The sequence below is a fragment of the Centropristis striata genome, chromosome 1 (assembly GCF_030273125.1).
Source record: "Centropristis striata isolate RG_2023a ecotype Rhode Island chromosome 1, C.striata_1.0, whole genome shotgun sequence".
In the NCBI taxonomy this organism is placed as follows: domain Eukaryota; kingdom Metazoa; phylum Chordata; class Actinopteri; order Perciformes; family Serranidae; genus Centropristis; species Centropristis striata.
Window position 1 is genome coordinate 11,339,389 of NC_081517.1, and position 60,235 is coordinate 11,399,623.

Genomic DNA, 60,235 nt, shown 5'->3' on the forward strand with positions numbered 1-60,235 from the left:
ATGTTAAATTATTTCCCTGAGATCTGGATGTTGATTTTTGGGGCTTTGTGGGTCTCTCTCTCTCTCTCTCTCTCTCTCTCTCTCTCTCTTGATTCAATTCAATAAGGCTTTATTGGCCTCCCCCCTCTCTCTCTCCCTCTCTCTCTCTCTCCCTCTCTCTCCATCACATCCCTCCTCACGGTGGCTCATCTCCGAGCTCGTGCTGCAACCATCTGCCAATAACGAGCCTGCTGAGAGAGAGAGAGAGAGAGAGAGAGAGCCTCCTACTCTACGGCTCGCGGGGCTCGTGCAGCATCAGATATGTGAGTCTCGCGCTGCAGCAGGACGGCAGGTATGGCGGGAGGACGGCGGGGTCTCGTGGCCCCTCAGAACACCTTCCTGGAGAACATCGTCCGCCGGTCCAACGGTAGGATCCGGTTCAGTCCGGTCTCTAGTCGCTCCGTCCTTCCCGGACGGCTAACCGCCGAGCTAACGGTGTTTACCTTCACAGGTGTCCGTCCGCGAGCCATCATTCATTTCATATCGTCATACAGCGGCACGTGTGCTTAGTGTTCATTCATATCTTAAAGAAATTAACCAAAATATACATAAAATAAAACGTGTTATAGTCCTGTTTATACAGCATATATTCATATTTGATATTCATGTTTTATATATATGTTTTAATGCTATCAGAGTTAAATATTTACCTTCATTTTATATATAAATATATTTGTATAAGTTAAACAAGATATATATATATATATATATATATATATATATAAAAAATATATTATATATTATGTTATAGTCCTGTTATATATATCCATATTCTATTGTATTTTAAAAACAAACCAAATGTGTTTTAATGCTTTCAAAGTGAAATATTGACCTTCCTTTTTAAATTATTTGCATTCATATTTTAAATAAATTAAACAATATATATATAAAACAACATATGTTATAGTCCTGTTATCTGTATATTCATATTTAGAAACGAACTAAATGTGTTTTAATGCTTTCAAAGTTAAATATTTACCTTCAGTTTTATATTATTTGCATTCATATTTTAAATAAATTAAACAAAATATAAATCAAACAACATATGTTAAAGTCCTGTTATTTAACCATCATGAACATTCATGTTTTAAAAGCCTTCATTTTTATATTATTTTTGTTCATATTTTAAAGGAATTAACTAAAATATATCCCGATATTTTCAACGTTTTTTCTTCTAAAAACAACAAGTTATATTATTCAATTTAAATGAAAATTAATTTTTAAGAGTAACTAAAGTAAATTTATTTCAATATTTACCTTCATTTTATATTATTTACAATCTGAACTAGAAACTAATATATATTTTAATATGTTTTCATCTTCAAAAAGAAACACAAAGAACATTTATCATATTCGAAAAAACTAACTAAAATTGAATTTAATATTTTCTTAAAGTGAAGTTTGAACCTTTAGTTTTGTAATATTTACGTTGATATTAACACACTAATCAAAATAATTTTTTAATATTTTTGATATGCTTTCTTCTTCTAAAAGAAACACATATTTACTTTCATTTTTAGATGTTTTATAATTTAACCAAAAATAACATTCATCATATTAAAAAAACTAACTAAAGTGAATTGATTTTAATATTTTCTAAAAGTGAATTGTTGACCTTAATTTTTAATTAATTCATAATTTAATATTATTATTTTTATTATTATCATTATTCACTATTTTTATTATTGTTATTATTATTATTACACCTTTACATTTTAAAGTTATTTTAATTTGCAAGATTTACATTCGAGCTGCAACCAACAATAGTTTTTATTATGGATTATTGTGATTGTTAATTTTAATGGTCTGATCCGTAAAAACGTCGTCCAGCTGCTTTCTTTCTTTAAATCTCTTATTTGGTTAAATAAACCCCAAATATTTTCAGTTAAATATGATAGAAAACCAGAAATCTTCACATGAATGAATGAAAATGAAAATTGATATTTTCTCACTTTACTTATGCATTTTCTAAATAGTTGGCAAATTTTTTTCATCTTCCAGACATTTAAGAAAAAGTAGATTTCTGGGAATTTAAAGCTAAAGACATATCTTAAAGATATGAATCAATATTTTTAGTTCGCATCAGATTATTGGATCAATTATCAGAGACTGTTTTCATAGATTTAACCAAGATTCATATTTTAACAACAAGCTACTTCATTGAATTGACCGATGGACTTTTTCTGAAAATGATTTTTTCAAGCTGTTCTTCATTCGTAAACCAAGAAAAGAAAAAGTTAGAAGTGAGAGAGATCCGAGCCCTCAGGGCTTCCGTAGCATCATGTCTCAGTTTATTCTTTCATTTCTATTTCAGGTTTTAGTTCTGATCCTTTTCTGCTGCGTCTGTTTCACAGATTTTCAACTTTTAACTTTGACAAGACAGACGTATGCGCCTTCACACACACACACACACACACGCACACACACAGTTCCTAAACATTTTTCTGGCCTGTGACTGAATGTGGCGCCGTGTGTTCATGAACCCTGTGAGACGTGTTGCACTAAAGCAATATGAGAAATATTACTAATAGATTATACAGTTAGACATTCAAGTCTTTTATTTGTCATGTGTTTGACATTAGGCAAAGAATAAAACAGGTTCTTTGTTCCCCCACAAGTCTTTACTGACGTGCCCACTTTATACTGATGACAGTCAGTGTTTCTCCTGCAGTAAATGTGTTGTTGTGTCCTCTTATGTGTGAATCTTTGTGCACCCTGGGGTCCCTAAACAGTCTGTGAGCTGCATAAATCGGGTCTGACTGGAAAGCTGAGACTCTTATGGATTCAATGAGCCCAAATGGTCATTTTCAAAGGGCTCACCCTGACCTCTGACCTCAAGATATCTAAATGAAAATAGGTTCTATAGATACAAACAAGTCTCCTCTTTACTGACCTGCCCACTTTATGCTGATCTCCTTTGGTTTTCCAGTTTAGACTTTGGATTGATCAGAAGGACCTGAGGATCTAAGGAAGCGGATTGGCTCGTAGGGAGTTAATAGTTCTGTGATATAGTGATGAGCTGGACCTGAAAGAGCTTTAAAAGTGATCAGTAAAATCTTAAAATCAACCCTAAAACAAACAGGGAGCCAGAGCAAAGAAGCTAAAATCGGGGTGAGGTGATGTTGTCTGTTAAAACCGGTAAGAAGCTGAGCTGCTACATCTGAACCAGTTGGAGATGAGAAAGGGATTTGTGTGAGATGCCAGAGAGGAGAGGAGGGAGTTACAGTAATCTAAAAGGGAGAATATGAGAGTGTGAATGACTTCTTCCGGGTCAGAGGTTAACAGCATGGGTTTGATTTTAGAGATGGAGCGTAGATGGAAAAAAACACAACTGAACAACTTCTCTGATTTGTGGGTCAAAAGTAAGAATGTGACTCCCTGATTTCTAGCGGTAGATTTAATGTTGGCGGATAGTGGACTGAGATGATTTTGGAAGTGACTAATGGTGTGAGGAGGACTGAACAGATACTTTATTAAATCTTTGGGCTGTTTTTAGACGTGACATGCCCACTTTATGCACTTTATCAGAAGCTGTTTGGGGCAGAGCCCATGCAGTGTTTCTCCTGCAGTAAATGTGTTGTTGTGTCCTTCATGTGTGTGAATCTTTGTGCATCCTGGGGTCCCTAAACAGTCTGTAAGTTGCATAAATCGGGTCTGACTGGAAAGCTGAGACTCTTGTGGATTCAATGAGCCCAATTTTCTTCATGTTTGATGATGTTAGTGAGTGAAACTTGAGCTCAGTGTATAAAATGAGCTGCTGTGACCTCTAGGATAATCACAGCCTCATGAAACTTTACAACCACAAACTAGAGACCTAGAGCATTCAGAGGATGGATGGCTGAGACACTAGATTCACTATAAGCAGCAACACAACACAAGTGCTGCCATACAATCGCACAAAATACACAAATCTACTAAATGTCAAAAGTTTCTGAAACCAGATCACAGCATGGATTTTCCTCTGCTGCTCTAAAGGTCTTGGAGTCTGAATGTGAGATTCTCAGTGAGTCGCCTCAGTCTGTGAGACTGTAAACAGTTAATTAGCTTGGCTCGTATCCGCTCGGCCCAACTAATGAAATGATAAAAAGATGAAATCAACCACGAACTCTGACGGCGATGCCAAGAGGACAAGTGTTCGTCCTGACGGGCGATGGAGGGAAACATCGCCATGACTGAGATCCTTTAGATTATCTGACAGAACTAAAGAGGGCTGACACAGAAATCTGACAAACATCTAATCCAGATATATGAAAAATGATTTTACTGCAACATATAAAATCTATAAATCTCTATAAATCTATTAGTCCTGCAGCTCTCAGAACAACTCCAACATGTCTTTATGCAGAATAACACAGTAAGAATAACAGAAATAAGAAAAAAGTTGAATTTCTCTGATAAATTATTCTTTAAAACAGTAAAAATGTATATATAAACACTTTTCCAAGTGCCCACCAGTGTCAGAATGTTGCAAAAAACACAAAAAATGACCATAAAAAGAGACAAAATTATAAAAAGATTAAATTACAAAAACACACAAAATTACAAATTCTCTCTCTCTCTCTCACTCTCTCTCACGCTCTCTCTCTCTCTCTCTCTCTCTCTCTCTCTCTCACACACACACACACACACACACACATACACACACATTCACACACAGACAAACACACACACACTCACACACACACACGCTTACACACTCAGAGGAGGCGGCCGGTGATTGGCCGGTAGCTGTTTGTTCTGCTGTGTCCAGACTGAATATTAATCAGAGTGAGCGAATTAAATATTAAACTGTTCCCCTCAGTGGTTCAGTCAGGAGGATTTGTCTCTTTAATCATTTCATCTTAATATGAGCTTCATATTAATCATGAGTACGATATTAATCACAACTTTTTTATGTCATTTTGTTAAGTCCTGTTATATTATCACAATATCAGCGGCATAAATTGGGCTCAAAATGACAATAATATCTTTTACTGCAGCGATCATAAACCTGCAGACGCCAGCAGAATCAGAACCTGATCCTCCTCAGAGATCCGCGTCCTTCAGTCATCAAACTTTCAAACTTTCAAACTAATCACCTGTAACTCAAACTGCTGCACAGAGTGAAAATAACAACACAATATGTTTAATGAAAGGACATGGAGACTAATGCATACTGAGTAATGAAAATATGAGTAAATAAAATAATTAAAGATTATATATATATACACATAAATATATATATAAGGAAGATAACGCCGGTGAATTAGCCGTACACTAACTGTATCCCAAATCGGACACTTTCTCTCATCACATTTACTTTGGTATTGTAATTATTCATGTAAATCTCCAAGTACATAAATTAAATTTCACACGTAGATTGTTAAATATGTATCTTCCATTATCAAACTGGATAAGGTGCATATTACTGGTGATTTTAATATTCATATAGATGATCAGTCATCTAACACTGGTACTAAGCTTTTAAATATCACTGAGTCTTTTAATTTTGTGCAACATGTCTCTGGTCCCACGCATTTAAAGGGACATACACTGGACCTTGTCTTCTCACATGGATTGATGGTGGAAAATCTACATGTGGAAGAATCTCTTGTCAGTGACCACAGCTGTATCTCCTTTGATATGGCATATGTTGAGAAGCACCTGTAGAACCTGATGATGTAATAACTTCCCGATAATGTAATAAAGTGCATTTCCCAATAATTTAATACACTTTTTTCCAATAATGTAATAAAGTATCAGGTTTTATTACATTTTCAATGGACTCAAGTGCAGATTTTTATTACAGTATCGGGGTTATTACATTATCGGGAATTTATTACATTATCAGGCTCTACAGCACCCGTCATGTATTGTTCAGGGAAAGAAACGTTTTATTAATCAGCCTGTTGTTGACAGCTTTATTTACATTTACATTTACATTTAGTCATTTAGCAGACGCTTTTATCCAAAGCGACTTCCAGGAAAAGTAAAAGTAAACAATCAAGGTATAGTACAGTAAGAGCTATTAGTGCTAGTGACAATTCTTTGAGGAGTAGACTTATCATGTGGTCTAGGAGAGAAGATGCTCTCTGAAGAGCTGGGTCTTCAGGAGTTTTTTAAAGGTAGAGAGGGACGCCCCTGCTCTGGTGGGAACTGGTAGTGTGTTCCACCACCGGGGAACAAGTGCAAAGAGTCTGGATTGCATTGGCATATTTCCCTGTTTGACGCTGAGCCTGCTCCAAACAATGATGATGATGATAATGATGTGAATTCACTGGTACAGTGTTTTAATCTTCGATGCAAGTCAGTTCTTGATAAAGTAGCTCCAATCAAAGCAAGATCCACCGCTCTTAGGAAACCTTGCCCTTGGATAAATGAAGAGATTAAAAACCACAGGAGCACCTGCTGCAAGGCAGAGCGGCTGTGGAAAGCATCGAAGCTTGAGGTCCACAGGCTGTACCTCAAGGATCCGAGATTTGCTTTAAACCGCAAGAGCTGCTTATTTTGCCCAACTTATTTCTCGTAATAAGAGAAATCCTAAATTTCTGTTTGATACCATCAGCTCTATTACATCCCCTGATGTCCCAGTGGCCCCAGTCTCTTCCGCGACTGATTGTAATGTTTTGCCAGTTTTATGGTAAACAAGGTTAATGACATCAGGGCCAATATTCCTCAAACTGTTTTAAACTCTTGTACTTTTCTGTTTCCTTGGTGTAAATGGTCCTTGTTTTCTTTGCTCTCACTGCCAGACATCAGTGCGCTCCTTGCCAACATGACACCGTCCTCCAGCCCGCTGGACATACTCCTGGCATCACTGTATCATAAAACTGTTAGCTCTATTGGCTCCTGCATTTAGAGATAATAAATCAATCTCTCCAAACTGGTGTTGTCCCAGTCTCATTTAAACAGGCAGCAGTGAAACCTAAATTGAAGAAACCAAACTTGGATCCTGCTGATTAAAAAAATTATAGGCCCATTTCAAAGCTCCCTTTTCTAGCTAAAATCCTGGAAAAGGTAGTAGCTGAACAATCAGGCTTTCGGAAAAAGCACTCCACTGAGACTGCCCTAACTTGAGTTTCAAGCGATGTCCTGATGGCAGCAGACTCTGGTCAATTGACAGTTCTGGTACTCTTAGATCTCACAGCTGCATTCAACACGGTAGATCATAAAATCTTACTAGATAGACTCAGAGACACTTTTGGGATATCTGGTACCGTCTTGAATTGGTTCCAGTCCTACTTGACTGACAGGAGTTTTTTTGGTCCATGTCAATGAGTTCTTATCCGACCTGACAGAGCTAGCCTGTGGGGTCCCACAGGGATCAGTCCTTGGCCCTTTACTCTTTTTACTTTACATGACCCCTCTTGGGCAGATTATCGGTGAGTTAAGTGATGTTTCTTATCATCTGTATGCTGATGATATTCAGCTCTACTGCTCTTTCAAGCAGACAGAGCTACACAAATTAGATACCTTAAAGGCCTGCTTGACTGTCATCAAAAAATGGCAAAATAATAATCTCCTTCAACTGAACTCTGCCAAAACGGAAACACTGATTTTTGCCCCAGACACTGCTATTCTCCTCATAAAGCAGCATTTAGGTCAGTTAGGTCCCTCTGTCCAACTTAGCTTACGTAACCTAGGAGTTGTGTTTGACAAGGACATGTCCCTGGACCACCACTGTAAACTGTTGGTGAAGAACTGCTTTTATCATCTCCGGAATATCGCTAAACTGAGGTCTATGATCTCAAAAACTGAAATGGAAATTATAATTCATGCCTTTGTGTCATCTCGCATTGATTATTGCAACACTCTTTTTATGTGTTTTAACAAAAAGGCTGTAAATCGCCTTCAGACTGTGCAGAACGCAGCAGCAGGGCTCGTAACTGGAGCTAGGAAAAGAGATCATATCACCCTGATTTTATACTCTTTACATTGGCTACCAGTTAATTTTAGGATTCATTTTAAGATTTTAGTACTTACTTTTAGAGCCCTAAATGATCAAGCTCCTGTGTACATTGCTGAACTGCTGAGACCCTACTCACTACTACTCACGTAAGGTCGTCAGATCAAAAACTCTTGATGGTCCCCCGGACCCATTTTAAAACGCGAGGTGACTGCTCTTTCCAGGCCAGTGCCCCTCACCTCTGGAATGCACTTCCACTGACCTTACGCAGCATAGAGTCCACACGATCCCCGACCATGGCAGCCTACATGTCTATGTATCCTTGAGCAAGATACTGAACCCCAAATTGCTCCCGATGCTGCGTTCATCGGTGTGTGAATGAATTCCCGATTGGTGCCAGGAGGCACCGTTTAGGGTAGCCTCTGCCACCAGTATGAATGTGTGTGTGAACGGGTGAATGAGCGCAGTCTTTAGTGTAAAGCACTTTGAGTGGTCGCAAAGCGACTAGAAAAGCGCTATATGAGTGCAGGTCCATAAATCAATTATACCAACACTGGTGGTGGCGAATTTGAAATGAAAACACCGGAAAGTGCAGCACTGCAGATGTGTCCGATTTCTATATATATGTGTGTGTGTGTGTGTGTGTGTGTGTGTATGTATGTATGTATGTATGTATGAATACAAGAATTAGAATTAAAATAAATGTAATATAAACAATAAAATATAGGTAAAACAGACAAAAGCTAATTAATAAAACAAATATAAACCATAAAATAGTGATAAAAAGATAATAATCCAGATTCAGATCTTGACAGCTTGCAGGATCACCTCATGTTCTGGTCCTGGAACAGCTGGAAGACAAGAAGGCTGCAGCTGTCATACACACTAATACATATAAAACAGAAAGGAGGTAGTAAGAAGGTGAAATATCAAACAATGATGGGCTAACAGAGTACCTTTATCAGTCAGTTGTGGTGATGAGCTGGTTCATTATCTCTCTGTGTTCAGACACTAACTTCGTGCTGGGGAACGCTCAGATCGTCGACTGGCCGATAGTCTACAGCAACGACGGATTCTGTAAACTGTCAGGATTCCACCGAGCAGAGGTGATGCAGAAAAGCAGCACCTGCAGGTACACACACCCACACACACAGACACACACACACACACACACACACACAGACATACACACACACACAGACATACACGCACGCGCGCACACACACACACACACAGACATACACGCACACACACACACACACACACACACACACAGACATACACGCACACACACACACACACACACAGACATACACGCACACACACACACACACAGAGACATACACGCACACACACACACACACAAAGACATACACGCACACACACACACACACACACAGACATACACGCACACACACACACACACACACACATAGACATACACGCACACGCACGCACACACACACACACACACACACACACACAGAGTCACACACACAGAGTCACACACACACACAAACACACACACACACACACACACACACACACACAGATGGTGAGTGTATCAGCAGTGTATGTGTGTGTGTGTCCTGCAGCTTCATGTATGGCGAGCTGACGGATAAAGAGATGAGTGAGAAGGTTCGACTCACCTTCGAGAACTACGAGATGAACTCCTTTGAGATTCTGATGTACAAGAAAAACCGTGAGTACCGGCCGCTCAGATTAACCCTTTCACATCTAAAAACACACCTGGAGGACCGCTAGCAGCATTGTGCAGGAGACGACTCGTGATGCAGAAAGTCACGTTTTCTTCTCTCCTGATGACGGCTCGCCTTCTTAGTGACCTGTCAATCAAAGGTAGCAACGCCCCAAATCATACGATTCTTTATCTTCTATTTTCTTCTAAATGGGGGCATTATTGAGTGTGCTTGTAAGAGCACACTATATACTCTCCACCGGACTTCTTCTTCTCCTTTTTCTTCTTCTGTTTCTTCCGTGTTTTTTTCTCGATCAACTCCTCCTCCCAGAGTTTTGGTCGCACATACACTAAAAAGGTATCAAATCGACCGGCTCGGCCATGACAAGTATGCTGTGACTTTTCTAAAGGTTTCGACAAACGGTTTTCAAATTATTTGGCAAAAACACAGCAAGAAATCCCCCCAATGTTACCCTGTGGAGAGGCTAGAGTGGATCACATCATCGCTAGAGTGCAGAGGGAGAGAAAAATTTGTCAAAAAATACATTTGGAAACTGTGCTCCAGGTCGCAAATACCACTCTACAGAAATAATTTATGCATAGAAACGTAGTAAAATTTGTCTTCTCACTCACATTTATCTGCTAAAGCTGTCAGAGTTATAGTTTGGACGTAGGACGCACAGATGCGTCACCCACAAGCACCCACATCCTGATAGACCGCCATGTTAAAAAGGAGGGAAAATTTCTGGAGGAAAGCAGAGGTACCAGTTTCTTCTGATCACTCTAAAAAAACAATTTCTTCATTTTTCTTCACAAAACACATATGTAGACGTACAGGAAGAAGTCAGGATGCTCAAAGTGAAGTCGGATCGCTGACTGTTTCTGTGTCTCTGTCTGTGTCTGTGTCTGTTGGAAATTTCTGGGTTCTGGGATGAGAAATTGATAAACACTACAGCTCAATTTTTTAAAGAAAAGCTCAATTTTTAAAGTCTAGAGTCTAGACATTGTTAATGTGGTAAATGACTATAAAAGCTGGAAACGGCTGATTTTCTGATGAAATATCTCATATATATATTGTCCTGTGTTCCAGTGGCACATTGTGTTAATCAGCGTTTAAAGTGTTAAAGACTGCTGAGGATCTGGAGGTAAAGTTGGAGATTTGTACATGTTGTTAATGTCTTTATAAATTTCAGATTCATCCTGTAAGTCATTTGTGTTTTCATGGGAAACAACAGACAGACAGTTTCTGGGTGAGCCCGAACTTTTGAGCGCTGGTGTAGTAATAATCGTGAAGGGCCTAACACCGAAAATCCACGGGGCTCGTTCACGGCTCGTTGTGTATTTGGTCCATCCTCCACACGGCGTCAACACCCACCGGGAGTGTTTAAAAAGTGGCGCCTCTTGTGTGCGCCACAGTGTTTCACTTTCGTTCGATGGTGTTTACTTGCTGATTTGATCGTATGACTCCCCTCGAGATGTAAAGACTAGCTCAACATGGATTCTGTTTACGGGCGTTTATTGAGCCGTGAAAACTACATTAAAATACATAAAGCACAAATAGATACAAAACATTCTCATAATAATTACAATAATACGTACATTATACATAAATTAAATGCTTGCAGCCTAATTGAGTAAAATATGCGTTACAATAGCAAGTATGCGCCTATCATGTGAACATAATTTAAACAGTAATAACAACATTATACAACAAAGAAAATAAAACTTTGCCTCATTGGCCGCATCGGGGGGAATGAAAATAAACCTTCATGGAAACTCCACCATCAGAAACAAACAAAAAAACTACAAAAATACTTGCAAAACATAGAAAAACTCCTTCTTTCTCTGTCACTCTGTCTCTTCTGCTGTGCGTGCATCAACAACAATAACCAAAGAAGCATCAAACAATAGTTACATTATTACCATAACTTTTAATATTAATTCTACAAATATGAACTTTACTAGGATATTTATTTATTTCCTTAAATGTATTAACTTATTCATTACTATTTTATTCATTATCACAAAGTTATTAAATTAACAAAATTATCTATTGTTTATTAAAACTGCTTCTGCTAGCAGTTACAGATCGTTTTCATCCATTTGCTCATCTACCAAGGGTCAATAGGCTTTGTAGTTAAATGTCTTTTTTTTGGTGCTATTTAACTTGTGTTTATTGTTGTTTCAAACCTTTAATGCTGCCTGTGTACTTATATTTACTGCTTAAAGTACCGTTATCAGCTATGTGAATGAAAGCTTGTTGTCTGTGTTTAAGTTAACAAAAGGATTTAGCTGTTATGTTGATCTAGCGATGTTAAATACGACCTGGAGTCTGCTCATGGTGTTTTATTTTGAAAAACGACCGGATTAGCTCTGCAATTTCTGTATGACTTCCTGTCAGAACCATCCGCTCTCTGTCCAGCTTGACGAGCCATACTCCGCGGACGGGCCCGGTGGATTTTGGGGGCAATGAGACCTGGTGTAATTATAAGTTACTTGACCTACCTGAAGTTACCGTCACCTACAACCTTCACCGTTTTCCCGCCAATCCACACCAAACTGTCAAAACAGCGGCCCCGTGACCTCCAACCAGCCAGGCCTCGGTACACGCTCTAACGTTCAGCACGAGGACAAGGCTCTGACCAATCGTAGCGTCACAGGTCGGGGCTTGTTCTGAGCTGCAGTAGGATCCAGGTCCCGGACCAGGACCAGGTCCAGGACCTGTCCTGATCATTCACCAGCTCACAGGTTAAAGCCCATTTACTGTCCGTGACTTTTTTATTCCAGCTCCTCTGGGTAATGTGTAGAGAAGTTCATCTATAATGCAGAGAATGACCCAGAACCCAGAAACATACCGAGACCCAGAGACCCAGTTTAAGTCCTGAACTGGGACAGAGACTGTCTGACTGTCAGCAGCTTCATGAGACAGCACTTTCACTCACAGTATGGACTGGTGTGTGTGTGTGTGTGTGTGTGTGTGTTTTCAGGGATGCCTGTGTGGTTCTTTGTGAAGATCGCTCCCATCAGGAACGAGCAGGACAAAGTGGTCCTGTTTCTCTGCACCTTCAGTGACATCACCGCCTTCAAGCAGCCAATCGAGGACGACTCTTCAAAAGGTAGGCGGGGCTACAGGCGACGCTCTCTTTGTTCACACACAGGTTTGGGAGGAGCCGACACATTTCGTTTAGCTGCAGACGCTGACTCTTTGGAAATTTGCAATCCACAAACACACTGATGTGGCATTTAAACATTTAAAGAGACAATTAAACAAGACTAACAATAAAAAAGAGAAGAGAGCCGTATGTTATTTATCAGATAATTTCTTTATATACAGATAATACACAGTACATATCTGATTAGAAAAGATATATATATCTCCACATATCGTACATATTAAAGTATTGTGTTTCCAGTCTCTCCTGTCCTCTCCTCTCTGCTCTGTGTAAACAGCCTCTCCTGTCCTCTCCTCTCTGCTCTGTGTAAACGGATTTTCAGTGAATATTTGTCATGTGACCGTTGGTCTCAGCAGAATCAATCATGTCTTCACAGTGTCTCTGAGGAGCAGAATTTAATGTTTTTAACAGGATCTGGTTAGTGCAAACGCTTTATTTTAAATGATATGTAGAATAAAGAGATTCTGACACAAATATCAACATTTTAACACAAGTTTTGGCTACTTTTTATAACTGATGATCTCTTCAAACTCTTATATCAAGTATAACGTCTGCTTCTAAAGTTTCTTTCTTTGATAAAAGGTGATTTTTTTCCCGCAAAAGGGTTAATGTAACTCAAAAGGTTTATTTTAGTTTTAGACAGCAGAGTAAACAGTTTAGAAACGGCTGAAGGAAGGGAATGAAAACACTTTGTAAAACTGTTGGAGGTAGAAACTGTCTTGTTTTTTTTTTGTAATGAACTTTTTATTGAAGTTTAACAAAAAAATAATACAGACAGGGAGGGATCCATTCATTCAATAAGGGGGCCATCAAGGCCAGAAATGTACTCCCTAAGTTGTTTTTTCTTTTTTTCCCCAGTAAATAAGTTGAAAAACAAGAACAAACAAGCAAAACAAAATAAAACAAACACAACCACAGACCACCACACTGACACCTTTCAACAGATAAGCACACCAAATCAACGACAAAACTGCATTGTCACGGCAACCATTAACCCACAGACATCCAGTCAGTAAAAGGGCTCCAAGTGAGCATATATTGATCCAGTTTATCCAGTAGGGAGTACGTCACCCTCTCGTAGGCAGCTAACTGTGCCATTGTTGTAGACCATTCTTCATAAGGAGGTGGCTGTTTTTTCCTCCAGTGTCTTAGTGTCGGTTTTGCTGTAGTGAGAGCTAAAATAATCCATCTTTTTTCAAAACATGTAAAGTCATTGTCCTTAAGCTCAGTGGTTGATCCCAAGACACACAGTTTTGCAGAGATTTGAAACCTTTTGCGCAGGACTTCAAATATAACCTGATGAATGTTGTTCCACCAGTCCTTAGGCGCTGGACATGTCCAAAGTATATGTAGTATAGAGGCACCATTCCCCTCACATCTCCAGCAAGAGTCTACAGGTACTAAGTTCCATATAGAAAGTTGTTGTGGTGTTCAATGCCATCTGTGTATTATTTTCAATTGAATAAATCTATTACCCATTTCTTTATACATTGTATTGATGTTATTTAAACATGACTTCCAATCTTCAGGAGATATGTCTATAACCAAGTCGCCTGCCCAGTGTTTCCTAACCTTGAGCAAAGGGTCACATAATTGTTCCTGTAATAAACTAACAATCTTAAGAGTAAAGCCCCTACCTGAACTTCATTTATTTAGCAGTTCCTCAATTGGGCTGCCTGTAGGGCAGGTAAGCGGGCCTCCTATCCATTTAGACAGGGTGCTTTGCATTTGGACATATCTCCAATATTGATTACGTGGTAATTTGTATCTATCCACTATTTGGTTAAAGCTTAAAAATAACTTAGTGTTACTATCAAATAAATGTTAAATGTAGTTTATCCCTGCTTTTTGCCAAATAGTCCAGTTAACTGTTTTGTTCCTGATTATAATTCGCTTGTTATTCCATAGAGGTGCATGGGGGGATTTGAAAAAGTTCCAACGCCCTGCTCTATGTAGTTTATGCCACATTAGTTTAGTATTAGCGATAAGATATTGAATAACTCCAAGGGGATAACCCTCCACTCACTTCAGCTTCTATTTGGAACCAACTTGGTCTATCTCCTGCCTCATCATTAGGTAACCACGTTACCATATTGAAGGCCCAGTACCATCTGAAGTTGGGAAGAGAAAATCCCCCTCTTTTTGTGCGGGCCTGTAATTTCTTTATTCCCAAACGATGATGTGAGTGTCAAAATCTCTAAAATAGGACTCGGGAATGTTCAGAGGAAGGTGGGAAAGTATATAATAGATCACAGGTGCGGACATCATTTTAACAGGGTGTATTTTTCCCCAGAGTGAAAGGTGGATTTTAGTCCAACTGCCAAAATCTGATTTCATTTTCTGAAGCAATGGGTTGATGTTCTCTCGGACCATATCTTTATAATCAGGAGTTATTCGAATGCCTAGATATTTGATGCCTTTCGAAACCCAGAGAAATTTCCATCAATGTAAGAGGGTAGATGGACAATAGCCTGATAAAGGCATGGCCTCAGATTTGTCCCAATTAATGCGATATCCGGATAACAATGTGAACTCTTCAATACAATTTAATAAAGTGGGTATGGATTTTTCTGGTTGCGTCAACATTACTAACATATCTGTACTGCGTACAGTAAAAGCTTGTGATGGATGGACTGTGATCCCATGTATATCTGAATTATTCCTTAGTTTCTGCGCTAAAGACTCCAAGGCAAGCACAAACAAGCCCAGACTTAATGGGCAGCCTTGTCTTGTGGACCTATGCAGCCAGAATGGATTGGATATAAGACCATTTGTCAAAACATTTTGTTTATCGTTTATCATATAAAGTTTTGATCAACGTGATAAAATTTTCCCCAAAGCCGAATCGTTCAAGTGTTTCAAAAAGGTAAGCCCATTCAACACAATCTAAAGCTTTAGCGGCATCCAGTGACAAAGCGATTGTTGGATGGGTGGAGTCATATACTGAACACTGAAGATTAGCAAGCCGTCTTATATTATCGGAGCTATAGCGATTTGGGATGAAGCCTGATTGGTCCATGTGAATAATACTTCCAATGACTTTTGACAAGCGATTTGCTAATATCTTTGCTAAAATCTTTTGATCACAGTTGAGTAAGGAAATAGGTCGGTAGCCACTAGGGTCCAAGTCATCTTTACCCTTTTTGTGAATGAAAGATATAACTGCAGTGTGCATAGACCGTGGTAAGGTGCCAGCTGTAAATGCATCAGAGCAGACCTCGAGCAATATAGGGCTAATAATATCTACAAATGTTCTATAAAAATCAGCAGGCAGCCCATCTAGCCCAGGAGATTTATTTGGTGGCATACTTCTGATTGCTTGAGAGATCTCCTCTAGTTTTATTGGCGCCTCCAAAAAGTCTCTGTCACTGTCAGTTAATTGTGGGAGGTTAAGATCAGCAAAAAAACTGTCAAGCTTCTGCTTATCTAAATCACCTTGTGATGAGTAGTTTCATAAAAGGATCTAAAACTGTCGTTTATCTGCTTCGAGGCGGTAGAGATATGGCCATCTGGTTATCGCGCGCCAGCTATATGGTTCATACTATCCTGTTGCTTTAAACGGTTGGCCAGTAGGCGACCAGGTCTTTCACCCATTTCCCAGTATGTCTGTTTGGTTTGAAACAAAGCATATTCGGCTTTCTTGTGGTATAGTTTGTTTAATTGAAATTTAGTAGCAATAATTTTGTTTAGTGTGGATCTATCTTTGGTCTGAGAATATGAGACCTCAAGTGTTTTAAGTTTGCTCTCTAATTTGTTGGATTTCTCATTAGCTAATCTTTTTCTGTAAGAGGCATAAGAAATAATTCTCGCCCTCCAATAAGCTTTTAAAGTATCCCACCATATTGAAATGGTACTGTCTTGCTTACTATTTGTTTCCTTAAAGAGTGATGTTTCATTCAAAATCATCTCGAGGAATGAGTTTTCTTTCAATAAAGATGCATTTAGGCGCCTTCTCCAGCTTTTAGGTGTCTGTGAAAATGTTGTTAGGCAGAGAAAAACTGGGGCATGATCTGAAATGATTATATTACCTATATCCGAGCTGAGGGAAGAATCAACTAATGATTGAGAAATTAAAAAATAATCAATCCTGAAACCATCTTGTTGTGTTGCAGGTTGGGGGAAGTTCGCCCGTCTGACTCGAGCGCTGACCAGCAGCCGAGGAGTTCTGCAGCAGCTCGCTCCAGCCGTGCAGAAAGGAGAGAACGTCCACAAACACTCGCGGCTCGCAGAGGTGAGATCCATCAACACCACAGAGGTCTGTGCTGGTGCTTTTTTTTTTTTACAAATATAGTTCAATAAAAAGAGTTTAAAAAATAAAATATCTAATTTTTAATTTAAAAAAATCTCAAAGGACCATTTTAAATGTAAATTTTAAATGTAAATTTTTTATTTTGAATAAATAAATAATAATAGCAAAAAGGAACACATAAGAATAATAAAACATCATTAAAAAAATGTAAAAAATATTTATTAAACTGTATATATGTATTTATAATTGTGTTAATGTGTTTATTCATACGTTTGTTGCAATATTTGTTTATAATTTGATTTATTTGTGTTATCATTTTTTTATTTATTTTACAAATATAGTTCATTAAAAATAGTTTAATAAATAAAAAGATAATTCTTATTAATTAAAATTTTTTTTAAATCTCAAAGGACCATCTTTAAATGTAAATGTTTCACACATAAGTCAATAATTAATAGCAAATAAGAATGAATAAAAATAATAAAACATCCTTAAAAAATTTAAAACTATTCATTTAACCGAAATGGGTAATTTATTTATTCATATTTACATGTATGTATGTATAGTATCATCAATTTGTTGCAATATTTGTTTATAGTTTAATTTATTTGTGTTTTTATTTTTTTTATTGACTTAAATGATAGTCCCTTATTTGCTAATAGGATATGAAGATATAATTTTCTGAAATAATCGTGCATGAGGAGGACAGCGGAGGTTTTGTGTGTTCACATTTATTTTTAAACTTTTTAATGCTTTTCAGATTTCATTCCTCTCAGCTGTGGAGGCGTGTGTTGCTTTATAATAAGCTGCTGCCAACAAGCTGCACAGGAATAAACATCCTGATAATAATAATAATAATAATAATAATAATAATAATAATAATAATACGTTTCAAAACATCAGCCCCCTGCAGCCATTGTGGTGCTGATCAGCTGTTGAGAGGATGGAAAGAGTCGACAACAACGACAGAAACTAAATTAAATCATCAAGTCCAATCAGAAAAGCATATGAGACAGTTTTCCCATAGAACACAATGAGAAATCAACATGTAAAGAGATGATAAACAGCTGACTTTGGGGCTGAGCCAGCTCTCTGAACTTTAACGTAGAAATATGATTTAAGTTTAAACTGCTCAGGAGACTTTTGACTAACTGTCACAGCTAGAGTGGATGAAATCATGGCTAAATAGGATGATGTCATGGATAGAGTGTATGACATCATGGCTAGAGTGGATGACATCATGTATAGAGTGGATGACATCATGGCTAGAGTGGATGACATCACGGCAAGAGTGGATGACATCATGGCTACAGTGGATGATGTCACATCTACAGTAGATGACATCACAGCTAGAGTGGATGACATCATGGCTAGATTGAATGAAATTACATCACAGCTAGGGTGGATGACATCATGGCTAGAGTGGATGACATCACAGCTAGGGTTGATGCCATCATGGTTAGAGTGGATGACATCACAGCTAGAGTGGATGACATCATGGCTAGTGGATGATGTCACATTTAGTGTGGATGACATCAGATCTAGAGTGGATGACGTTACGGCTAGAGTGGATGACATCAAAGCTAGAGTGGATGACATCATGGCTAGAGTGGATGACATCATGGATAGAGTGGATGACATCACAGCTAGTGGATGACATCAAGGCAAGTGGAGAGGCTGGGACATCCTACTCTGGAATCAATGGGACATACCAATAGACCAACTGTCCCATAGAGACCAATGAGAACACATGACGACAGACGACAGACATGGAACCTACTTCACATCTACAGTAGATGACATCACAGCTAGAGTGGATGACATCATGGCTAGAGTGGATGACATCATGGCTAGATTGGATGACATTACGGCTAGAGTGGATGACATCACAGCTAGGGTGGATGACATCATGGCTAGAGTAGATGACATCACAGCTAGAGTGCATGACATCACAGCTAGGGTGGATGACATCATGCGTTGAGTGGATGACATCACCGCTCAAGTGGATGACATCACAGCTAGTGGATGACATCAAGGCAAGAGTAGAGAGGCTGGGACATCCTACTCTGGAATCAATGGGACATACAGACCAACTGTCCCATAGAGACCAATGAGAACACATGTTTATACAACAGACATGAAACCTACTTAGACTTCTTCAGCAGAGACTTCTCTTTCTCATCACACTCACATTCTGTTGTAAATGGTAAATGGACCTGCACTTATATAGCGCTTTTCTAGTCGCTTTGCGACCACTCAAAGCCCTTTACACTGCAGACTGCGCTCATTCACCCTTTCATACACACATTCATACTGGTGGCAGAGGCTCCAGCCATCTCCAGCCTACAGTCTGCATCTTTAAACCATCATAAGTCTAATCAGAAAAGCATCATATGAACCTGCGTTGTTAGACTTACTGACAGTCTGTTCAGATTGGAGGACTTGCTGTTAAAATGTGTCGTACTGTGTCTCAGGTCCTCCAGCTGGGCTCAGACATCTTGCCTCAGTACAAGCAGGAGACCCCGAAGACGCCGCCGCACATCATCCTGCATTACTGCCTCTTCAAGACCACGTGGGACTGGGTCATCCTCATCCTCACCTTCTACACTGCCATCATGGTGCCCTACAATGTCTCCTTCAAGACCAAGCAGAACAACGTCACCTGGCTGGTGGTGGACAGCATCGTGGACGTCATCTTCCTCGTCGACATCGTCCTCAACTTCCACACCACCTTCGTGGGCCCGGCCGGCGAGGTCATCTCCGACCCCAAACTCATCCGCATGAACTACGTCAAGACCTGGTTTGTCATCGACCTGCTGTCCTGTCTGCCCTATGACGTCATCAACGCCTTCGAGAACGTTGACGAGGTCAGTCCACTTTTATTCATCTTTCGAAAAAATAACAGAGACAAAAGTGTGTGTGTGAGTCTGTGTGTGTGTGTGTGTGTGTGTGTGTCTGTATGTGTGTGTGTGTGTGTGTGTGTGTGTGTGCGTGTCTGTGGGTGTGTGTGTGTGTGTGTGTGTGTGTCTGTGTCTGTGAGGTTTGTTTTAATCAATAAAAGCATTTACAAAATAAAAGCATCAATAAAAATTTCCACTCTGCTCACAGAGACCCAGACACAGTATGGAACAACGTTAGAAAAACAAATGCTGCAGCGAGCAGAACGAAATGTTTCCAAATTACTCTTCGCCTCCTCCGTCCTCCTGAGGCAGGAGCTCACAAACACTTTGATCATGTTAACTTTAAAACTCACTGGGCCCCGAAAAATTCTGCTAATCCCTGTGGCTCTAGGCCTACTGCCATACTACGTTTACCTGAGAAATGTAACAAAAGTAGAAACAGGGTGAAAAGTAAAGTTGGACGATATTTCTCTGGAGCCCCAAAAACACTGAATCCAGACTGAAACACATTCAGGTCGCAGCTCCTCGCAGTCAGAAACATCAGTGAAACTTCTGAATCTGATCTTTCTGCTGAGTCCGTCTGACTGCTGCTGCAGCACTAACACATCAGTCTGAAGCTAAATAAAGAGATTTTTCTGTGATTTAATGTGAATAATATTGATTTAATAATAAGTTACAAATCAATGGATGTCATTTATTAGGGATTTTTTAATGGATTGTTGATCATTTTCCGGAATTTTTAAAAGGCTGGAACACAAAACAAAACGTTAACTGAATAATTTAGATCATTTGAGGTATATATTAAGGGATACATTTGTGTTATTTGGCCTTTTTTATGGGGTTTTAGGCATTAATCATACTGAACCAAACGAAAGAGATTTATCTTTGATTTTTATGTGAATAAATGGATCTAAAGGATCCTAAAATAAGTTCTGTATCCGCTCCTCGCCCTTTGCAGGGGATCAGCAGTCTCTTCAGCTCTCTCAAAGTTGTGCGTCTGCTGCGTTTGGGTCGGGTCGCCAGGAAGCTGGACCACTACATCGAGTATGGCGCCGCTGTGCTGGTGCTGCTGGTGTGCGTGTTTGGGCTGGCGGCCCATTGGCTGGCCTGCATCTGGTACAGCATCGGAGACTATGAGGTGATCGACGAGGACACCAACAGCGTGCGGGTGGACAGCTGGCTGTTCCTGCTGGGGGAGACGGTGGGGGCGCCGTACAGGTTCAACGCCTCAGGCTCGGGCCGTTGGGAGGGCGGGCCCAGCAAGGACTCGGTCTACATCACCTCGCTGTACTTCACCATGACCAGCCTGACCAGCATCGGCTTCGGCAATATCGCGCCCAACACGGACGGAGAGAAGATTTTCGCCGTGGCCATGATGATGATCGGATGTGAGTCACTTCCTCTCCTAGTTATTGATTGGTGCCAACACGAGCTTCAGGTCTATGAAACTGTTCAAACTGACAGATAAAGTCAAATTTCTACTCGGAAACTTCGGTATAAACCACTTTTGGTAATTTACAACTTGTGAAAAGACTGAGGTCACGTTTAAACATTTAAAGAGGCGATTAAACAAGCTGCTGAAAATATAAAAAATCTTGAGCTTGACACTTACATAAAATTAAATAAAAAAATAAATAACAGAAGACAACCGTACATTATGTTACAGATAACTACAGCTATTTAAAATATGTATTTCTGTAAAATAACTAATGTTGTAAAAAACAACACAAAATTACCAAAAAAAGAGTAAAATGACAAAAAAACCAAAATGTTCAGAAAAGAGATAAAAGTTACACAAAAAAGGCACAAAATGACAAAAAAGGTGCAAAATTACCATAAAAACCCCAAAATGATTAGAAAAGAGACAGACATTTCACACAAAAGGACACAAAATGACCAAAAAAGAATCAAAATGACCAAAAAAACCCACAAAATGATCAGAAAAGAGACAAAAATTACAAAAAATGACACAAAATGACCAAAAAAATAAACCAAAAAGTCACATAATTATCGAAAAAAGGACACAAAATCACCCAAACCAGTTTTCTCCTCACATTGTACATATTGAAGTATTGTCACGTTTCCAGCCTCTCCTCTCCTGTCCTCTCCTCTCTGCTCTGTGTAAACAGCCTCTCCTGCCCTCTCCTCTCTGCTCTGTGTAAACAGCCTCTCCTGTCCTCTCCGGTCTGCTCCGTGTAAACAGATCTTGTGAATGTTTGAGACAGATGTTGCAGGTTAACCTGAGGGTAAAGGAGAATCTTTCCCTCTGATGGACGGCTGCAGAGAGAGAGGGAGAGAGGCAGTAGTCAGATCAGCTGTCGCTCAGTCGCTGATTCTGTGAGAAACTTGATAATAGTCCAAAATTAAACTCTCCGTCTGAACGCAGGGGAGGTTTGTGAGAGAATGTCCACGAGTTCCAACAAATCCAGCGGAGCGAGTAGCAGAGCCTGTTTGACCTCCAGACGGCGGACACGTTGTCTGTCAGGGACAGTCAACTCCCTGGTGATGAGCGGCGGCGCATGTTTTTAAACCTCTGACAGAAGACAACATTTATTTTATTATTTATTTTGGTATTTCTGTTCATCATTAGATATTATCTCAGATTTTTCATGTATTTAGTCATTTGCACATTTAGTTTTACATTACTACATTTATTGCTTTATTTTATTATTTCTTTATTTATAAATGCATTTCTTTATTTATAAATGCATTTATTAATTTCATTATTTCATTATTTCATTATTTATTTATTATGTATTAATTTCTACATTGATTTATTTTTATTTATTACTAAATTTTTAAAACATTTTCTGTGACTTATGTTACCCGACGATCTCTCAAAATGTAAACGAGCTCTTGGTTTCGACATCAGACAGTGTTTCTCCATCAGGACGTCTCTGTCTCCCGTCCTGTCTTCATGGATGTGCTGGTGAGCCGAGGAGGAGCGGTTCAGTTTGGTGAGCTCAGAGTCTCTGCTCTCTTCAGATGATGTGGCTGTGTGACCTCCAGCTCTCACGGGGGCTGTTTGACGTGGTCGGGATGAGACTCGGCGCCTGCAGGATCTCTCTGGACCACTGGGACCGAGTTCTTCTGCTGTTTGCGTTGTGGTTCGTGGCTTGAGCCCAGCAGAGAGATGGTAAGGCTCTGGACCCAGTTTTCCTGCAGAGAGTCTGAAAGTGAGGGCTCCGGCTCCGACCCGGCCCTGGACCTGCTGCGCTCTGTGCTGTCGGCTCGGATCAGTTGGCAGATCCTATCCAGCTCTCCGTGCTTTGGTGAGGTTTTTTGGCAGAAAAACTCCAGAAATGCTCGTTTTGGGCCGCAGCATTCAGGGGCCAGTTCGGAGCTGGAGCCTCATCTGGAACCAGTTCTTGGTGTTCGGACAGCTATTAGCGATTTACCGCTCCATCTACGTCCTCAGCTCTGGTCCTCAGCTACATTTATTCGCTTGTTTATTCATTAATTTATTCCTCTCGTCTCGTCGTGCACCCTGGCTCCCTACAGACGGTCTCACAGCCGCCGTTGTTCCTCAGATGTGATGACTTGTGACACGCTGCTCTGAGGTCTGAAATATTAACTGTCCTGTGGGATCAGCTGGACTCAGCAGGCAGCAGATGGCTCTGTGTGACATCAGACAGTGAAGTGTCTGAATCCTGAGGCCTACACCTGCTGTAAGTCCTTTTATGCCAATTTAAAGAAATTCAACCTTCTTTCTGATTTCTCTCATTCTGACTGTGTTATTCTGCACAAAGACATGTTTGAGTTGTTCTGATTGTGCTGATTCCACAGAGCTGCAGGACTTATAGATTATAGAGATTTTATATGTTGCAGTGAAACACGAGGACACAGATAGTAAAACTCCCGGAAGCTGCTCGTTGGGGTTCAGACTGTATTTTTGACCGTCTGGGTTTCTGTCTCCTGGTACTTTGTGATACTGAAAGCACTGAAAAACGGATCTGGATTCCGGTCCATCTGCCGTCTGTCCAGCTGACAGCGTGTCGAGGTTTCCCAGAACACCTGCAGCTAAAAGCTTTCCCTCTTTGAGCTGCAGCATGAAGAGCTCTTATGTCCACAGTTTGTCTGGTGCATCGGAAGCTGCTGTCATCTGATCCGCCAAATCTGGATCAACTCTCAGCCTCCACAGGTACACCGAACATCTGGATCAACTCTCAGCCTTTGACGGTACAGAGAACATCTGGAACATCACCTCGGATTTTGTGTTCGTCCAGATTTGCTCTTCTGTCGTCTTCACAGACAGATCTGCTTTGGGTGTGAAAAAGAACACAGAATATTATATAACTTTGGATCCTGATCGATCAGCTGATTTAACCCTGATGATGTCATCACGTTGTCAGACCTTCAGCAGTGTTTCTGTCGTCAGCTTCCTCTAAAGTTCTGCTTCGCTTTGTGTTTGATGATGAGATGATGAAGTCAAACTGGAGATCAGCTCAAATATATTCAGTATAAATATAAAACTAGATGTTCTCCTCACTAGATTTGGAACCAATAACAGAATGAGTAAAAACACTTATATAATATCTATTATATATTGATATATCTATTATTATATAATCTATTTTTTTAGTTATTTATTTAAAACCGGAGAAATACATACATGGATAAATAAATGAATGTATAAATACATTTGGAAATGTAATAAATAAATGTGGAAATAACTAAATAAATAAATGAAAATGTAGAAATAAATGAATAAGTAAATACAGAAATACCTAAATAAATCATACAATAAATGTTAAAATAAAGGGTTTCATTTATTTAAATTTTTTTATATTTAAAAAAAATATTTCTACATTTATTAATTTATTCATTCATTTAAAACCGGAGATAAGCTCCAATATATTCACTATAAATATAGAACTAAATGTTCTCCTCATTAGATTTAAAACCAACATTTAACGTTCTTCACGGAGAGTAAAAAGACATCATTTTATAGATTAGATTATGGTTTTGTTTTGTGTTTTTCCACAAACAAAAAAACACTTTAACAAGAGAAAAAATATCTATACATTAAACTAATATATAATTGATATATTTGGAACCAACATTTAATATTCTGAAATAATAAAAAAATGCGATTTACATTTTTTCCACAAAAAATCCTTCAATAGGGATTTAAAAAAAATTAAAAAACACCAAAAAAAGAAAGTAAAAACGTAAATAAGGTCAAATATATTTAGTATAAAACGGCATATTAGGGCCAATGTACGTAAAGAAAACAAAACATTTCAAAAGTCAGGCTGGATTCAGAGAAAAACTAATCTCGAAAAAGAATTTTCAAGATTAAAGTCGAACAGTTACGGGACGGAAAAAGTTTGATAATCTGTCATTCAGCAGCTGTGAAAGTAGATCAGAACCTCTGACCCAGTTTAACTTCCTCTGTGTGTGTGTGTGTGTGTGTGTGTGTGTGTGTGTGTGTGTGTGTGGGCTCAGTGCTATGAAGGACGAAAAATTAAATAGGTAGAATTAAATTAATAAAATTAATAAATATAGAAAGAAAATAGATATATAAATATACGAAAAAATATATAATAATAAAATGTATGTCACCTTTATTCATTTTATGTCTTGAGTTGCTCCTTTAATGTTTTTTGGTCATTCTGTGACTTTTTTTTGTTTTTGTAATTGTGTCCTTTTGTAATAATGTGTGTTTTTCTTTAGTATTTTTTTGGTCTTTTTATTCTTTTGTTGCTCTTTCATGACATTTTTTCATAACTTTTTGTCCTTTTTTGTAATTTTATGTCTTTTTAGTATTTTTTTTTTTTTAATTGTGTCTTTTTTGTCACTTTTTGTCTTTTTGATGATTTGTGTCTTTTGATGCTAATTTTTTGTGCTTTTTTTGTTTGTTTGTTAGTTTTTTTGGTGTTTCTTTACATTTTTGGGGAGAAAGTGAGTAGTGACTCTTTGGAGTCCTTGAGTCCGACCGAATGCTGAACAACATTTTTAAAGGGCCACGGGGGCTACTGCCGGTGTGTGTACACTATGATGATATTCTTCAGAGATTTCAAACTATGCCCTTTAACCTCAAAATGTGTGTGTGTGTGTGTGTGTGTGTGTAGCGAAAATCGCATAAAGTCCTCTGTGTGTGTGTGTGTGTGTGTGTGTGTGTGTGTATGCATGTGTGTGTGTGTGTGTGTAATTAAAATCACATAAAGTTACCTGTGTGTGTGTGTGTGTGTGTGTGTGTGTGTGTGTGTGCACGTGTGTGTTTGAAGCATGTGTATGCATGTGTGAGGAGTGTGTGCCCTTATGCACGTGTGTGTGTGTGTGTGTATCTGTAACTGTAATCACATCAAAGATCAAAGGCAATCAGATCAAAGCAATCAACAAAATTAACTGACACCTGTTCCGGTGTTGTGCCGTATTAAGCACCCCTGCCGTGAAAAGCACCCCCTCGTCGCGGGGAGTTTACTTAGGAGTTTATATTCAATGATAAGTAGACCAAGAAAAAAAACAACACACTGACACTTCAATATACATATATATATATATATATATATATATATATATATATATATACACTCACACAAACACATACTTAGGAGTTTATATTATATATATTTACAAATATTATGGAAGACAACACAGTAAGCAGGCTATTAATTAATGACATCAATAACCATTTACCCGATTTTTGTTATCTGTGACTGTGATTGTGGGAAAGTATGACTATTGTGGAATCCATGAGCGCATTTAAACATGAATCATTAACACAAAACTGGACGCTAAACAGAACGTGACATGGAATGAGAATATAATTTTTGTCATTGTGTGTACGTTGTCATTTGTAGTAAATTAAACATGAGCATTTAGTCCTTTTTGACATTTACTCGTGAATAAGAGATCTGTGGGTAATATATGTCCGTTTGGTAGTAGTTTATAGCGTCCTCTCCACATGCGCGACGAGGGGGTGCTTTTCACGGCAGGGGTGCTTAATACGGCACAACACCGGCATAGTGACAGCAGAGGTGGACAGACTGAAATTTCTGGCCTTGAACAGAAAGCATTTTTGGCAAAACCATAATACCTATCATTGATCCGACTTCACTTTGAGCGTCCTGAGTTCTTCCTGAACGTCTACATATGTTTTGTGATGAAAAAATAGCTTTGTTAGAGCGATCTACAAAAACTGTTAAATGTCCCTTTTTCTGAAATCTTCCTGCGTTTTTAATATGGGAGCCAATGAGGCTGTTGGTGCATGTTGGTGGATCATCTGTGCGTCCTACGCCCAAACTATAACTCTGACAGCTTTACCAGAGGATTGTGAGTGAGAAGACAAATTTTCCTACGTTTCTATGTATAAATTATTTCTGTAGAGTGGAATTTGCGGCCTGGAGCGCAGTTTTCAAATTTATTTTTTGACAATTTCTTCTCTCCGTCTACACTCTGGCGATGATGTCACACACTGTGACACGAACATTCCGTGCAATACACACCCATTATAATCTCAGAATTTCTCCCAAAATGATCATGGTCATTGAACAGGGATTGATAAAAAACTCTGTGACCTATCGAAATGTGGATTAATACACTGATACAAAAGACTTGTGTCTACTGTTTAAAGTTTCAATGGAGTCTCTAGGTGAAATTATGCCAGAGGAGTAGACGTTTAAAAATCTCCAATTATTGTTCTTTTTTCGCTCATTTTTTTCCGGCCGTCCCATTCATTTCAATGCAAAATTTTGGGCAGTTTTTCACACGTTTTGATATATAATTTGCCCTGCAACTCTTGAAGTTGTGGGACTAGTAGCGGGACAAAATTGCGTCCGGAAGAGGAAGAAGAAGAAATCCACAGTATAACAGTAGTGCTCGGGGCGATTGCCCCGAGGCCCTAATAAATAAAATGTTGAAATAAACTGAGATGAAGTGAAAACACGCTAAAAGGCTCAAAGTGGTGTTTAGATGTCCACGTTGCCATGGATACTCGTTGTTCTGCTTCTATCCAGCCACCTGTCAATCAAACCACACCTGCTTCATCATCTGTTTCCTTCTGAATGGGACCATTATTTGTATGTTTTCTGAGATAATAAATGAGGAGAGAAGTCGTCTCAGTTTGTGTGGAGATAGAGAGGACCGGACGCTGGAGACCCCTGCTGGAGGTTTGACACACTGCAGGCTGAACACACTTCCTGTCTGGTTCTAAAAGACAGTTTAGTAAGATGTTTGATGGTCCAGAGGTCTTTGATTGTGTTTGTGTGGCAGCGGCTGCTGGCTGAGCTCCATCCACAGCCGCAGGGCTGGTTGGGTGTGGTTTCCACCTCGTGTAGACATTGAGATGGTGAAGCGGTTTCAGATCCAGGCTGAGTCAACAGAGGGACGCTGGTGCCTGCTGGCTGATGCACAGACACGTTAGGACGTCTATCACAGCTCCCATAGACTCCTATGAGAGTCTCTACCACAGCTCCCATAGAGTCCTATGAGAGTCTCTCCCCCAGCTCCAATAGACTCCTTTGAGTCTCTCTACCACAGCTCCGATAGACTCCTATGAGAGTCTCTACCTTAGCTGCCATAGACTCCTATGAGAGTCCCTTCCACAGCTCCCATAGACTCCTATGACAATCTCTACCATAGCTCCCATATAGTCCTATGAGAGTCTCTACACAGCCCCCATAGACTCCTATGAGAGTCTCTACTGCAGCTCCCTTAGACTCCTATGAGAGTCTCTACTACAGCTCCCAAAGACTCATTTGAGTCTCTCTACCACAGCTCCCATAGACTCTTATGAGAGTCTCTACCACAGCTCCCAAAGACTCATATAAGTCTACCAAAGTTCCCATAGACTCCTATGAGAGTCTCTACCATAGCCCCCATAGACTCCTATGAGAGTCCCTTCCACAGCTCCCATAGACTCATTTGAGTCTCTCTACCACAGCTCCCATAGACTCCTATGAGAGTCCCTTCCACAGCTCCCATAGACTCCTATGAGAATCTCTACCACAGCTCCCATTGATTCCTATGAGAGTCTTTACCGCAGCTCCCATAGACTTCTTTTTATTTTTAAACATTAAAACAAGCTTTATTATATAGTGACAGATAGAAAGGGGGAGACAGAGGGAAGACTTGCGGCAAAGGGACCATAGGCCGGAATCGAACCGGGGTCCGCCGCAGCAAGGACTCAGCCTTAATGGTACGTGCTCTACCAGTGTGACTTCTAATAGAGTCGCTACCACAGCTCCCATAGACTCCTATGAGAGTCTCAGGACATGGTAAGGTTCACTGTTGTAACAAAAAGCTTTGGTTTGGTTGAATTTGGGTCACACAGTTCCTGGTTAGGCTCTAAAAGACAGTTTTTAGGGACAATTTTCATTTGTTTATTAGTATTTTAATCGTTATCATTGTTGCCACAGAGATGCAGATCTGTGCTGAGGTGTGAAGGCGTCGCAGTGAGGAGGATCTGTTTCAGTTTAAAAAGATGCAGCTGTGAGCTTCTGAGGATAAAAATAACTCTCAACCTCCAGACCTGGCTCTGGCTCTGATCCTGGTTCCGGACCTGGCTCCTGTTCTGGACCTGGCTCTGGTTCCGGACCTGGCTCTAGTTCTGGCTCTGGCTCTGGCTCTGGCTCTGGTTCTGGCTCTGGTTCTGGTTCTGGTTCTGGTTCTGGACCAGGACCTGCCTCTGGTTCTGGTTCTGGTTCTGGCTCTGGCTCTGGCTCTGGCTCTGGCTCTGGCTCTGGGTCCTGTTCTGGACCTGGCTCTGATTCTGGTTCTGGCTCTGGCTCTGGCTCTGGCTCTGGCTCTGGCTCCTATTCTGGACCTGGTTCTGGTTCTGGTTCTGGTTCTGGCTCTGGTTCTGGTCCGGGCTCTGGTCCGGGCTCTGGTCCTGGTGTTTCTCAGCTGCAGCGTGTACCAGTGAGTGACCTTCTGCTGTCAGAGTGGTCGCTGCTGGTGACGGGTCTGTATGGATCCGGTGACCCGGGCGGTGCTGCTGACAGGCTGCTGAGTCAGCGTGTATTGATGAGACACCAACAGTTAATCCACCATCAGGTCTCCTTCAGACTGGGAGATGAAGTGACCACTGTGGAACAGAGAGGCTGCAGGAGTTCTGCTTCATTGTTTGCATCTGAACACAGAAAGTAAATTATATTATATAATGTTCTGTATTTTGTTAGACTATTATATTATAATACTGTATTTATCCTGCAGCAGCTGAAGACATGGAGTCACAAAGAATATTCCAGCAAATTTGTGTATAAAAATAAAACCAAGAAGTTATATAGCATAATATGCCTCAGCAGATTAATGTTCAAAGCAACTATAAACTGTTTTTTATTTCTGTTTGACACAACTTTTCTTTGTAATGGGGTTATTGTATATAAGATGTGTTTGTGTGAAGCTGAATGTTGTGTCCTTGTTGTTGACAGCGCTGCTGTACGCCACCATCTTCGGTAACGTCACCACCATCTTCCAGCAGATGTACGCCAACACCAACCGCTACCACGAGATGCTCAACAGCGTGCGAGACTTCCTCAAACTCTACCAGGTGCCCAAAGGCCTGAGCGAGCGCGTCATGGACTACATCGTGTCCACCTGGTCCATGTCCAGAGGCATCGACACCGACAAGGTAACGCTCCTCCTGGACCCGGCAGCTGGCCCGTCTGCTGATCATTGATCAATCTGTTCATATTGATTGTTAATACCGTCACTGACGGCTCACTGCTGCGGCCTGTAGGGGGCGCCGCTCATCACATCTTCAGTTACAGAGCAAACACATTTTTCTGCAGTGAGGAAAAAGAAGCCTGACCTCGTCTGCTGCAGGACACTTTGGTGTTTATTCACGTGACTCGTGTGAGATGCTTCAGTGGTTGTAGCTGCTGCTGCAGCACTAATACATCAGAATAAAGAGATTTATCTGTGATCTAATGAGAATAAACGGGTCTAAAGGATGCTGAAATAACTACAACATGATGCTGATGTGGAAACAGAATTGATGCTTTGTCAGGTCTGAAGAACACAAGAACACTGCTGTTAAAATGATGCTTTTCTGAATGGAGTCTGGTGCAGCAGAGTGATGCTGCAGGAGAATCTCTACGCTCTATTGTCTATTCCTCAGTGTGACCTCAGTTTGTTGACAATGTTTGACCTCAATGTGACATCAGTGTGACCTCTGTGTGACCTCTGTGTGACCCCTGTGTGACCTCAGCGTGACCCCTGTGTGCAGGTGCTACAGATTTGTCCGAAGGACATGCGAGCGGACATCTGCGTCCACCTCAACAGGAAGGTGTTCAAGGAGCACCCGGCATTCCGGCTGGCCAGCGACGGCTGCCTGCGGGCGCTCGCCATGGAGTTCCAGACCGTCCACAGTGCGCCCGGCGACCTCATCTTCCACGCCGGAGAGAGCGTGGACAGCCTCTGCTTTGTGGTGTCGGGGTCACTGGAGGTCATCCAGGACGACGAGGTGGTGGCCATTCTGGGTGAGTTACAGTTGAACCAGCTGGAAGCTTCAGATAGTTAAAATCATCTCATGGTGAAGAAACACGTGATTTATGAAACCACCTGAGCCGCGCTGGCTTCACTTCTCATCACACGGAGATATTTAGAATCTGTGGGCTTCTCTTCGTGCAGCTGCATCACATGATGGACGTTGATTCATTAGTGACAAGCTGCTCAGCAATCAGTCTCTAAAACTCACTAATGTTCATCTGGATCAAACAAAGTCTCACTTTATCACTTTAATTCACCTAAAAAACATCCTCCTGTTACCTCAAAATGTCCATATGACCCCAGAAACACCATAAATGATTTTATGAGAGTTTAATTCAAGAGCTGACATCTAGACATTTTCCATTGTTTTCTTGATAATAACCAAAATCATCCACTCTTATTGGCTGTTGTTATCATTATATTTGTCCAAACAAATGTACCTTTAGTTGTACCAGGCATTAAAATGAACCAGAAACTGAAGAAAACAAGAGTCTAATCATTTGTTCCATGACCATATTTTTCATGTTCAATGAATTACATTTTTTTAACAAACTTTAGTCTTGATTATACCTCCAACATTGATTAGGGCCATGCATGAAATAATAAAAATGAGGAGCCGGGGGAGGGGGGTAATATTTCGTGGAAAAAAATCCCAAATTTATGAGATTTTAAGTGGCAAATCTACCAGAAAAAGTCACCACCTTTAATCTCATACATTTGTGAAACATCTCATGGTGAAGAAACACGTGATTTATGAGTTCATCAGCACTTGTCATGGGCTGAAAACAGCGTCAATATGAACCTGCGACTGGGACACAAAGCTTCTGCAGAAAGTCAGAGAGAAGAGAAGAAATTTAGAATCGACTTCTATCATTAAATACAGTTTTTACATTTTCTCTTTGACTATTCTCTCTGTAGTTTAGTTGCTTGTTTCTTTAGTAAAATAAGAGTCCAGCTCTGCTCCCTCCTCTCAGGTTTGTTAAAGCTCCTTCAGCAGGAACAACATCAAGTGTCAGTGTTTTGTGACGTGAGGGGGAGAGTTGACAAAGTGTTTCTGCAGCAGCAGCAGCCTGCCGACACCGCCGGACTCCTGAGGAAACAGAAAAGCTGCAGAGTCACCTGCCACACAGGAAGCCCAAGCCGCTCCGCTGCGTCAAAACCAGAATCACTCTTTGCTATTTTTGTCAGCTTGCGGAGGAATCTCGCTGCGGGGTTCTCATTAGCAAAGCATCCGTTTCATGCATGAAGTGTTTTTGTGTGAAACAAGCCGCCTGGTTTTCTGGGTGACGGAGGAGAGCATGCACCGCTCCAGAAACAAACAGAGATGATGTGGAGGCGGAGCGCGGCAAACAGCTGTCAGTCATTATGCAATTCACCCTGCATGTTCACAAAACCTCCCTGAGAGAGATGTGTTCCTGACTCCCAGCAGCTCAGGGACTCTGTGGACGTTACAGTGTCCGACTGTTTAAACCAGGGGTTCCCAACCTGGGGTCCGGGCCCCCCTCAGGGGGTCGCCAGAGATCACAGGGGGTGCGCGAAACTTTCTCTGCTTTGAGGTTATCAAAATATTTGTTGAATTAAAAAAAACAAAAAAACAAACAAACATGCAGCTTAGGTTTAATTGGTGACTCAAAATAGGAGTAGGAGTGAACGAGAGTGTGACTGTCTATCTCTAAATGTTCTAAAAACTCCTGAAGATCAAATCAAATCAAATCAAATATGCTTTATTGTCATTATATAGGCAACTATACAACGGGATTGAAAGTGCCACTGCATATGGTGCATAGTTAAAACAATCATAACACAAAACAACATGAGTAAAACATTTAACAATACCAAGCTAAAACAAGGACAGAAACAAGAACAAGGACATGTAATGTAATAAATAAGTATAAAAATAAATAAATGACTACTGAAAATGCTACAACATTATAGATTAAGTAGTAAGTATGTCTTGCACATATCAATTGTATTGCACATGTCTGTTTTATTGTACATTTTAATTAATTTATCCTGTGTTGGTGTTGAGAGTTCTGGTAGCCCAGGGTAAGAAGCTGTTTTTCATCCTGCTAGTTCTGCTTTTTAGGCTTCTGGACCCAGCTCTTCAGAGAGCATCTTCTCTCCTAGCACCACACCACAACTCTACTCCTTAAAGAATCCTCACTGGCACTTATTGCTGCACTAAAGCCTCTTATCACACTATACCTTGATTGTTTCCCGTTTTCCGTAAGTCGCTTTGGATAAAAGCATCTGCTAAATGACTAAATGTAAATGTAAATGTATAATGTCTGCCCTGTGATAGTCTGGAGACCTGTCCAGGTGAACCCGCCTTTCGCCCAATGTCAGCTGGGAAAGGCTCCAGACCCCCACAACCAGAGTTCAGATAAGCAGGTTAATAATAATGAGGAATTAATCATAATAACACATGTAATGGAAAAATTTAAATTCTGTATTAACCGACTTAGGGACATATTTTGGTCTGCATTCTGAAATATTAGGCCATTTTGCTAGGGTGGTGGGCTTGGCTTAAGATGGCGCCAGTGTGTGTTGCTGGCCGTCTGCTGCTCCTGCAATGTTTGGTGTTTTTGTTGTTTTTAACCGTCGGCACTAAACAGATTATGTCTCTGCTGGTGTATGATCGCCATGCCATTTTGTCTCTCCGGCAAAATGTCTCCGGCAGTTGGCTGGTGAAGCTGAGGCTCCAGCTGATGCGCTCTTCATCCATTTCCCGGACAGGACTTGGATTATCCCTCGTTTTGCTGTGCCCCAGCGCTTCCTGGATCCCATAGACGGCTGCCTGGTACCTGTCATCGGCTCATCCGAGGGACCTTGGCCCCACCGCCTCTGCCCCCTCCGGCTCTCTCAGCGCGGGATAAACCACCAGCTCCTGAGGACGCTGCCTCGGGCTCCCCGATCCACCGGGCCACAAGCCCCGCCAGCTCCCACCAGGATCGGCTTGGTGAACGCCAGATCTCTGCCGAACAAAACTTTCATCCTGAGGGATTTCTTTATCTCCTGTGGCCTGGATTTCCTCTGTGTGACGGAGACCTGGATCAGTGCCGGATGAGTGCAGCGCTCTTGTCGAACTTTTACCTGCTGACTGTTCGTTCTTTAACTCCCCACGAACATCGGGTTGTGGAGGAGGAACGGTGACTGTTTACAGAGATACCTTTAAAGCGCACCATCTCATCCTCATTTTCCAGCTTTGAGGTGTCTTTATTTGAGGTGGGTCATTCCGATCCGGTGCTGTGCGCCGTCATCTACCGGCCCCCTAAATACAACAAGGACTTTGTGAATTACTTTTCTGGTTTTCTGGCTGAATTTATGCCGAAATATGACTGTGCCCTTTTCCTCTGGGATTTTAATTTTCATGTGTGTTTTCCTTAAAAGCCGCTGGTGAAGGACTTTCTGAGCCTTATTGACTCTTTTAATTTGGTGCAGTGTGTGTCTGGTCCCACACATGAACATGGACACACTTTAGACCTCGTCCTTTCTCATGGTTTATCTGTGTCTAACTTGGAGATCTGTGACGATGTGTTTTCCAATCATATGCCTGTACCGTTTGAAGTTGCTTTCTCCTGTGCTGAAGTTAAATCTGGCACTCCTGTTCAGAGACGTCAGATTTTTAACTCTTGCACTGCCGGTCATTTCTCTGTGGCTTTTGACCAGCTCTGTGTGCCTCCTGTCTCTGCTGACACTGAGGAGCTCAGCTCCTGGTTTCACTCCTCCTGCCAGACCATACTGGACTCTGTGGCTCCATTGAAAACTTTGCGGCCCAAAGCTAAATCTGAGCCCTGGTTTAACAACAGAACTCGTGCAGCTAGACGGGAGTGGCGTAAAGCTGAACAAAAGTGGGAAAAAGGACAAGCTGCAGGTTTCCTTCCAAATCCTTAAGTTCTGTTGGCGCCGTTACCAGAGCACCATTAAAGAAACAAATAGAGAATACCTGTCAAACATCATTGAGTCCAACCGTCACAACCTGTGTGTGTTATTTAAAACCATCGGCACTGTTCTTAATGCCCCACAGCCTGTCAGCTTGGAGGCATCTCCTGAAATGTGTGATAGCTTCCTGCACTTTTTTTATTGATAAGGTTGCTACTGCTAGGTCCCTCATCTCTACTCCTACATCTGACCCCTCAGTCACTGCTCCTTGTTCTGCAGCTTTTGATGGCTTTGAGCCAGTGTCTCTGTCTTTTTTTAGAGGACCTGGTTGGCCATATTAAGCCACTTGGTTCTCCCTGTGACGCTGTCTCCCCTCATTTCTTTAAATAGGTTATTATTTATTTATGCCCCAGTATAGGGCAGTCTGTGTTAAATGTAATTAACAGTAGTCTGTCTACTGGTCGCGTTCCTCTAACTTTAAGCATGCGACCCCTACTAAAGAAACCTGGTCTCGATCGCAGCGTGCTGGCCAATTTTAGGCCTATCTCCAAGCTGCCCTTTATCTCTAAGGTCTTGGAGAAGGTTGTATATGGTCAGCTACGGTCTTTTCTTGATGTGCATGGTGTCCTGGAGGTGTTTCAATCTGGTTTTAAAACTTTGCATAGCTCTACTCAGAGTGTTCAATGATATCCTCCTGGCTAACGACTCCGGTGACTATGTGGTTCTTGTTCTGTTGGACCTGACTGCAGCGTTTGATATCGTGGACCATAGCACCCTAGTGGCTCGGTTATGCCACCTAGTTGGCATTGGTGGTACTGCGTTGGAGTGGTTCAAGTCCTATCTGACTGACAGAAGTATGAGTGTAAGCCTCTGTACCTCGGAGTCCAGCCCCGCTCCACTGCTGTATGGGGTTCCACAGGGGTCGATTTTAGGGCCCCTGCTTTTTTCTTTGTATTTACTGCCTCTGGGCTCCATTTTGAGAAAGCATAGCATTCCTTTTCATTGTATATGTGCCGCTGAAGAAAAAAGATGCTTTCTCTCTCACACCGCTCCTGTCTTGTCTCGAGACATCAAGGCCTGGATGGCCTTGAACTTTTTGAATTTTAATGAGAAGAAGACAGAAGTGGTGGTGTTTGGCCCTAGTGGCTCTTTTGTGACCCCTCTTGTTGAATTGGGCCCTCTGGCAGATTTTGTAAGACCGACTGTTTCAAATTTAGGTTTTAAGATGGACAGTGATATTAAATTAGATCCTCAGATTAGTGCTGTTGTTAGGTCCAGCTTTTTTCAGATCAGGCAGCTGGCTAAAGTGAAACCTTTTCTTTTGCACCAGCACTTTGAAACAGTTACTCATGTCTTCATTACATCTCGGCTGGATTACTGTAACTCACTGTACTTTGGAGTCAGCCAGTCCTCCCTCGCACGGCTCCAGTTAGTGCAGAACGCGGCCGCTCGCCTCTTAACTGTAGTTCGTAAGAGGGAGCACATAACTCCCATCCTGGCCTCCCTCCACTGGCTGCCTGTACATTTTAGAGTCCATTTTAAGATTCTTTTATTTGTTTTTAAATCTTTAAATGGTCTCGCCCCACTTTACCTCTCTGAGCTCCTCCACCCCTACGCTCCTGCTCGGTGCCTCAGGTCAGCTGATCTGCTGCTCCTGGAGGTTCCCTGGTCAAAAGTGTTTTATGTTTTTTTTTATTTATTGTTTTTAAATTGTTTTGTTTTTTTAAAAGCAATGAAACTATTTATTTTAGTGTTTATTCCTGTTTTATTTATTTTATTGTTCTTGTTCTGTTTGTAGAAACAAACAGAACAAGTACAGCACTTTGTTGCGGCTGTGGTTGTTTTAAAGTGCTTTACTAAATAAAGTTGAGTTGAGTTTAGTTGAGTTGGCTTGTCTCAGACACAAGTAGGGGGGGCTACAAGGAAACAAGGTTGGGAACCACTGGTTTAAACAGCTTATTTAATGTGAGCTTCACTTGTTCATTGTTCATGTTCCCCAGCGGATACAATGACCAGGCGCCCCGGGTTCACCTGAATAAAAAGTTGCTTTTTGCTGAATAGTTCCTGTTTCAACCTTATTTTTTGTAAACAACAACTGGCGCCGAAAGGGACTTCATGGTGCATTCAGCTGCACCTTGTGTTGTGTATTTTTTTATGGCTGTCAATCGATTAAAATATTTAATCACGATTAATAAAATTAATCGCAAATTAATCGCACATTTTGTATATGTTCTAAATCAACCTTAACGGCATATTTTATTACTCTTATTGAACTCACAGAACGCGTTAATCACCTTAAAACTATTAATGTAATTTGCGTTATCCGGTTATTATCGCGTTAACTTTGACAGCCCTAGTTTTTTTACACAGAATTTACTTTAATTCAACATTCAAGAGACTTAAGTAATTGATAATATTGTTTAAAAGAATCTACAGTTCCATTATAAAGGTTATTATTATTTAAAAGGTTGTTGAAACAGTCGGAAATGTCCACAGAGCTGCAAATATACACATCATGTTGCTGAATGTTAAAATGAGGAAACTTTCTGTTTTCTTACTGTCAAACTTTCCCATAAAATGTTTTTTTAAATTAGAAATTAGAAATCTTAAAATTAGAAATCTTAAAAAACCTGTAAAAAATCTGGGAGCAAAAGTTGCCAAGAACTGACCGTCATGTCAAAGTAAAAACTGTAGTTATTGTACGGGTATATTTTTAACATATAGATATTAACTGTATAGTAAAGAAATAACCTTTAAATGACTGGTTGTTTACTGTTAATTGACTGTACTTTTTAAAGTTTTTACAGTGTAAGCAAATAAAGCGTAAAAACGCTTTTACTGACGTTTGGTTCGCAGTCTGACTCGGCTCGGAGCTTAAATGCGCAGAATATAACTGTCATTAATCGACCAGGAACACGTGTTTCTGTGCTGTAGAAATCTGCTCTGACTTCCAGTTTGATCAGCAGCTTCACTTCCTCTCTGGATAAATATTTAGAAACCGTCTGAGCCGCGCTGGCTTCACTTCTCATCACACGGAGATATTTAGAGTCTGTGGGCTTCTCTTCCTGCAGCTGCATCACATGATGGACGTTGATTCATTGGTGATGAGCTGCTCAGCGTTCAGTCTCTAAAACTCACTAACGTTCATCTGGATCAAACAAAGTCTCTCATCACTTTAATTCACCTAAAAACATCCTCCTGTTACCTCAAAATATCCATATGACCCCTAAAACGCCATAAATGATACAGTCATGGAAAAAATTATTAGATCACCTTGTTTTCTTCAGTTCCTTGTTCATTTTAATGCCTGGTACAACTAAAGGTACATTTGTTTGGACAACTATAATGATAACAACAAAAAATAGCTGATAAGAGTTTAATTTAAGAGCTGATATCTTGACATTTTCCATGGATAGATATCAGCTTTTATGTTCAATGAATTACATTTTTTTTTACGAACTTTAGTCCTGATTATATCTCTGACAGCCTATTAGGGCCATGTATGAAAAAAAATAAAAATACGGACCCGGGGGAGGAGGATATTTAGATAAAAAATTTATGATATTAAAGTGGCTAATCTACCAGAAAAAAGTCGCCACCTTTAATCTCATACATTTTTTTCTTGAAATATTATGGTATATGGTATTTAATTGGAATTTATCCCTTCCAATGTCAGTTTGTTCACTGTTTTTGTGGAAAAAATGCACAAAAAATAATGAAAACAATGAAACTTCGTTATTTCACAACATTGGCACATTTTTAATTGTTCTAGAAAGCGGGGGAAAAAAATACTTGATTGATATTTTGTGCTGTGTTTATGTTTATGTATATATCAGATATATTAATGTGTAATCTGATATAAAGTTATACTGCAAGATAAGTTTATTAATAAGTTATTCAACCTGCTAATGTAGATAAACATACAAACAATTTATGTCAGCAGGAAAGTTTTAGATCCACCAAGCCGAGATTCTGCTGCACAGCGTCGCTCTGCTGCACCAGACTCAGAAAACCATCGTTTTAACAGCAGTGTTCTTGTGTTCTTCAGACCTGACAAAGCATCGATTCAGACTGTTTCCACATCAGCATCATGTTGTTGTATTTCAGCACCTTGTGTTGTCTTTATTCTTTATTCTGGCTTCATGTCCTTGTTTTCTCCTCAGATCTGCTGATAAGAGCTGGTTAAAGCTCTGTAACCTGTGTGTGTGTGTGTGTGTGTGTGTGTGTGTGTGTGCAGGTAAAGGTGACGTGTTCGGTGACGTGTTCTGGAAGGAGATGACATTGGCTCAATCGTGTGCTAATGTGCGTGCGTTGACCTACTGCGACCTCCACATCATCAAACGCGACGCGCTGCAGAAAGTTCTGGAGTTTTACTCGGCCTTCGCAAACCACTTCTCCAGAAACCTGCTGCTGACCTACAACCTGAGGAAGAGGGTGAGTCTATACACTGCACTGCCCCACATTCACATAGATCAGCTGTTACCGCTCACTACGCCCATCAACCTAAAACTGTCAGTCAGCAGGATGTCACCAGCAGGTTGGTACTAAAAGTTCCACAGCCTCTGAAGCAGGAAGTTGATGAGCCGTCACACCGTTAACGGGTTGATTTGTAATATAAAACGGTCCTTAAACGACAAACACATGACTTATTTAAAAGATCACCAAAATATAAGCTGTTTATCATCGAAAGAAACTGTGAAATTAAATCAGAGTTTTACGTTTCCAATATAAAAAGTGACCAAAACTTTGTTAATTGTTGATATTAGTATCAGAATCTCTTTATTCTCCATGTGTCATTTTAAATGAAGCGTTTGCACTAACCAGATCCTGTTAAAAACATTAAATTCTGCTCCTCAGGGACACTGTGAAGACATGATTGATTCTGCTGAGACCAACGGTCACGTGACAAATATTCACTGAAAATCTGTTTACACAGAGCAGAGAGGAGAGGACAGGAGAGGTTAATTTTTCAGAGAAATTAAACATGATAAGACTGAGAATATGTACAATATGTGGAGAAAACTGGTTTTACAACATTCCGGAAAAGTGATTATATATAAATTCCATTATATGCCAATTTAAAGAAATTCAACCTTTTTTTCAGTTTTTTTGTGTTATTCTGCACAAAGACATGTTTGAGTTGTTCTGGTTGTGCTGATTCCATAGACCTGCAGGATTTATAGATTATATAGATTTTATATATGTTGCAGTGAAACATGAGGACACAGCGAGGAGGATGTAAGAAAAGCAAAAAACAACCTGCTCGTTGGGGTTCAGAGGGTCAAACTCACTGAATAAAACACCAAAATGCTGCTTAAATCAAATCAAATAAGACAAACATGAATATGTGTATGTATTCGTGTGTGTGTGTGTGTGTGTGTAGCTCTGTTGTTGTTGGTTTTGCTCGACCTCCACAGAGCAGGTGTGATGTTGGCTCCTCGTGCTGCACGTCTTATTATTATTATTATTATTATTATTATTATTATTCATAATAATAATAATAATAATAATAATACATTCATATAATATATTAATATAATGAATCTTTATATTAATGCTAATATTTATATTATTATTATTATTATTGTTATTATTTTGTTATTAATAACACAGACGCAGAAGTGTTCAGAGTTTGACAGATGATCTGAGGAGCTGAAGTGAAACGACAGAATAAAAATAAAGAGACACCTGCTCACACACACACACTCACTCACTTCTGCTTTCACACAGACACACACACACACACACACACACTTTACTTGTTTTAGTCTAAACTACAATATTTTCCTCTGAGATTTGGTAAACAGAAGAATATAGTAACACATTAAAAAATAAAGTACAAGTGCCACAGTGAATACTGTGAATTATACAAGTGAAATTATAATATAAAATAAGACAGCATCACTCTGCTGCACCAGACTCCAATGACCTGACAAAGCATCAATTCAGACTGTTTCCACATCAGCATCATGTTGTAGTTATTTCAGTGTCCTTTAGATCCATTTATTCTCACTAAATCACAGATAAATCTCTTTAGTTTGATGTGTTAGTGCTGCAGCAGCAGTCATCCAGATTCAGGAGCAGCAGGATCAGGTTATTAATCCAGACAGGATGCTGTTCGGTGTAACCACGTATGTTAGGGTGACCATATTTTAATTTCCAAAAAAGAGGACACTCGGCCCGGCCTCGAGACACAAATTCAGACAAGCTTCTCAGAGGAACGAACATGCTTTATTATGCCTCAATGGTATAAAAATAACTTCTGTAAATAATGTTGTAAATATGACCTCTTCTGTGTTAGAAAATCCAACTTCAACAAAATATCTCTTAATAGCTTTTCAATGTAATAACATAAATAGATAGATCATCTTCATCTGTTTTTACAGGTCTAACAAAGAACTGAGTCAACTTTGCAGATGAACTCTCACCTTGCACAGCTTTTTTGTGTTTTTCGGTGTTCATGTGAGCTTTGGGATCTCCAGCACCCGTGTAACCAGTGTGATTAAAAAGGTATAACAAATACACTATGAACACTGGGATTCTATAACTGTAACAGTAATTTATTAATTTAAATTAAAAATCATATGACATGCAGCAACAGACTTAAAATGCATTAAATAGCAATGCACTTAACCATTCAACTATCATACCATTGCTATGCAATGAAGACTATTTATACTGTATAAAATATATATAAAATATAATATTCTATAAAATGGAAAAAAAATATAAGATAACTCTTTTTAGGATTACTTAAGATTAATTATACATAAATCTGCAAATAGGTGATGATTCAAATAGCTGGCTATTATGGTAAATTGGTGTATTTTAAGAGAGAAGGAGTTTTACAAACAGACGATATACTACCCGTCCCTATGGAGCTCTCAAAAAGGGCGAATGAATTCACCCAAAACACGGTATCCGTCATTTGATTGGTCCACACTCTAGCTGTCTCCCTATTGGCTGTTGAAACACATTATTTTAAGCGTAGGGGGGGCGAGGACATCTTCAGTCTGAGCAGTTACGTCAACCTGAGAGGACGTGCCTGAGTTCGAGCACAAAAGTTTTGAGAGCGCTAACTTTAGATCTGAGCATGTGGACTTTAGATCTGATCACAGGACATATTTGAATGCGAGCGAAATGTTTGTGTCCAAGAAGAAGAAATGTGAGCACAAATTTACGTTCTTGAATAAAGATAGGATTTTTCTTCCATACAGCACCTTTATTAAAACTGAAACATATGTACCACCTCTCAGTCTCAGACCTGTCCTGACCAGGACGATGCGTTGGAAACGCTTCGGCATTTCGTGTGCCGTGTTGCACCACTGTCTGCTCTGCTCCCTTTGTGTGTGTGTGTGTGTGTGTGTGTGCGTTGCAGAGCCGCCTGCAAGGCAGCCTCTCGTGAATTACGTCACGCAACAAGTGCCAGTCAATTTAAGTACACGCTTAATGGTCCCATGAAAAACAGTGAAAACTGGACATTTTCATGAATATATAAAACCCCCGGACACCCCGGACAGGAGGTAAAAAGTGGACATGTCCGGACAAGGAGGATGTTTGGTCATCCTAACATATGTATGGCCGTTGATGCGTCTCACACAATTAACATGAAAAAACACAAAGATGAGCTCAAACTCACGAGCTGCAGAGACCAGAACGTTCCTGCAGCAGACGAGGCGAGACTTGTTTTTATCAGACTGCGGGAAAATGTCTCTGCTCTTTAACTGAAGCAGTTGTTGATATGTAGTGCCCCCTACAGGCCGGAGGAGTCAGTGACCATATAAAACAGGTTTATCACAGTAGAACTGCGTCATAAACTGCCTTCTCTACAGGCAACAAGACACACAGGTTCTCAGTGGATTTATTTTTTTAATTTCTGTATGAATATTTTCATCATGTAGACTGTAGAACTCTGAACACAGGAGAGCCGCAGCAGAGCTGTGATCAGCTCCTCTCGGTGTGAGTCGGTGTGAGTCGGTGTGAGCGGCGGTCCCGTCGGGTCCGGTTCTGCTTCGCTGAGCAATAATGACGCTGGAGAAGAGAAACGAGCTGCCGGAGCAGCTCTCACCTCCAAACACACACACACTGACCTTCCAGCATCCACAGCAGCTTCAGTTAGTAATTACACTTCTGCAGAATGCAGAAAGAAAACATCTTTTATCTTCACATGTTCTCACTCATGGTTTAATCCTCTGTGTCGCGCTTTAGTGTCGTTTTAAAGTCTGTGACAGGCGGGAAAAAACATTTTTTGTTTTAATTCATTATTATTATTGTTTAAAAAAATAAAAAATTTTTTTATTATTATCATTATTATAGATTATTCATTATTATTATTATTATTATTATTATTGTTTAAAAATGTCCCTTATTTTTATTAACTTGTATTATTATTATCATTATTATAGATATTTAAAATTAATTATTATTGTTATTATTGTTATTATTTATATTATTATGATTATTGTTATTATTATTTAAACTTTTTTTATTTACTTTTTTTATTATTATCATTATTATATATATTTTTTTTATTTATTATTATGATTATTATTGTTATTATTATTTAAACTTTTTTATTTACTTGTATTATTATTATGATTATTATAGATCTTTTTAATTCATTATTATTATTATTATTATTATTATTTATATTATTATTGTTATTATTATTTAAACTATTTATTTATTTACTTGTATTTTCATTATTTATTTTATTTATTAATTTCTTTAAATTCAAAATATTTTGTTCAACATGTTGGAATAAAGAGATCTATCAATCCATCAATAAAAAAACATTAACGTTCGGCTTCCTGAAGTATGTGTCCTGTCAACGATACGCTCATCATGACCAGCTGTAAGAGGCTGCTCAGAACCATCACTGATATCTTTGCTTCCACACATTCGATGCTGAATTAGTAAAATCCTCCAGAATCCCAGATTCAGACTCCAACAAAGAAAAATCCATGCTGTGATCTGGTTTCAGAAACTTTTGACATTCAGTAGATCCGTGTATTTTGTGCAATTGTATATCAGCACTTGTGTTGCTGCTTATTGTGAATCTAGTGTCTCAGCCATCATAAAGTTCCATGAGGCTGTGATTATCCTAGAGGTCACAGCAGCTCATTTTATACACTGAGCTCAAATTTCACTCACTAACATCATCACACATGAAGAACACTGAATATGTGTCAGTCAGCAGAGGAAACGCTCACGTCCTGATGTGTTTCTGTTCTGTTTGGACCTGCAGACTGCATATTCTCTAGCTGATGGATCTTGTTTGTATCAGAAGAAACATCAGCAGTTCTGTGTTCTCTGATAGAACCGTCCGGCTGCCGCTGCGTCCATGCGATCTGGTTTCTGCAGGTCAGGAGCTCCCGCTGGCTGACGTTATCTCTGAGGGGAAAGCCTCGCCGCCGCTGCAGAATAAAGGCCGAGTCAGCCCTGGCAGAGGTCAGGAGGTCACATGAAGCTGACGGTCCTTAATGTGCATTACAGCGATCGATCCGGACATGCCGCCGCCACGACCTTCACACTGCATCAGCTGCCGCAGCCTTGGCTTCTTCAGCACCTGTCCGTTTGAAAGAAGTGGAGCAAAAACACTTCAAGAAGTAAAAAAACAAAACAGATTCGTATTATATTCAAATATGTAAGAAGTCAAACGTACTCGTCTCTCTTCACACACCAGAGTAAAGATATTTGGTCTTTAATCTTTTTTCTCCACTGACATTTTAATCAAAGTTTTTGGAAAAAAACGGGATTCTCGCTCTCAATCAGGTCTGGGAGCGCCGCGCAGCAGAGATGTTCCTTTAATAATAAATGACTGGTTCTAACAGCAGAAGCAGTAAATGTCCACATGTGAGTGCCTGATCATGCAGTTTTAATCGATGCCCTGCAGCTTCTGCTTCAGATCCCGTTCGGATCTTTCTGTGTGATCACAGGAAACGTTAAACATCTCACTGGAGCTTTCTGCTGCTACAAATCCTGTTGCCTCCAGTTCACCGTGAATTAACCACTGAGGTGGTAACCAGCCAATCACAGGAGCCCGTGTCTCTCAATCATATCCATCTGGTTCTGGTCGATTGGATTAGTGAAACAGTGAGTCGACTAGTTGGATCATTAATTCCACAATTACTCAGAGGACATTTAGCTTCAAGCTTTTACATTTAGTTGGAGATTCTTTGACAATTAAGACAAAATGTAAGACTTCTTTATTCAAAAAGGTCTTATTAAACTGCTGCTGATTTGGCCACAACTAATACAAAGATAAAATATAATAATATGATAAAATAAAATTAGTAAATAGGAGGCGTTTAAGCTTCAACACAAGTCCCGCGGCGAGTCTCTAACGTGTTGAGTTGTAGAGAAGACATCTGTTTGATTGTTTCTCTGTTTCTTTCTGTGTTCGTGCAGATCGTCTTCAGGAAGATTAGTGATGTGAAACGTGAGGAGGAGGAGATGTTGAAGAGGAAGAACGAGGCTCCTCTAAACCTTCCCCCGGATCATCCTGTCCGACGACTCTTCCAGCGCTTCAGGCAGCAGAGGGAGGCACGGCTCGCCTCTGAGCGGCTCAATCAGGGTGGCGGTGACGTGGAGAAAGGTGTCGTTCCCCTGGAGCGCCCCAGAGGCCCACAGGTCCTGGCCTCCACCAGTATCGACATGGTGACAGAGAGCCCCGACGCACCCACCACCTCCTCGACCTCTACGGTGTCCTCCTCGACCAGGACCTCCAGCCGAGTCATGCTGCACGCCGCCGCCACCCAGAACGGAAATGCGATTAGCTGCAAATCCGCAGAGCCAGCCAAAGCTAAAGGCTGGGGACGATTCAAGGAATCGGTGGTCAAGGCCGAGTCGTGGAGCAGCGTCTCAAAGGCTGAGTCCATGGAGACGCTGCCTGACAGAACTAAGTCTCAGGACGAGGTGTCCCTCAAGAAAACCGACTCCTGCGACAGCGGCATCACTAAGAGCGACCTCCGATTGGACAATGTTGGTGATGCCAGGACGCCGCAGGAGCAGAGCCCGGTCCAGTCCGACGATAAGAGGGTCTTCTGTCCGATACCGGAGCAGAGCATGCAGGCCTCTTTCCTGGAGCTGAAACAGGAGCTGAGAGGAGACATCAGGTCGCTGAACAGTCGCATGGCGGCACTGGAGACTCAGCTGGCTGAGATGCTGCGACTTCTCAAGTCCAGGAAGTCATCGGGCTCCTTCTTCGAGATCTCGCGGCCTCCTTCCCCCGATTCGGACAAGGACAGCTTCTCCTAAACCGGACGCCAAGTCGATCCGCGGGATCTCGACCCGTTCAGCCATCCGACGGTGACATCACACAGAAGCACTTTGTTAAGTTTGTTAAAGACGTCAAACTGGAATAAGGACGAGGTGGATTTTTCCTGATTGTCGTGACGGCCCCTTTGGTCGCAAGGAGGTTTCGACTTTTGTGAGATTTTTGGCAATAATATGATCTGGCTTTAACGTGAAACTTTGGCACTGTGATGAAGGAAATGCTCTTCTTGTGGTTTTGATGGCTTTGATCCTGTCTGCTCCATACAGTCTGTTTAGCTGATGCAAAGAACTTGTTCAGGGAGAAAGTGGAGCAGTTTGAAATGATGGTCCATGGTTTTGTCCCCACCTCTGTGCAGGATCTGAGCATTTTATATCCAGAATCAATGTGAAAGATTTAATGCAGCACAGTGACGACACAGTGGCATATGTTGGACATTTGGCATCCGGTTAGTCTGGATTCTTTTTAGTTTTTATAAAAAAAGAAATCAGTGTTTGCATGTTTCCAAGTTGGCTCAGCTCTGAAACCCCACGGGGTTAAAAAATCCTAAAACAGCAGTGTGAAGAGATCAGTCACCCGAAGTCAGGCAGAACATGTTCCAACGTGTCGTACATGAAGGTGTTTCTAAGAGATGGTTCTTTTAATTTTGTACCGTACATCGCTAAAGAGAATTTCCATCGAATCTCATCGTCCTCTGCTTTTTATTCTTTATTTCTTTAAAGATGACTCCCTGACTTTCTGGTGTAAACTAAAAGCATCCAGATGCAAAAAGACTCATAAGTCTGGGGCGAATTCACAAAGAATGGGCTGTGGCCACTGATAGCGCCATGAATCGTGCATCACCTGCAACTGATGATTCACTCATTATATCACAGAGCAAACACGCCCAGAAAGTTCTGAGGCTGAGCTCAATTTGTCTCCCAAGTTTAAATGTGTGAAGCCTGAATAACTCCCGGTCTGTTTTTATTAATAAACCTGACTCGGCTCATTTAACCACAAAGATAAACGTGTGTTGAGAGATCAGGGAGTCAGTCCACTTTCACACAGTGAGGGTATGTGAGCGCATCACGAGAGTCAGACAGACAGTCATTTCATTCCCAGCAGCTCTGCAGACAGTGGTGACTTCGAGTCGAGTGTGTTTATTAGCGCTGGTGTTTGTGAACTGGACTTTTTTTTTGCAGTGAGGCTCATTTGCATAAAAAGCACCAAATGTTTGAATATTACCTCATTTAAGTAATGTGCAAATTGAACCGGAGCACCGAGATGCAGTTTTTTTTGCACTTCGCCTTCTGCTTTGATAATTACACAAGTGTGAGAGTTTGTTTTTGCCTTATTTGCACGTTCATCGGCTGCAGAAGCCTCACAGTCCTTCAGTGAATTCGCCCTTCGGTCTGCTGATGTGTGTTTGAGTCGGTCAGTGCCTCCTCACTGGGATTTTTTCACCTTTTTGTTGTGATTTCATGCTTCGTTAGTTGCTGTGGTTACCGCAGGACGAAACATGACGAGGTCTCCGTGTTCTCACCTCCGACAGCAGCGACTGTTGAGCAGTCATCATGTCCTGTGTGAGATCACAGCAGCCAGTTCTTCCTTTAGCTATAGCATTTCATCTGTGCCTCCGCCAAAGTTCCAGCGCTTCCAGTGCAGGAAACCTTAAAAACTTTATATGCAACATTTCCTGTGTGAAACATAATTGATTTCACTCATCAGCTCCAACGCGCCTCGTCTGATATCTTGATGACGTGTTATCTGAAGTCTGCATTTATTACAGAAACACTCAAATTATTGAACACGCTGGCTGTGTCAGTTCATCCACCTCTGTAAAAATAAACCATTGCCATGCAAGAAATACAGCCTGGCAGTCAAGATTACGTAAAAAAAAAAAAAGATTCTGATTTAGCTCATGCATTTGTTCTGTTCGCACCATGACCAAAAACTTCAACAACTTTGCAAACAACCAAACATCAGGCAAGTGCAGCAACACAAGACGTAACAAGTCAGCTAATATTACTCAACAGCAAGAAGTCCAGACTTTTATTTCACAAAGCTCTTAATGCACATCCACTGCACATCTTAATGTTCATTGTGATTTTCTTTTTGCTCAGATCTGGTTTATTTGTTTGGCTGTTGAAATTACTTTTTAAATATGGCCTTTACCAGCCTCCAGTGTGACCTGAGCTGAAGAAGGATGACTAAGACGCTCTGTTCTGAGCAGATGATAACGTGAAGGACGAAGCTTTCTGTGGAGCGACGGCTGCTTGGTCTGTACGGAGGTGTTTGACGAGGAGGCGGAGCCACGAGTGCTGGGGTCAGAATAATCCATCGCCAGAGCAGAACTGTGATGGTCCTGGCTCTACAGTGACATAAAACTGACAGTTCAGACAGATAAAAATCGACCTAGATCTGATTCAGAACCACATGTGAAAGAGGTTCAGGTTGGTCTAAAATAAATCTGATTCCATGTGATCTGTGCTGCTCACATCTGAGTCACATATGAGCAGAAAACATACACGCCGGAGGCAAGGAGGATGAGGAGGACCGGGCGGCAGTGTGGGAATAAAAGAGGCACCATTCAGAATCACATTGAAGCTGTAATGTTATTGTCAGATAGTTGTGAAATGTTGCTTTATAGGTACAGCTCTTGAATCATTAGAATGAGCTTCCAAACATCTGCAAACACATTCTTTCACATTTAGCGCTCCATTGTTTGTTCCTGCTGTTCTCTGTGACCTCCTCCTCCTCACACCCGTACGCACTACCGTCTCCTGAAGCTTTCCGTCTCTGAGGTCTCTCACTGGTTTCTAAGGAAACCTGCAGCTTGGGTTTACTGTTCGTCACCATCTTTGTCTTGAGCTGAGAGAGCAACCGTCAACGCACCAAAAATTAAACATCCCTCAAACATAATAACACCGTAATATCTTCTACCGTTCTGTGTTTTCTAGCTGCATCTAGTGGCCGTTAGAGGAACTCAGCTGCAAGGTATTTGCGTATATTTGGACCTCATGAACAAGTCTGCACAACCAAACATGAATGTAGCCTGAACTGAAAAACACTTTTGTCTTGTTTTGGAGTTGATCTGGCCCTTCAGAGGAATAACTCATCCAAAAACAAGAGGAATTGTTGGCGCTCTACGGTTTTCTATTGAAACACGTTAAGGAGAGTGAAGCGTCTTTTGATGGAGGCCAAACAGACGACAGACAATAACATAAAAACTACAAAATGCTTTTTTTTGTGTGAAAATGACCCTACGAACGGATTCAAGTAACCTGCTGTCTTAATCTGCTACAAATATCACTACTTTACACTTTCACATGAAGCCAAACTCCCTCCTGCTGCCTCTGACCCTCAGTGTCTCTACCACAGCTCCCATAGACTCCTATGAGAGTCTCAGGACATGGTAAGGTTCACTGCTGGAACAAAAAGCTTTGGTTTGATTGAATTTGTGCTTCCACAGCACTTCTCTAAGGTTAGGGCCAAACAGTTCCTGGTTAGGCTCTGAAAGACAGTTTAAAGAGGAAGTAAATGATGTAAATGCTGAAGTGAAGTAGTTAGGAGGACGACGTGACTACTGGAAGTGACATAGTTCAGTAAAAACCTGATACAGGAAGTTTTGAGATTTTTGAATCACATACTGCACTTTGGTTTCACATGGACACCAACGCTGCTCTGCTGGGAGACAGTTAACTTAAAAAAGTTTGTCTTTTTGAAATCTTGTGTCTTTTTTGGCAGTTTCACGTCTTTTCTTCGGAATTTCGTGTCTTATTGGCAATTTTACGTCTATTTTTGTTAATTTTGTGTCTGTTTTTATTTTATTTTCATCTCCTGGTGAAAGTCCTGGTTTGTTTGTGCTTTATAGTCCGAATCACTGCGGCCACTAGAAGGCACCACTTACTCCAAACAGAGATGTGAAGGAGATCAGAGACAGCAGGATAGATTCTGTCCGTCAGTAATCTGGAGGTGTGAAGTCGAGTTATTGTAGCAGGTTGAAGAGAACAAGCTGATTCGAGACACTTTGATAATGCAGCACAGGATTTCTTTCAGCCTCCGTCAAAGTCTGTTTGCACGGATTTGCTTCCATGTGTCTGCTCTATCTTAGACAGCCACGTGACGCAAATACAATATTCAGTTCATACCTGGATGAATTATTTCTTCGAGACTTAACTGTTTTTGCTGACTGAACAGAAAGCTGTGTTTACCTACTGAACTGTTCCTGAGTGCATTACAATGCAGATTTGAGGAGAATCAGATACATAAATCTATCTTGTTCTCTGGGATAAAATGTTCTGCCGCTTTAAGTTTAGTCTCATCTGCAGACATGATGATATGCTGAGAGGAGCTGACGCTTTATTCCTGCTAATCAGAGGAAGAAAGATGATGTCCGTCCGTCTTGACGTTGGTGTCTTGTGTTTCCTGTGTACCTGTGATTATAATATGCAATCGTTGCTATATGTTGTTCATATGTTTGTCCACGAGCACCGCCGCTATCGGCACTGATGCACTTTCTCTGCATGACGCTAGTGTCTGACACAAAGACTGAATCAGAGCTGACTTTGCCTTGCTGTTTGAGTAATGTTGGGGGGACTGGGAGCTTTCCTTCTCTCTGAACTTTAATACCTTCTGCTGTCGGTCATATGTAGGTAACGGCCGCCGTCTGTGCATGAAGAGCTGTTAAAATGTCTTTAATCAATGTCACATATGCACTGTTCTGATTATTCACAGCGTGGAGGAAACACTCGAGGGGGATCGTAAATATATCCACAGTATATTCTTATTTCTGTTCTTCACTTGTTGTCAGGAATGAAAACTGTATCAGCACAAAGATTATTTCTTAAGAAAATCACATCAAATATCAACAATAAATTATTTCATACTTTCTACTTTTTGTGTCTTCATTCAGATTTTTTTTCTGTTCTTATGTTTCATGTGGTAGAATTCTGCATCCTGACGTTATTACAACCTGATCTAAAAAAAAACTGACGAGCCAGCAGCACGGAGTTCAGTGTGAGAAGTCGTGGTCATTTTATCTGACTCTGTGAAACAGCGGAGCATTCTAAACATAGCACACGTCATTGTACAAACACGTACGTTGGTTCACTGCTTTAAAAACGCTGCAGTTTCTGTGGATTTAGACTACAAAACCACTGAGCCAGGTTGAGGGCAGAAACCTTCCTGGTTAGGCTCTAAAAGACAGTTTAAAAAGTAAATTAATTATGTAAATGCTGGAAGAGAAGTTGTTACGAGAACGTCGTGAGACACGTAAGTTATGGAAAAAGTTTAAGTTACGGAAATAATGTTTAAAAAAAACAAACAACGTATGTAATATTAGTTACATAAAAATGAAAAAAAATTGACATAAGTTACGGAAAAGTTTTGTAAATAAAATGTAAATTATGACAAAAAATGTAAGTTATGTAAAAAATGTAAGTTAGGAAAAAATGTATGTTACAGAAAAAATTTAAGTTATGTGAAAAATGTAAGTTAGGTAAAAAATGTACATTACAGAAAAAATTTAAGTTTATGAAAACGTGTAAAAATCAACAACAACATAAGTTACGGAAAAATGTAAGTTAGGTAAAAAAAATGTAAGTTACAGAAAACATGTAAATCTAAATATAAACCAAATATAACAAAAACCAACTTAAGTTACGGAAAAATGTAATTTACATAAAATGTAATTTAGGGAAGAATGTAAGTTTTACAAACATCAGTATGGTTTCCGGAAAAATCACTCCACTTGAATGAATTTATCTGTAGTATATTCATTGACTTGTCAAAAGCTTTTGATACAGTCAACCATCATATTTCATTGAAAAAACTGCTTAGATATGGTTTTCATGATGTTACATTTCAATGGTTAAAAAACTATGTCTCAAACAGAAGACAGTTTGTTTGTATTAATGGATGCTACTCCAAAAAAGCTACATTCCTTTGCGGGGTCCCACAGGGATCCATTCTTGGACCATTATTATTTCTTATTTATATTAATGATTTATCAAATGTCTCAAATATTCTTGATCCAATAATGTTTGCAGATGATACAACTCTAGTTCATTCTCACTCAAATTTTAGTTCTCTGATTAAAAATGTTAATGTTTGTTTAACTTCATATACTACATGGTTCAAATTAAATAAATTATCTCTGAATATAAAAAAATCTAACTATATAATATTTTGTGGCAAAAAATCATACTCTAGAGATTCTTGTAAAGTCATAATTCAGTCTGTTGAGATGCCTCAAGTGTCAACAGCAAGATTCCTGGGAATCTTTGTTGATGAGAGTTTGAGTTGGAAAGCACAAATACACTGGGTTAGCAAAAAAATAAGCAAATCTATTGGTATAATTAAGAGGATTAGTAATTTGGTAACTACAAACTGTCTTCATACACTTTATTATAGTTTCATTTATCCATATCTTTCATATTGTAATATAGTTTGGGCAAGCACCTTTCCTACTACACTCCATAGAATTTTGGTTCTTCAGAAACGTTTTGTTAGGATGGCAACCTGATCTGAGTCACATGCCTCATCTGTACCCCTCTTTCAGAAACTCCAGATACTTACTGTTCATGACATCAATATTTTTCAAATATGTGTTTTTATTTTTAAGGTATATTCAGATCATGAAAACTTTCCAAAGCACTTTAAGACTTATTTTAAATTTAATTCTCAGATTCACTCTTATTCAACACATCAATCTTTAGATCTTCATCCTCCAAGATTTCTGACATGTAGAGGTCAATTTGTTGTTCAATTTAGGGGGACCAAATTGTGGAATACCTTTTCCCATCTGGCAAGGGACTCCATCTCTGTAAAATGCTTCAAAAGATGTCTGAAAGCTCATTTAACTGCTGTTTTGAAATTCTAGTTCACACACAAATATACTTTTTTAACATGTTCATTTTTGTTTTTAATTGTTTTTGTTATTGTCATTATAACTTGTTGATGTTATACATGTGTTTTTTCTATTATCAGTTTATTACTTCTAATGAAATTTTAGGTGGAGGCTTTAAATAAGCCCATCTGGGTTTTCTGCCTCTCCCTGCACTTTACATTATATGTTATCTTTGTCATTTTATGTAATTCTAACTGTGCAAATAAAATAAAACCTAAAACCTAAGTTATGTAAAAAAAAAAAAAAAAAGGAAATTAGTTAAAAAATGTTAGTTAGGGCCATGGGGCAATCGCACCGAGCACTAGTCCCATACAGCAATAGCTGTAGGGACCAGTGCTCGGGGCTACTGTTATACTGTGGATTTCTTCTTCTTCCTCTTCCGGACGCAATTTCGTCCCGCTACTACACCTACAACTTGAAGAGTTGCAGGACAAATTATATATCAAAACTTGCGGTTTGATCGGGATCGGTGTGCTATTACTTTTCTCTACAGAATACGAAACTGCCCAAAATTTTGCATTGAAATTAATGGGACGGCCGAAAAAAAAGAGCAAAAAAGAACAATAATTGGAGATTTTTAAACGTCTACTTCTCCGGCATAACTTCACCTAGAGACTCCATTTAAACTTTTAACAGTAGACACAAGTCTTGTGTATTGGTGTATTAATCCACGTTTCGATAGGTCATATAGTTTTTTATTAATCCCTGTTCAATGACCATGATCATTTTTGGAGAAATTCTGAGATTATAATGGGTGTGTATTGCACGGAATATTCGTGTCAGTGTGAGACATCTTCGCCAGAGTGTTCCACTCTACAGAAATAATTTATACATAGAAATGTAGGAAAAATTGTCTTCTCACTCACAATCCTCTGGTAAAGCTGTCAGATTTATAGTTTAGTTTTTAATTTTTCTTAAAAAAAAAAACATTTGTAGACGTTCAGGAAGAACTCAGGACGCTCAAAGTGAAGTCGGATCAATGATAGGTATTATGGTTTTGCCAAAAATGCTTTCTGTTCGAGGCCAGAAATTCCAGTCTGTCCACCTCTGTTCCGGAACATTTGGCAGTTGCTGTCAGTTAATTCTGTTGATTGCTTTGTATGGGATTAGAACACTGACAAAAATCGCGCACTTGTAATGAGACCCGCGCGATCGCAAATCAAACATCTGCGGGCGCATATTGTTTTTTCGAGCCCTTCAAATCACTCGCGAGCTATTTTGTATCCTGCATCTCTGCTCCCTAGAGCAATATTGTAGCATGCGAGGAGGAAAACCGGGGAAAACACGATTTGCGCGCTTGCGGGTCCGCTCCCCTCTGCTCGCGCGTGACACTTTCACCTGCTCGCGCGGGTCGAGTCTGCACGCGCTCGAGTTTGTTTTTTTGAGTGGGCGGTTTTTGTCAGTAAGGGGGCGGGCATGCCAATCACCATTGTACCGAATATGATTGGTTGAGCGACTTCGCTGATTTGACAGCAAGGTACGGCAGCTCCACTAGGACAAACGGGACAAATCTCACAGCCCTGAATGCCTGAATAACATGGATTGTGATTTGGTGCTATATATTGCCTTGACTTGAAAGTTTGCAAAATGTCACACAGAGCAATGTACTTCAATATGCTTGTCTGAGCGCTGTCTTTTGTTTCCTCCATCGTTGACATTAATCTGATAAACCAGGATAACGATCCACATTATCTACCTGTATTTTCAAATACACCATTCTTATGAATAAAAAATAACCTTATTACAATAATTGATCTAGATTAAGGGACACTATGTGTATAAGGCCTTCAGCTTATGTTTCTGTTGTATGTCTAAAGTCTGATAATAGTCCTGTTGATGTCATAGTGATGTCAACAGGGTTAAATGGAGAGTCTGAACTACAAACTATGATGTATAGTTCGGAGGAAGCTGATATTTTCTGGACAAGAAGGATACAGTGTTTTAATAGCCCAACTAATACTGGCGGCTTAAGTTGGAAAATATTTTTTTGTTTGTTTTGACACAGAAGTGGTAATTGAGTGTTTAACAGTGAAAGTGTCATTGAGAGAGTAGCAGGCAGGTGGCGTTCTAAGTTCTTCACATCCTATTCCTTCAAACAAACAGGATTTTTTTTTTTTTGTTGTAGAAGTGCTACTCCTTGATGTAAGTCAGAATAGTTACTATGGAATAATTTTGGTTCAATGCATGGGTCAACGATATTGCCTTGACCTTGGCACCCTCCCTGCTGTGGGTAGCAGGTTATCGGGGACTTTGACTTCAACGGAAGACTCAAAAGCAAAAACTCAGAAGCAGGAAGTATAACAAAAAGTCTTTACTTGAATGAAAGGCAGAACAAAAAAACGCTCTCAAGGAGGCTGCAAAAATACAACATAAAGCGCTCACACAGGAGGTTACTACAAAAGGCTCACTAATACGGAAAACAGAAACGAGACCCAAAACCTGGTTTTCCTGGACGTGGAACATGCATAGTAGACACGACGAACTGACACGAGACAAAGGGAGACAGGGTCTATTTATACATGAGGGAGGGGAGCCCAGGTGAGATGAATCAGGTAACGAGGAGACGATCACAGTGGAGGGAAAACTCACACAAAGGGAGGAAGTGAAGTGCCTGAAACAAGATGGGAACAGGTGAGTACAAAATAAAACAGGAAGTGAACGACAAGACTAGACATGAGTGATTTAACTTGACATGAAAGTGCTCAACAGAATTAACAAACTTTGCGTGACATAACAGTACCCCCCCTTCTAAGGACGGCTCCTGACGTCCCAGGCACCTTAGGCTGGTGTCTGTAAAAGTCATCAATTAAGGTCCGATCCAGCACGAAACTGGATGGGATCCAAGACCTCTCCTCCGGGCCATAACCCTCCCAATCCACCAGGAACTGTCTCCCTCGTCCTCTCCTACGGACAGCCAAAAGCTTTTTGACCGTGTATGTTGGGCCACCATCCACAATCCGGGGAGGTGGTGGGGGCTTGGAGGCGGGAACCAAGGTGCTCTCGGTGAGTGGTTTGACCTTGCTCACATGGAATGTGGGATGTACTTTCAGAGACCTAGGGAGTTTTAATCTCACAGACACAGGATTAACCAAGTTGGATACTGAAAATGGACCAATAAACTTGGGCGCTAGCTTACGTGACATGACACGGAGAGGTAAGTCCTTGGTGGCCAGCCAGACTTTCTGACCTGGCCTGTAGCAGGGAGCAGGGCGTCGCTGCCGATCCGCAACCTTCTTCATCCTCGTGGCGCTTCGCAGCAGGGCCTTGCGAGCTGCAGCCCAGATGCGGTGGCAGCGGCGGACCAAGGCATGGGCAGAGGGGACCGTGATTTCGCTCTCCGACTCTGGAAATAATGGGGGCTGATATCCATATGCACATTGAAAAGGTGAGAGGCCTGTAGCAGAGGTAGGAAGAGTGTTGTGGGCATATTCTACCCACGTGAGGTGCTTACTCCAGGAGGCCTGATTCTGGGAGACTAAGCAGCGGAGACAGGTCTCCAGCTCCTGGTTAAGCCTCTCAGTCTGGCCATTAGACTGAGGATGATAACCAGAAGTTAGACTGACAGAGGCTCCTAGGAGATGGCAGAACTCCTTCCAAAACTTGGAAATAAACTGCGGTCCGCGATCTGAGACGATGTCTCTGGGGAACCCATGGAGCCTGAAAACATGGTTCATCATGATGTCTGCTGTTTCTTTGGCCGAGGGGAGCTTGGGTAGAGCAATGAAGTGAGCCATTTTAGAAAATCTGTCCACCACCGTCAGCACAGTGGTGTTACCTTCAGAGTAGGGGAGACCGGTGACAAAGTCCATGGAGATATCTGACCAGGGGCGTTGCGGGACAGGGAGGGGCTGGAGCAGTCCCATCGGGGCCCTGGAGGAAGACTTGTTTTGTGCACAGACCGGACAAGCCCCCACGTACTCCTTGACTGCCTTTTCCATGGCCGGCCACCAAAACCTCTGCTTAATGAAGAACACTGTTCTCCTTACCCCTGGATGACAGGTGAGCACCGACGTGTGAGCCCAGTGGATTACCTGTGGACGGAGGGACACAGGGACAAACAAACGGTTTCGTGGGCAACCACTGGGTGCTGGGCTCACCTCATTAGCGCGCTTCACCTCTGATTCTATTTGCCAGGTAACCCCTCCTACCACATGGTTAAGTGGTAGGATAAGTTCAGGTTCCTTGGCAGCAGGCTCAGGGTCATACAGACGGGACAGGGCATCAGGCTTGGAATTCTGAGAACCCGGTCTGTAGGAAAGCGAGAAGTTAAACCGATTGAAAAAGAGGGACCACCTGGCCTGGCGAGAGTTCAGTCTCTTGGCATTCTTTAGGTATTCAAGATTTTTATGGTCTGTCCATACCAAAAAGGGCTGCTCAGCTCCCTCCAGCCAGTGCCTCCACTCTTCTAATGCCACTTTGACTGCTAGAAGTTCTTTGTTGCCTATATCATAATTCTTCTCCGCTGGAGTCAACTTACGTGAGAAGAAGGCACAAGGGTGGAGTTTGTTGTCCTTGGCCGACTTCTGCGACAGGATGGCTCCAAGGCCGACATTTGAAGCATCCACCTCCACCACAAACTGCCGCTGAGGATCAGGAACCGTGAGTATGGGAGCCGTGGTGAACTTCTCCTTCAGCAGCTGAAAAGCTCGCTCAGCCTGAGGATTCCACACAAATGGAACATTGGAAGAGGTGAGAGCATGCATAGGGGCCGCTATGTTACTGAAACTTCTCACAAACCTCCGGTAAAAATTAGCGAACCCTAGGAACTGTTGCAGTTTTTTGCGGCTGGTTGGTGTGGGCCAATTGACAACGGCACTGACCTTGCTAGGGTCCATCTGGATCTGGTTGGCTGAGACAATGAACCCTAGGAATGAGGTAGTATTTACGTGAAATTCGCACTTCTCAGCTTTCACAAACAAGTTGTTCTCCAGAAGCTTCTGGAGGACCTGTCGGACGTGCTGGACATGAGTCTTCTCATCAGGAGAGAAAATTAAAATGTCATCCAGGTATACAAACACAAACCTGTTTAAATAGTCTCTGAGCACATCATTGACAAAAGCTTGGAAAACTGCAGGCGCATTAGTTAAACCAAAAGGCATCACCAGATACTCATAATGTCCATGAGGTGTGTTAAAACCAGTCTTCCATTCATCCCCCTCCCTAATTCGAACCAAATGGTAAGCATTACGGAGATCTAGCTTAGTGAAAATCTTGGTATCCTGTAGGAGTTCAAAAGCAGAGGAGATGAGTGGGAGGGGGTACCTGTTTTTAACTGTGATGTCGTTCAATGGGGCATAATCGATACAGGGCCTGAGAGACCCATCTTTCTTCCCTACAAAGAAGAATCCAGCCCCAGCCGGTGAGGAGGAAGGCCGAATCAATCCAGCCTTCAACGAGGAGTTAATGTAGTCAGTCATGGCCTCTCTCTCAGGACCTGAGAGAGAGTACAGTCTGCCTCTGGGAATGGGAGCCCCAGGGATCAAGTCTATGGCACAGTCATAGGGTCTATGTGGGGGAAGTGATGAGGCCTTAGTCTTGTTGAACGCCTCCTTGAGGTCAAGGTAACATGGCGGTACATTGGTCAAGTCTGGGAAGTCAGAGTCCCTGTCATGCTCCACTAGTTCGGTCTTGGTCTGGATATGATTGATAGCGAGACTGGCGTCGGTCGTGTGGATCTGGTCTCTCTTACCAGTACTGGTCTTTTTGAAACACACTTTGCGGCAATCTAATCCCCACTCCTTGATCCTGCCAGATCTCCAGTCTATATGTGGGTTATGTCTGGTCAGCCATGGGAAACCTAATACGAGTGGGTGCTGTGCAGAGTTGAATAAATGGAATCTTATGCTCTCCGTGTGTTTATCGTCAAATGTAAGTGTGATGGGTTCTGTGGCATGGGTGACGTTGAATAAGATTTTTCCATCTAGCGCCCTGGCAGTAATGGGTTTAGGCAGGATCTCAGTCTTAATGTCAAGTTTTTGAACCATCCCCCAGTCCAGGAGATCTGCATCTGCCCCCGAGTCAACCAACCCCCCCAGAGTAACAGTCTGGTCACGAATAATTACCTGGACCTCAGTCAGGGTACGAGAAGGGAAGTTGAGGACAGAGGGTCGGCTCGCCAGCGCCCTCCTCCTCACTGGCGAGCCTGTCCTTTTGCCGGGCAGGATGACAACTGATGACCTGGATGGCCACAGTAGAAACAGCAGCCCTCCTGTTTACGACGCTGTCGCTCCTCGGGTGTGACCTTGGCCCTGCCCAACTGCATGGGCTCCTCGGGAACGGTAGCGAGCGCTGGTCTCTCTGGAGAAGGTTGCGGCTGGGGCTTTGATGTCCAGGCTGTCCTGGGAACCGGGGCAGACGTGCGCAGTCTTTCTCTGCGTCTCTCTTGAAGACGGTGGTCTATGCGAGAGGCCATGGAGATTACTGTGTCCAGATCGGTGGGAAGCTCTAGGGGTGCCAACTGGTCTTTGATAGAATCTGTAAGTCCGTTCATGAAAGCGTCGATTAACGCAGGTGTGTTCCACCCACTGTCTGCTGCCAAAGTCCGGAACTCGATGGCGTAGTCTGTGACTCGGCGATTGTGCTGTTTGATCTGCATAAGCACCCTGGACGCCTCCCTTGCTGGGGAGGAGTGATCAAAAACCCGGCTCATAGTATTGGTGAACATGGGGAGTGTTTGGCAAACGGTTGAGTCTCTGGACCATTCAGCAGTGGCCCAAGCTGCTGCTCTACCCGTCAAATGGGACATAATAAAAGCAATTTTAGCCTGATCAGAAACAAAGGCAGCCGGGTTGTGTTTAAAATGTAAGTCACA

General features: G+C 40.9%; 1 protein-coding gene across 1 annotated transcript; it reads left to right on the forward strand.

The window, feature by feature from the left end:
* The first annotated feature begins 265 nt into the window (after positions 1 to 265).
* Positions 266 to 49,848, forward strand: kcnh1b (potassium voltage-gated channel, subfamily H (eag-related), member 1b). Its single transcript, XM_059330554.1, has 11 exons — positions 266 to 406; positions 8,933 to 9,056; positions 9,520 to 9,626; positions 12,608 to 12,736; positions 16,906 to 17,024; positions 19,517 to 19,909; positions 20,901 to 21,330; positions 30,319 to 30,518; positions 31,116 to 31,368; positions 39,498 to 39,694; positions 45,671 to 49,848. The coding sequence occupies exons 1-11, from the start codon at positions 334 to 336 to the stop codon at positions 46,517 to 46,519; spliced, it is 2,874 nt and encodes a 957-aa protein (XP_059186537.1). The 5' UTR covers positions 266 to 333; the 3' UTR covers positions 46,520 to 49,848.
* The last annotated feature ends 10,387 nt before the right edge of the window (positions 49,849 to 60,235 follow it).

Bases quoted from the DNA above. Each gene is read 5' to 3' on its own strand.
- kcnh1b (XM_059330554.1), top strand. From the start codon at position 334: ATGGCGGGAGGACGGCGGGGTCTCGTGGCCCCTCAGAACACCTTCCTG. The intron at 9,627-12,607 runs GTGAGTACCGGC...GTGTGTTTTCAG, and splicing joins TCTGATGTACAAGAAAAACC to GGATGCCTGTGTGGTTCTTT. The intron at 12,737-16,905 runs GTAGGCGGGGCT...GTTGTGTTGCAG, and splicing joins CGAGGACGACTCTTCAAAAG to GTTGGGGGAAGTTCGCCCGT.